Source organism: Lactuca sativa, chromosome 6 (assembly GCF_002870075.4).
Source record: "Lactuca sativa cultivar Salinas chromosome 6, Lsat_Salinas_v11, whole genome shotgun sequence".
Classification (NCBI taxonomy): Eukaryota; Viridiplantae; Streptophyta; class Magnoliopsida; order Asterales; family Asteraceae; genus Lactuca; species Lactuca sativa.
Genome location: NC_056628.2, coordinates 48,091,685 through 48,163,773, shown reverse-complemented (window position 1 = coordinate 48,163,773; position 72,089 = coordinate 48,091,685). Strand labels below are relative to the sequence as shown.

The 72,089-nt window shown below is 36.2% G+C and overlaps 3 protein-coding genes and 1 long non-coding RNA gene across 12 annotated transcripts; 2 read left to right on the top strand and 2 right to left on the bottom strand.

Annotated features, from left to right (window-relative positions):
• Positions 1-4,945: 4,945 nt before the first annotated feature.
• Positions 4,946-7,261, top strand: LOC111909346 (protein WVD2-like 4). Its single transcript, XM_023905158.3, has 8 exons — positions 4,946-5,079; positions 5,420-5,856; positions 5,947-5,993; positions 6,075-6,164; positions 6,248-6,335; positions 6,431-6,502; positions 6,585-6,692; positions 6,775-7,261. The coding sequence occupies exons 2-8, from the start codon at positions 5,422-5,424 to the stop codon at positions 7,111-7,113; spliced, it is 1,179 nt and encodes a 392-aa protein (XP_023760926.2). The 5' UTR covers positions 4,946-5,079; positions 5,420-5,421; the 3' UTR covers positions 7,114-7,261.
• An 11,900-nt stretch (positions 7,262-19,161) lies between these two features.
• LOC111909347 (fasciclin-like arabinogalactan protein 17) lies at positions 19,162-21,592 on the bottom strand. The gene is made up of 2 exons (XM_023905159.3): positions 20,027-21,592; positions 19,162-19,611 (listed from the first exon to the last, which is right to left on the bottom strand). The coding sequence occupies exons 1-2, from the start codon at positions 21,360-21,362 to the stop codon at positions 19,529-19,531; spliced, it is 1,419 nt and encodes a 472-aa protein (XP_023760927.1). The 5' UTR covers positions 21,363-21,592; the 3' UTR covers positions 19,162-19,528.
• Positions 21,593-33,880: 12,288 nt separating this feature from the next.
• On the bottom strand, positions 33,881-36,399 carry LOC111909348 (E3 ubiquitin-protein ligase RHF2A). Its single transcript, XM_023905160.3, has 9 exons — positions 36,161-36,399; positions 35,624-35,761; positions 35,462-35,508; positions 35,259-35,321; positions 35,076-35,190; positions 34,634-34,998; positions 34,420-34,527; positions 34,144-34,337; positions 33,881-34,054 (listed from the first exon to the last, which is right to left on the bottom strand). Exons 1-8 carry the CDS (start codon positions 36,164-36,166, stop codon positions 34,145-34,147), a joined length of 1,035 nt encoding a protein of 344 aa, XP_023760928.1. The 5' UTR covers positions 36,167-36,399; the 3' UTR covers positions 33,881-34,054; position 34,144.
• Positions 36,400-37,932: 1,533 nt separating this feature from the next.
• Positions 37,933-41,653, top strand: LOC111909349 (uncharacterized). 9 transcript variants are annotated; one of them, XR_008224738.1, is made up of 8 exons: positions 37,933-38,066; positions 38,169-38,423; positions 38,504-38,729; positions 39,029-39,093; positions 39,184-39,362; positions 39,548-39,646; positions 39,739-39,862; positions 39,932-40,327. It is a non-coding gene; the product is annotated as an uncharacterized LOC111909349 (long non-coding RNA). The 9 variants fall into 9 exon arrangements; XR_006184201.1 differs by having other exon boundaries at positions 38,504-39,093; positions 39,548-39,642; XR_002856172.2 differs by adding an exon at positions 41,356-41,653 and having other exon boundaries at positions 38,504-39,093; positions 39,184-39,862; positions 39,932-40,101.
• The last annotated feature ends 30,436 nt before the right edge of the window (positions 41,654-72,089 follow it).

Below are 72,089 nucleotides of genomic sequence, written 5' to 3'. Positions count from 1 at the left end.
TTAAACCGAGAGCGTGCATAAAAGGAACATCCAAATCTGACTTTGTATGGGGAAGTTATGATTTTTCTAAGTTTCAGCTTAACAGTATGCAACTCGAAATTCGATATTCAGATCTAGTGATTTTTAGCCGAAACAATCTAAACGAGAATCGAAGATCTCGTTAATAGTAGTGCAACGGTAAAAAGACAGATGAAAACGGACGTCAGATGAAGAAGTTATGAATTTATAACAGACTTTTCCTGTTCCGGCCTACTAAAAATATAATATTAAAAATGAAATAAAAATTAGCCGCCGGAGTCTAAATGAAAGTTGTAGAGCATAATTTTACCTACGCGTGGATATAAAGAACGTTGAAAACGGAGTTCGTATGCGAAATATATGAATTTCTAAAGTTCGGGGCACAAAATTCAACCTGTGTCAGAACTCACGATGTAAACATAGAGTTCACGACGTGAACTCAGTGATTGACACCATCAGAGCCTGACAAACTGATGTCGCGACTACGCACCTGATGACGACCAAGTTCACGACGTGAACAAGCCTGGTTCATGACGTGAATAGCGAAATTCAGCCCTATAAATAGAAATCGAAGGCAGCCGGTTTTGGTTGCTAATTTCTCAACCTCTCTCCTACTTTTCTCATCATTAAGCCTACTTTAGCCCCCCAAAGTCCCGATATCATCCCCGACACCCGAAGCCCCGAAGATCTCGAGAAAAAGAGTTTCCGAGCCAAAACTCTACCCGCGAGAAGCCCGATTTCATCGAAGAATATTACTCTAAGAGTCGTAGTGCTGTCCGATCATCGTCTTATCAAGTGAGTGTATAGTCACTTTCAGCATACACATGATATGAAGTATTTTATAAAATACGTGCTATGTATATATATATATATATATATATATATATATATATATATATATATATATATATAATGTTTGTTTATTTAAGATGGATATTGAATGAATATTTTATACATGTCTAGAATGATTAAAACTGTATATGAACTTTTATCTACAAATATGTTGAGTATAACATGGGTAGATAAAATAGTTGATACGTGTTGAAATAGAAATTGATGAGAAGTCCCATTGTTTAAGATGATCTAGTCATCTAGTAGAGTATAGACAACGACCACAGACTATTCTAGATAGTCCAATGGAACGTTAGCAGACTCGTAATATGTAGGTGTTTTCGAGAGTATGGATCAGACATACCTAATCCGGGAATATGGATTAGGTAAAGAGGTAAAATTTAGATCCAGGAGTACGGATTATGTATTTTTGAACTATGTGTTCATTAGGTGATTTTGAACTATGTGTTCATCAGATATTTTGAACTATGTGTTCATCCAATAGGTATCATGTGCAAACTTCTTCTTTTGACACTATTGTGCGTCGGGTCACGGGAGTGTACGGGAGTACTTTATTAGTATTTCCCTATACTTTTTATTTTGAAGAGCTTTGGAGTCTTCGTTTCTTTTATGAAGTGATCGGACGAGCTTCATGTGTGAGCGTTTCCTTTCATGAAGTAATTGAGGGAATTTTGTAGACTTCCTAATAAAGTGTGTCGGTAATAGACCACTACCAGGCATGTCTGATGTTGTATTGCCGGATAGGGTGAGTCTGGGGGTAAAATACCTCACAATGTCAGACCACTGCTAGGCACAATTATCTAGATAACTACCCCTGACTTAATTGTCTTGTGGCTCTTTTTACGAACGAAGGTTCGTGGTGAAACTTATTCCATTCCCCTTATTTGATGTTTTTATTGATCCTCGTTTGCTGCTTCGGAATTTCCGAAGTAGCTCCGTGAGTTTGTTGTTCATATCGATTCCTTAGGCTAGATCTCGTAAGATCATTGTATAGGGTCAGTATGTGGGGATCGACGGGATGGGATAGATTGTTTTAGAAATAGGTTATATATGTGTTAATAATAATAATAGTGGTTTTGAAGGATTAAGATATACATTATTATCACATTGTTTGAACTAGGTATTCAATAAGTATTTTCAAGCGGAGTGTTTACTAAGTATTTTGATTTAAGTGTTCACCAGTTGTAATTTAAGAACCCTGGCAGCTATAGACTTAGTGCCTTATATATGTACGTTGGTAGCTATGGATTTAGTACCATATAGATGAACATTGGTAGCTATGGACTTAGTACCTTAACAACTATGGATTTAGTGTTTGCTGTATAAACCTCAGGCAGCGATGGACTTCGTACCTATTCCTTAGGTAAATCCTTAGGAATGAAGGATAAATGATTCTTAGGGTAGATCCGTAAGATTAAAGAAGATAACGGGGATGGGTAATTATGTTGATTGTTTGATGATTAAATATAATAATTATATTATTGTGGGTTGAAAACCCTATGTGCTCACCAGGTTACCCAACCTGACCCACTCAGTTTATTTGTATTACATGTGTCGATACGAAGCTACTTTACACTGAGAGATTTAAAGGAGATGTAGATCACTAGTGTAAATAAATGTAAGGTCTGTTTATGCTTATGTTTCAGTATTGATGATGACATCCCAAATGTTTTAAATGAATAAAATATATTTCTTTGGAAATGCTTTGATAAAGTATTTAACATGTATTTTCTGGGAACAAATTCCGCAACATTTTTATTAAAAGGGTACTCTGATTTTTATAAAGCATAAACAAAATCGGTCTTTTCTGGCCGTGAAAATGGGGATGTCACACTTTGCATGGCTGATAAGGTCACAAACACATAAAACTCTCACTCTCTTAGCTCAAAATGCTCATATCTCATGCATGGCTTGATCCCAACGTCCAAGTCCTGATTTTTATAACACAACACCACAAAATACACTCAAAGGGGGTTGATCATAGTCTCTGGAGCTCAATAACTCATAAAGTCTCCAACTTGGGATAAAAACCCTAAAATACTTCACTATGATGCACAAATCAAAAGAGTGAGAAACTTGAAGCTTTATACCTCTATATGAAGCTCCCAACACATATATGCTCAGATCTAAGGGCCTGGACTTTCACTCCTTCTCCAAAGCTTCTCCTTCACTCCAAGAACATACAAAATCACCCAAAAGCTCTCAAATGCACTCACCAGCTCTATGAACGAAGGTTTAGGGTTTAAGAGGGTTTGATGACTGAGAATGATGGCCAGGAATGAGGCCATCATATCCTTTATATAGGGGCACATCCACAATTAGGGTTTTCACTATATTCCTAGTACGCCTAGCGTACTAGGTTGCTCCGCTTAAAAACCACGCACATGAATACGCTAAGCGTACACACACGTACCCCCAACATACTCAGCTGCCCCTTTTCTCAAATAAGGGACTTATCCTGCGAAAACTTCAACTTCCGTTGCTTCCTTGATATAACTCTGATTCCAATGAACCTCATATCCACAGAAAGGTGACGAGATGCCCTACGCTTCTAGCAACTCGTCGTAACCCTGAGACTTCTTCATGCCCGGGTTGCAGTCCATGAACCCTAACCACAGACGATCCGAAACAGGATGTTACACCAGATCTAGTCCAAAACATGGTCTAGAATGGTAAAGTTTATGACTTTACCCATTAGGGCCATCCAAAAGGTCCAAAAACTCAAACCCTGGGTTCCACAAGGCATGCGCTTAACCATTAAAAACTTCTTCCTTTAAGTTTGAAGTCCATCTTTTCCAGAAGTGTTCTAACACTAAAACCAACATAAAAGTCGGTGCTTTATAGACATGCATGTCCAATGCATGTCTTGAACCTATATTAGATCAAAATGAGTGTTTAAGACCTAAATCCCATGTAGGAATTCAAAATACAACCAAACTTCAAATCCAAGCCATAAACTATCCCAAATGTCCCACGGATGCATAAAGTTGCAAACTTTATGAGATCCCATCATTCTAATTAACTAGAACAAGAAGATTATGGGGCAAAGCTCAATCAAATGAAATTTTATAAATATTTTCATGATGTAAAACAATTCAAATTGCAAAATCGATTGTAACAAAAAAAAATTATTATATGTTAAATCGTCTAAATTTGGTGTTATGATATGTTAGAAGTTTTAAAAGGGTGTTTGGCTAAGATTATTTAAGAAGTTTATTACCTTATTAGATGTTCCAAAACGCTATAAGTTAATTTTTTTTTTTTGATAAAAAGAGTTTATTGTGATGGGAAACCGCTAATAATTAATTTTTTTCATAAATTACTATACTTATTTATCAGCTTATAAGTTAATAAACTATAAGCTAATAAGCAATAAGTTTTTTTTGCTAAACATCCCTAAAAATCAGATAATTAATTTTTAAGTATCTAATATATTGTGATTATATAAAAAAAAGTTATATATAAAATAACCAAAAATATTCTTATATGTTAAGTTGTCTAAATTTAAAAAAATTATTTTCTATCAATTATAATAGTATTTTTTATCCTTATGAATTTATCATATATATTATTCACAGTTTATTTGTACTCTTCAAATAAGTATATATTATATGTTTTTTTAAATCCTTAATTTATGACTAAAATGTGAGGTAATAATATAGTAGTTTCTTAAATAATCAATTGTGTTAAAGCTGTTATTATTAAATATGATTATTTGATTCCGACAATCAAATAATCAAAATATAAACATAAAAAAAACCTAGCTTTTTACTAAAAACATAATAATCAAATAATAACATAGAAATAAAATCAAACATTAAGGTGCACGATGGGACAACTGGATTCTACGGGGTTGTTGGGGGTACGAGGGTCGGAATAGGAAACAGAAACGTGCGACCAATAACATTGTTCCTTTGTGCCACGTTGGCACCATCACAATATTCACCTGTTTTTTTCTTCCGCCATTTTCCGGCCACGTTCTCCTCCGTCACGATCATCATGTATTCCCATTTTACCCCTGCGGTTCCTTATTATTCCAATTTTACCCCCACCAACTCTTCCATGATCGGGTCCATGTACTCCCTCTATATTCAACTGCAAATAACATTTGAATTTCAATTTTCAAGACAACTTCTCCTTTCATTCTTCTTCTTCTTCTTCAGTCTCCACAGATCATTCTCAGGGCTTCCGTTTAATCCAAAATCAAAGGTACATAATTACATATACCCTTCAAGTTCATCACGAATGTTATGTTTATACTTTATAGTTGTTTGATGATTCATTCATTCATTCTTTTGACAGTTTCAACTTCTGGGTCTTATGTACTTTGATTCTCAGTTTTGTTCTTGGTTGATTGTTTTAATGTTTATCCACTTGTCTATCTTCTCAGTTTCATGATATTCTTCGATTGTTATATACAGACGAAGGATTAGTAACTTTTTTGGATTAGGGTCTAAGTTGTTGATAATTTGATCGGGGTTTTGTTTACTTTTGATTCAATTATGTTGGAATTCATCGATTAGTACTGAAATTGAAGTTTTCCGAACAGGGATGGAGTCTGGAAATGGGGTTCCTGAAACTACTGTTCTTGACGTTAATGAAGTTGTTGAGAATGCGGATACGAAAGTGGTGGATCCTGATCCCGAAAACTTGAACAAAGTTGACGAAGATCTCGATTCATCAAAAGCAATCGCGGATGAATCTTCGACGAATGTTAATGACCCTAAAACGCAAACTTCGGTTACCAAAGAGGTTACTTCGAAGTACAACAGTAAAACGCCCAAAAATGGCACTGGTAAGAGCGCATTTGGTAGTAGTAAACCAAAGCCGAGTCTCACTCAAAGTTTATCACTTCCTGCGAAAACCACCATTGCTAAACAAGTTGTGGGATCTCCAAAGGATGAACCTTCATCGTCTTCATCAGTTTCTCCTCGATCATATCCTCGAAAACCATACCGCGGAATTAAATCAAGTGGGTTATCGCAGGTGAATTCCGTTTACCCTTTTCGTATCTTTGAAAGTATTCGTGTTCTTAGTATTGAATTATTGATGTCTGTTTGTTTCTTCGATTTCTAGACTAACAAATCAAAAGAAACTGAAGATTGTCCTCCTGAACAGCCTCTGTAAGTTGAATCAATAATCAAAACGTTCGTAGACTTGAATTCAGTTGACATTTTGATTTTTTCTCTTTTTCGCAATTACAGATCAGATGATCATCATCATGGATTGAAACCATTAATCAAAATTGGTCGGCGAGTTAAAGACGACGATGGTGCCAGTTCAACTGCTTCGCCGTATAATTCTTAACCTAACTTATCATTCCATAATTCATTGTTTCATTGTTTGATTTATGATGATTTTTTTTTTTTGTTGTTAGACACGCCGCCACTCCCGGTGGGCGTCGCCGGAACAGCACCTCCGGCTTCTCTTTCCGGTTAGACGAACGAGCAGAAAGAAGAAAAGATGTGCAAAATTCGTTTTCTTTCACACTTTTTTGTCATTATCAATGGATTCTAAGTCTGTAACAAAACTAAATTATATTTCGATCTTTGTTGTCTAGTTTTTTTCAAAGATCGAGGAGAAGGTTCAAGCAAAACAAGTAGAAAAAACCACAATGCAAGCGAAATCAAAGGTGTTGACTTTGTTCACATGTTCTTCAACTCAATTGTCAATCAAAAGTTAATCAGAAACTAAATTAGATTTTGTAAATTCAGGAAAACCAAGATAAGGAGTTAAAGAAACTAAGGAAGAGCTTGACGTTTAAAGCTAAACCAATGCCGGAATTTTACAAAGAACCCCCTCCAAAAATTGAACTCAAAAAGGTACCTTTTTAACCTTTTAATTCGTCTCTCTGAATTGGGTTTTCCGAGACTTTTAGGGTTAATTGAATGTTTATATTTACAGACACCAACTACGCGTCCGATTTCACCAAAATTGGGAAGAAGCAAGAGTTCTTTGTCTACAGCGAGCAAGTCGTCGGAACAAATGGCGACTTCCGGTAGATTAGGTCAAACGACGTCGTCGTCTAGGTTTAACCCTGGTTCTTCTTCCAAGAAGCCCAACACAAAATCGTTATCGAAAACTGAAGTGAAATCTGGTAAACTGAAAGGAAAGGAGTTGAAAGATGAACAGGAGGCGCAGGATAGCCAAGTGGCGGGTGTCAACCGCCGTGATGTTGAAAGTTGGATAGAAGACAGCGTGGCGCAGGATACTACGCCGGAGGACGACGTGGCTGGAGGCTAAAATGAGCGGTAAATTTGTGTTGTTGATAAGTTATAAGTGTATGTAATAGGGGGTTCTTGTTCTTTTGTTTCGAAGTTCTTGAGGATTATTTGCAGCGAATGATTTTGGTGTAATTTACTGTTATAAATGGATATGTTTGGTTATTTGATTTGATGTTTTAGCTGTTATTTGCAAAAGAAAGAAGAAAAGTAGCAATTTGATTTCTTAATTATGCAAACGTGTGTATTGTTTAGGATGAGATTGTTCTCTGCTTTATGAAGTGGATGAATGATTAAGTTGATCATCTATTGGAAAGTATTTGAATAAAGAATAGGTAAAATATTCCTAGAAAGAATTTTAATTTTCTAATTATTTAAATGTGTACCCTAAAGTAGTTGGTGGCATCTTAAACAAGCCAACTACTCATCACTGTACAAATTAATTTATGTGTTGGCGTTCCAAAAGCATTATTTCTAATAGTAAATATGATCATAGAGTCTCAAATAATAGCCTATGAGGTATTTAATTTCACACACTAAGGTTTAATGTTCAAATAATGTTACGTTTAAATTGTTGTTAGTATTTGGTGGGACATGTGATGGCTTGACACGTTGTGATTGAGTAGTTTTAATTAGGGGTGTCGAACGGGTAAAATTTTCCGGTTTCGGATAGAACGGGTATTTCCTTAAGAAAATAATACCAGACCTATATTGTAATTCGGGTTTTTGGGTTTCGGGCATTCGGGTTTGAGGTCGAGTCGGGTAATTATCGGATATACCCGAAAATTTCTTAAATGCAGAATTATTAACCTCTGATTGTGATTGCATACTTGAAAAGTCTTTTGATCGATCAAGCTTCAACCGTTCAAGGAGAGTGGGACTTTTCAGTGTGATCAGATGGAGAAGGAAGAAACCGAAGCGTGATCAGATAGAGGAGTCGATGAGGGTTAAGGGGAAACTGAGAAATTGAGAATTGCAATGTCGTACGATAGTGAGAAACAGAGAATTGTGATGACGGTTCAAGACGTATTCCCTTTGCAAGTTTGCGTCGACTGTCGAGCCGTCGTTCATAAGAAGGAAACGAAGGGTTTTGTTTTATTTGAAGTGTGCGTACGTGACTGCATTGTATATTTGGTATTATTTAAAAAACGAATTCGGGTATTCGGGTATACCGAAAATAAATATTCATACCTAAAACCGGACCTATATTATTATCGGGTTAACCTATTACCCGAATGTTCATACCCGTTACCCGTTCTACCCAACCCATTCTACCCGAATTCAGAACGGGTCGGGTGGGTAGAACGGGTTTCAGGTTTTTTCGACAGGCCTAGTTTTGATACAGCATTTGACGTGGAAACTATGAGACAAATTGAAAAATCAAAATTGCATAAGAACATCGTATTGAAGGTTGATCGTTGTAGCACCTGGTTCCTGGTATGTGAAATTTATCTAAGTGTTTTGCATTTTTAGCCTTGGACTCGGCGAGTTGTAGGCCCGACTCGCTGAGTAGAGACGGGATATGGAACACGTTTAAGTTGACGACTCGGCGAGTCCATATTCTGGACTCGGCGAGTCCCCGCTGTCTGATGAAACCCTAAATTTCAAGGGTTTGCACCCTATTTAAACCAACCTTATGCGCCCCAACCTCGCCCCCTTCACCCTCAGAGCTCCCTATATCATCCAACCCTTGTTCCTTGTGAGATTGAAGTGTTTTGGTGTGTTTCTTGAAGATTTTGAGAGAAAAGAAGAGTAGATCAAGAAGAAAAGAAGGAGGCCAGACATCTTGGTGTTATTCAAGTGATTCCCTTGAGGTATAACTCAGTTTCCTTCTGTTTCCATGCTTGTAGTCCCTTATAGCTCCATTAAAGTCCTCCTTGAGACATTTCCAAGCTTGGGTATCATTTAGGATCTGTAATAAGTTGATTAACTTTTAGATCTAGGCATAATTGAGCTCCAGGAGCTCGGATCTACTGCCTTTATGGAGCCATATTGCATGAAAGCCCTAGATCTACTCTTTTAGTGCATTTTGAGCCCTAAAACCTTCATTGGTGTTTATTTACACGTAAAATTGGAAACTTTACGTGTTAATCAAGCCCTAGAAACTCAGATCTATGTATGGCATGAGCTGGATTCAAGCAAAATCGAGTATATAGTATTTGCATGTGAAAGACTCGGCGAGTCGTTCATCGGACTAGGCGAGTCGAGTCGCGAGTCCCCGAGTTTTCCCCTTTTTGTGTTTGCGGAGTGGAATAGTGAGTCATGGGGTGTGACTCAGTGAGTCGGAAGCCAGACTCACCCATGAAGGAACTCGGCGAGTCAATGCCCTGACTCGGCGGGTTCAAGGCAATCTTCTTGCCTCAAGAACAGACTCGACGAGTTGTTCATACAACTCGGCGAGTCTTAGCATAGCATGTTCTTCGGATGAAGATGAACTCGACGAGTTGTTCATACAACTCGGCGAGTAGGATGAAGGACTATTGGACCTTGGGTTAGAAGGAAAACTCGTCGAGTCAATGCCTAACTCGACGAGTAGAGATGGGGTTATGGTCAGACAAAGGGATAGGGACTCGGCGAGTTGGCAGGCCAACTCGGCGAGTCGGGTCAACTGGAAGTTGATTTTGACTTTGACTCTTGGCTCGGTTAGGGGTAAATGGTCATTTTACCCTGAGGTCGATTAACAGTATTTGACCGAGTATTTTGTGGGGATTTTAGGCGGAGGACTTCTTGGGCAGCAGCAGCAGCAGAAGACAGTCAGTTCCCACGCAGATCAGCAGCTACTTTGAGGTGAGTTACCTTCCAGTAGCGGTGCGTCTACGGCCACAATGCCGGCCCACCAGTAGGAGTTGTATGTTAGATGATTGTCTTTGTGATATCATCTAGGTTTGCTACTACCTGATATGTTATATGCTGGCATGATATGTTTATGTGATAGTAGTAGAGTTCGGTTGTTAGGACCGAAGGGTAGGTCAGACACACCAGGCATGCCTAACAGTATGTGATGATATGTTTATATGTTGGCATGATATGTTATATGTGATAGTGGTAGTAGGAGGGGAATAGTCCCCAAGTTCGGTCGTTAGGACCGAAGGGTAGATCGGACACCCCGGATATGTCTGATAATATGTTATGTTATGATATATGTGATGGTAGCAGTAGGGGGTGAAATAGTCCCCGAGGATCGGTTGTTAGGATCGATGGGTAGTCAGCACCCCAGAATGGTTTGACATGGGTATTCAGCACCCCAGAACGGCTTGACACGGGTAGGTCAACACCCCAGAATGGTCATACCGGGTAGGTAGGGCACCCCAGAATTGCCTGGCAGTATGTATGATGTGTGATTGTATGGTATGTGGTAATATGGGGGAACTCACTAAGCTTCGTGCTTACAGTTTTCAGTTTTGGTTTCAGGTACCTCTTCTTCGGAGGGGAAGGAGCCGGCGCGGTAGCGGCACATCACACACACGCCTTGTATTCCGCACTATGAGATCTTCTTGGGGATATATACTCTGACATTGTTATGTTTTATAAAATGGTTTCTAGACACGCAACATCTTTTATGAAATGATATGATCAGTGGGTGTTTTATTTCTAATGTTTTGCAAAGTGTATGTTTTAAAAATGAAATTTTTGGCTCGTATTTTTGGGACGTTACAATCATTGATCGTGTATAGGTGATAAAGGAGATTGTCACTTTGCACTAAGTCCATTGTTATTTTTATTACCTCTATGTATCTAATAAAAGAATCCTTTTTATGCATACTTCTTCTATATTTATTTTTCAGTCAAAAGTGATTTTACCTTTATACCCTCCATGATTTTACTTAATATTTGGAAAATCATTAAATCATTAACGTGAATAACTCATTTCTGAAATTGAAGGATCCCTTCATGACATCTCTTCAACAAAATTTCCCTTATCCTCCGTCAATCCCATAAAATAACAAAATCTACAACAAATCGTTAAAGGTAATCACTATAAAACGGGAAGCGTATCTTCTCCGAATTTGAATCGATTTCCCCACCACCTTTCTCTCTCACATCTCTTGCTACTCTGAAAGAAAATGTTATGTATTTGGTAAATTGAGCTCTAACTCATACTAGGTTGGAGGAATGTGGTAGTGTCGATACAAGGCACCGGTAATATCGTCTGCCTCTAAAACAATATATATATATATATATATATATATATATATATATATATATATATATATATATATATATATATATATATATATATATATATATATATATATATTTTAGTGAATTAATCTATATGAGGTTGAACTTGGGTTTATGGTTTTTTTTGCTATTCGAAAACTTTCATTATGTGCATATATGGATTTTTACTTTGAATTTGAACCCTATACATCTTTTAAGGAGATATATGTTTTTTATTCGTTAGTTTCTTGAATTGTACATTGGTATTATGTATGTTCAATGTATTTCATATTTTGTAATTTTGGGGATTTAATCAAATTCTGCTATATTTCATGTTTTGTTTCTTGAGGACTATCTTGATGTTGATTTTGGGTTTCTATTGAACACTATTATAATATGTGTTATGAACCGATATTCACTTAATAGCTCAAGATTCAAATGCTCCTTCTTTGATTACTCGGCTTCATGTCTTTAAGTTATTGTAAATTGGAACTTGTGGATACATTGTTCTAAGAAAATGAGCAAGGAAAAGGAAGTTGCAACGATTTAATAATGGAAATTTTATTTATGGATTTTTTCTTCTTATTTCAAGGGGTTTGAGATGGATTTTGCGATATACTTGTGAAGGAGCATGGATTGGACCCATTAAAAAGGTTTCCTCTTTAAAATGTTCCCTTTTTACCTACCGACTTTGACTGTTTAGCCCAAAAAAAAAAAAAAAAAAAAAAAAAAAAAAAAAAAAAACATTTTCGTGGTTAATTTTGAATTTCATTTACTTTCATGTAGATCTAACAATGCTAAAAAGCTACTTGCTGAAGTTTTTTTAAATGGGTTGCAAGGTAATAAGAACATAAAAATTTAGGATAAAAATATTATTATTTGTTGCATTTTACAAGTGTACTATGTGTGTCTTAACTAAAAAAGATAAAAATTTTGCTTCTTTTTTACGTAATAGGGACAAAACTTGATATATTCAGTCACGATTTTGACTTAAGAGAGAAATATTTTTTGCTTTTAACTTATTTTTTATTGAACAGGTACCCGACCCAAGTTTTTTCAGAATAAAAAATAACAATGTTTTTTTTCACTTAACAGATACATATATGTTTTGTAAAACTGATTCTTTGATTTCTATATTTTGCTAATGAAAACAAATGAATCGGTTTCAGTTTTATAGCGAAACTGCCCCAACATCAATGGAACCGATTATATATATATATATATATATATATATATATATATATATATATATATATATATATATATATATATATATATATATATATATATATATATATATATATATAAATTAGAGTTAGAATAGCAAATATGTTATATGATTAATATCCACAATCATTTTTTACCAACCAAAACATATATTTTATTAATTCAATAAATTTTTTTAAATCTTTGACTTTTCATTACCACTTTTAGTTATAATCTACAAATTATATATATATATATATATATATATATATATATATATATATATATATATATATATATATATATATATATAATCTACAAATTAGAGTTATAGCAAATATGTTATATGATTAATATTCACAATCATTTTTTACCAAAAAAACATATATTTTATTAATTCAATAAATTTTTATAAATCTTTGACTTTTCATTACTATTTTTAGTTATAAATATTGTTTTTTTATTATCCGTAATTTTTACGGGTTGTAACCTAGAAAAGAAGTATCTTTTTGAAATACATGAGAGTTTTGTAGATGTTAATATCATTTCAGATATGATTGTGGAAGTTAGTTAACAGAATATAAGATATGAATTTCACGCAAAATGTGGATGTGAATGTAAATATAGACTATAGAGGAAAATATAGAAGTTGGTGAATATGTGCAGGTAAATTAAGATGGCTAGGTAAATGTGGAAGTTGTTCTTGAAACTCAAGAGATCAATCAAGAAGTTGAAAAAGAAATTTTAGTGAAATAAAAATAAACTAGAGAAAAATAAGGGTGGATTTCTACACATGAAGAATCCACCAACTATAAATAGTTAGTACGGAGATAATATGTATAACATAGATACATATTTTTCTTAACACTAAGTCCAAAATATATTTTGTATATTTAGGGTTATCGTGTTGCATTTATGTCACGTAAACCATTGCATTATTTACTCATAAATAGTTAAACACCACCTTAAGTATGGTACTAATGATATTGATGGTATGATTTTTATATATGGAATATCTTAGTTGTCCAAGTTTTAATGCTATTAATATTATGTAAAGGTTTGTCCAAGTTAGAATGGTGGTAAATGGTAATGGTAGCGAAGATGTTTGGCCTATAGTAATTAAGTATTCACGATATGTTAATGGTATAAAATTTTCAATACCAATTATAATTTGGTATGATATACTGTTTTTACAGAAAAAACATGCTACTGTAACATATTCATAGATAGTAATTATAAACCACTCCACTCACAAAACCAACATAGGCATTACTAAGGAAAAATAAAATATACTTTGTTAAATTTAGTTAAACAAAATCTTTTATAAATTAAAATTTTACTTTAACAAAATCTTGATATCCAAACTTATTGGCGGTCAAATAAATTAGTCAAACAAGTTAGTTTTTTTTTTTTTTTTGAAACGACAAATTTATTAAAAAAGGGAGAAAAACCTCAACTAGCAAGTAACTAGAAGATGGCCCAAAGCAACATACAAAAGAGTTAGACGATTACAAGCCAATAAAAGGGGACGCTAATGTGACATCCTCATTTTCACGGTCAGAAAAGATCGATTTTTGTTTATGCTTTATAAAAATCAGAGTACTTCTTTTCATAAAAATGTTGCGAAATTTGTTCCCAGAAAAATACGTTAAATACATTATCAAAACATTTTCGAAGAATCGTATTTTATTCATTTTAAAACGTTTGGGATGTCATTGCCAATACAGGAACATAAGCATAAACGGAACTTACATTTATTTACATTAGTGACCTACATCTCTTTAATCTCTCAGTGTAATGTTACTTCATATCGACACCTGTGATATAAATAAACCAAGTGGGTCAGGTTGGGAAACCTGGTGAGTACATAGGGTTTTCAACCCACAATAATATAATTATTATGTTTAATCATCAAACAGTTAACCCAATTACCTATCCCCATTATCTTCTTTATTCTTAAGGATCTACCCTAAGAATCAGCTATTTCTTGTTCATTCATTCCTAAGAAGTATCCTAAGGAATAGGTATGAATTCCATCGTTGTAAATGACACATCTGTCAGGCACAACTGCTAGTTCTGTCACTTAGGCGCAACTGCCAAAATTGTGACATTCTCTATGGGGCGCATCTGCTGGAATAGTCCTTTAGGCGCATCTGCCGGGGTTATGAGGTTCTCTATTAGGCGCTTCTGCCGGTAGAGTCCTTTAGGCGCATCTGCCAGGGTTTTATTGACAGTATCGTTTTCGAGAGTCCACTCGCAATACATATCAATGGGTTTTTAGAGTGCACCGGTGAACACATCGTTCACAACACCTACAGGTTGCGAGCTTGCTAGTGTTCCACTGGACTGTCTAGAATAGTCCGTGGTTATCATCCATACTCTGCTGAATGACAGGGTCATCATTTGGGAAAAAGGCTTCTCACATCGTCCACCTATCACCCTCACCTCACGGTCTATTTCACCTCTCAACTCATCATCCAACTCATATTTCATCTATTACATCTACCCATGTCTTACCCCAACATTTTCGTAGATATAAAATACATATACAGTTTAAATCATTTAAAACGTGTATATAATCGTTCATCCAGCATAGACAGCAAGTACTCAGGTAATATGCACACATAGCACGTAATTTATATAAAATACTTCATATCTATGTGTAAGATGAAAGTAACTATGCACTCACTTGATTAGGTGGTGACTCGGTACTTGAACAGCACTTCGTTATCTCAAAACAATTTTTTTCCTTGACCAAAACCTATTATTAATACCACTAGAGTTTAGTTTTAACGTTAATCGCGACTAATTAATAGTCTAACTATTATTACTATTATATAAGCGTTAAATAACACTCAATATAACTCATAATAATAGCCCAAATAATTATTTTAAGGTCCTAATAATGTTACTATAATTAAATAAAAGCTATATTAAATATAGTATAGGTGTAACTCACTTACAGCGGGTTTTTATTAAAAACCGGGCTTCGCTGGAGCAACGTTTCCGAGCCGAAAGCTTTTCTTCTCGGAGCCGTCGGGTGCTCCGGGGCTTTCTTCTCGTGATAGGGAGGTTCCCTAGACTTGGGAGGGGTTTAGGGAGGTTAGAGAGAGGTTAGAGAGAGAGAAAGAAAGGTTTGAAGGTCTGAGGAAATTATGAAGAGTTCATATCTTATTTATAGGAAGTGTATAGTAAAGTAGTCTCCAAGCTTCGTCCGTAACTTTTGCATACGAGCTTCGTTTTTGTCTGTCTTTTTACCGTTGAGTTCCTATTAATGAGATCTTCAACTTTCATTTAGACCTCGTTGGCTAATTCTCATTCTATCTCGGATTTACAAAACTGTATCGAATTCGCCGCGCTCGAAAAGTAGGGACTAAGCTTCATCCATAACTTTCGCATACGAACTCTATTATCGACGTTCTTTATATCCACGCGTTGGTATTTACGAGTACTACAACTTTCATTTAGATCCCGTCGGCTAATTCTCACTCTATCTCAGATTTACAAAACTGTATCGAATTCGCAACGCTCGAAGAGTAGGGACTAAGCTTTGTCCATATCTTTCGCATACGAGCTCCGTTTTCGACTGTCTTTTTATCGTTTAACTCCTATTAACGATATCTTCATTTATCGTTTAGATTATTTTGGCTAAAATCGACCGATCTAAAATTCAGATTTTGAGTTGTGCACTACTATGCTAAATCTTAGAAAAATCATAACTTCCTCATACGAAGTCAGATTTGGATGTTCTTTTTATGCACACTATCGGTTTAACATATACTACGACTTTCGTTTAGATCGCTAAGGCTAAATCTCGCTCTATCGTAAATTCACTATTTACGCCTCCCGGTATCGTGTCGGTTCCGTCGCGAAACTTCGACGGGTCATAACTTCTTTCTTATAACTCGGATTTCGACGCTCTTTATATGTACGGAAACCTTGTAACATATACTAAAACTTGGTTGAGATTATTTATTCTTAATAATCTTTTGTCGAATAGTCGTTTTTGACCCCTATTACAGATTGCCTTTTTGCTTCTATGTTTAAGCCAGTAAAAAACCATAGTCTTAATACATTCAGTCCCTTGCATCAATGAGATACCTTCCTTTTGAAATAGTCGTTTGTACCGGAACCACCATAGATTCCATAACATTCCATAACATAAGATAGCTAGTCGTTTCCTTTTCTTCGGACAACATCCCCATGCAGCTATAACTTGAAGAAGATCTCCAATATTCCTTATTAAACTTTGATCAAGTGTTACACCACACCAGCTCATGATATTGCTCCTAATTCTGGACGCAAACGGGCACTAATGAGAACATGGTCTACACTTTCCTATTGTCCGATACACGCACTACACAACAATGAATTGACCTTAATACCCCTCATCTCCAAAGCAACTGTTGCGGGTATTCTACCTTGTGCAACTCTCCAAATGAAACATAACACCTTGATTGGGACCACCTTATACCACTGTATTGTCATTATGCCCGTAGTAGTGATAGGGAATTTGTCAATAACCCTTCTAACTGAGCTAATAGTGTACGTACCGTCACCCGTTAACTTACATCTACAATGGTCATATCCCAGAGTTAAACGAATACCAGAGATGTCATTGGTTAGTGCTTGCACAGTTGGCTCTAATCTAAAATCAGGGGGTGAGACTTCCAATTCCAAGAGATGGTTGCTTCTGAAATTCTGTCAGCAACATAACACTTTTTTTTTGGTTTCCAGCTCAAATAGGTGAGGGTATTTGGCTTTTAAGTTCCCAAAACCTAACCATGAGTCGTACCAGAATAGAGTTTCCTTTCCGCCCTTTACCACCTGTTTGAACACATCGTGAACTCCCAATATGTACTTCAACAGTTCCTCTTTAATACATCCAATGTTAATCCATACCCCACTGCCATTTTGTCGAGATAAGTAATCGAAGGGCTTATTCGACAAGTTGTGAATCCCGTGGATTACCCAAGCCCAAAGAGAGCTCTTCTCGTTTTTTAACCGCCACCACCATTTCACGAGTAGCCCAAAGTTTAAGGACGGTATAGATCCCACACCCAATCCACCATCACTTTTATCTGCTAGGACTCTATCCCAAGCCACCCAATGTATTTTCTTCCTATCATCACATCTACCCCATATAAAAGTTCTTCTAATTTTCTCCATCTCGTCTAATGCACATTTCGGGGCCTTAAATAAGGATAAGTAGTAGGTGGGCAGATTACTAAGAACTGACTTTATTAACGTTAATCTACCACCAAACGAGAGGGTTTTGGCCTTCCAGAGAGAAAGTTTGGAATGAAATTTCTTAATTATGAGCTTCCAAATTCTTATAAGATTCATATTGGCTCCCACCGGAACCCCAAGGTAGTCGAAAGGGAGAACTCCAACTTCACATCCAACAAGCTTGCCCAATTCTCATTAATCATAAGGGGGCCATCAAGTATACACCGCCCTTCTACATATGCCGACTGAACATCATCAATTATCCTACCAATGACGATCTTCATAAGAGTGGAAAGTAACTCGCTTATGATCTTACTTAAACATCCAATTAGGCTTATTGGACGGATGTCGTTCAATGACAATGAGTCCTTGATTTTAGGAGCAAGCGTAATGAAAGAAGGGTTACACCCACGAGGTAATGATCCAAACTCTTCAAAATACCTAACAAAATTCACCACGTCGTATTTGATGATGTCCCAAATTTTTTTAAGAAACTTAAAGGTATAACCATTGGGACCTGGGGCTTTCTCGCTTCCACATTGCCAAATCGCAACTTTAACCTCCTCCACACTGAATTGAGATTAGATTTTGATGGCGTCCATCATTGAGATTGTATTGAACCACGGGTTGATGAGTTTAGGTCTAGATACATGGTCTTCAGTGAATTTTTTCTCGTAGAATTTAAATACTTCCTCTTTAATCTCGTTGACCTCAGTTGTCCAACGACTGTTACTCGTGACTCGTGAGACCATGCAGAAAATTCCTCCTATTTTTATTGTTGACGATATACTTAATATAGTATTGATAATTAAATTTGTATACCAACTATAATTTATATGATATAAGATTTATTGAAAAAAACATATTTAACATATTCACATTAGTAATTACACACCATTCGGCTCACAACACCGACACCTCAAAAAGCAAGTTTAAAAAAATAAAAATAAAAATATCAAACTTTCTTCTTGAATGAGAAGCTTCCTTGAATGCAATTTGCATCATCCATCACTTCCAATAAACCTTTTATATGATATCTCTACTCTATCATCCCTACCTGTCAATCCAATAAATATCGTCAATTAATTCAATACTTGATGATCATCGTAATAATGTAACACTTAAAAGGTATGAAATGAATATAAACAGTCTGTCACCTCTTCGTCTCCAGCTTGTAGTTGCTTCTATTTTCTTTCTTTTTATGAACTTTCTTGGAAAATATATTTAGCTTATAAGCTTGTATCTTAGGAATCTTGCCCATTTATTCCACAAACTTTGTATCACATTTTCTTATATGCATCAACAATGTACAACTTTAAGAGCAAGGTGTACGAATAAATATCATAGGTAGATTCATATTTCTCTTTTTATATTTCTCCATAAGACTAAGGATGCGGATTAAAGTCCAATTGATTTTCACGATTGCAATACATCACAACATGATTTTAGTGGAAAAAAAAAGTACACTCAAATATAAACAAACCTATGCTTGTGACTTCATTAAATCAAAACTTTAATCTATAGTAGTTGATACATCATAAACAAACCAACTACACATCACTTGTACAAAATGATTTATGTATTTGTGTTCCCAAAGAATCACTTCTACTAATAGTAGTAATTACACCATTCCATCCATACAAACAAACAATACCCCAAAAATCAAGATTAAAATTATAATTAAAAAAAAAAAAAAAAAGCCAAACTTTCTTTTTGTGTGAGAAACTTCCTTGAATGCAAAATGCAGCATCCATCTGCTATATTGTTTCCTTGAATCCAGCTCTGTGGTTGTTCAATTTTAACCCCTTTTTATGCATTTTCTTGGAAATTATATTTCAATTTTATAGATCAAGATTACAGCTTTTAAATTGGAAATCTTGTCCAAATGCTCCAGCAATCCTACATGACACTTCCAATAATTTCCCTGAATTTTAAAAAAAAAAAAAAATCAAATGAAATAAATTGTTAGCATCATTACAAAAAATTCCATCATTTCTATGGTCTACTAAAAAAGACAGGTATTCCACAAACTTTTTATATAGCATAACATGTGTTGTGATGCATTATAATGTACAACTTTTAATGCACAAGGTACAAAGGAAGAGTCTTGAAGTGCAAGTATCAGTACACATGGTACAACATGATGAACAGATCATACACAGGCTGTTTTCAATAAGAACAAATGAAGGTAATTTCCAAAATGTTAATCTGTTTGATAGTTTCTTTCAAGCTGTTATTATCGACTCTGATCATCAATTCTAACATGAATTTGGCAAAAAAAAGCATTAATTAATGGGGATTAGAATTTAGAAGGAATAAACAGTAAACAGTAAACACACCTCTTTTTTGCTCAGCCGCGATCTTCTTCGTCGGCGGCGCCGGAGCAACCTTGCTGGCCGGTTTTTCCACCGTCTGCTCGAACGGAAACAAAACCCCATCAATACCCTGCACAGATATTCTTCCGTCGGTGTAGATATCCGGGTCAAACAAGTAAGCTGTCTCCTCCCCTTGCCCGAATTTCACCGATCCATCACCCTCCTCCGCCACCACCTTATGCGGCAGCCGCAATGTATCATACTGAACCTTACCCAACCGCCGTACGGAGTTGTACATACTCTCCTCCGTTTGATACTCCGGGATCAAATGGTAGTAAATTATCTGCTCCGGTGCTCCGGGGTCGCTTAACTGGTCTGTTGTCAATTTAGCCATGGCTTCATCGTTGGGAGCTAAGACTGTTAAAACGTAACCTTCGGACACCAGCTTACCCATCTCCGTCGCTAATGACGTTAAATTGACCAATATGTCTGCTAATTCGTTGTAGCCGCCGTAATGGAGGAGTGTTTGGATGAAGTCTTTAACCTGGTTCTCGCCGTCGAAGTGGTGGCGGGGTCCGCCTGGACCTGGTGCTGGTGCCGGAGCTAGAGAAGGCCCCGGAGCCATCGCATCGTATACCGGTAGTGCTGGTGGAGCACCGGCGGGAGCTGGAGTGGCTGGTTTCTTCAACCGGTTGGTTCTCGGATCCACCACCGGAGCTCCTTCGGGTAAAACAGCTGAAATTGAACTCAAGCTTCTCCTCCGGTTAAACTCTTCTTGTACTAATCGGGGCACCAACAATCTCTCAATCCCGTGAATCACCCCATCTGGTCTGATTACATCATCGGGACGGATTACTTTAGCTAAACCGACCACTATTTTCTCACCGGAGTTTTCTCGGGTTAACGGCAGATGATTCTCAGCTTCCTCAACACACAGTGTTTCATACGCTACTGATGCTAAATCCTCTTCCGGCCACTCCTTCGACCCGACCCGAGACGGAATGATATGAAATAACAACAGATTCTGTAGAGATTTGAGATTCCCAGGTTCAAGTAAGAACCGTTTGAACTCAGGATCTAAATGTCTCTCCAAAGCTTCATTGCTCGGAGCAAAAATGGTGATGTTATGACGAGAAACTGCCTCCTCAAGGGTCTGTAGAAGAAGGGCTTTCTCAACGAGCTCGGATAGCTCAGTGTAGTGCGAATCCAGAAGCGCGACTAGAACCGAGTTTGAATTGATCTGGGTAGAGCTAGATTTGGTGTGTTGTTGAGGTATCTCAGTTGCATTGATGGATGCAGGTGGTATGAGATAAAATATGAAAAATAAGATCCCCAATGCACCATAGATCTGAAAATCCATGGTGCTAATCTGTGAAAATATCAAGATTGAAGACAATATTGAGACGGGGAAAATGTGGGTTTACTCTGTTTTCTGATTTCTCTCTCTAGTGAAAATATCAACAACTGTTAATGGAGTTGTTTCTCTCTCTAGGTTTTGGTTATGGCGGAGTGAAGAAGGCAGGTGGGGGAAGAGAGAGAATGAAACGGCAGGATGTGTTGTCGTTTCGTTTGGAAAAGGAGTGGAGGAGACAAAAGCCCGTGAACAAATAACATGTTATAGCGGTTGCGAAACAGCTACTGCCACCCACAATATTTTTTCTTAATTATTTGTGATTTTTATGTTATTTATAACTATTTTACATGTTTTTTACTCGGTTTTATAAAAGTTTAAATCTGATTTTGTTAAATTCACTTTTTTTTTTTTTTTAATATCACGTTAAGTTTTTGATTGATTTCTTTGATATATTGACTAAATCAGATTCAAAGCAACAAACTACTAAAGAACCCTTTGATTATAATTTATATATTTGTTCAAAAACAAATATTTTTACTAAATTATGTGTTAGACCCAAGGATGTAGGGTATATATAAAGTGTGAATACAATTCACATGTATGATGTATTGAAGTACTAAGAGACTTTGAGACGATTTAAAAAGTATATATTAAGATACAAATTGAAGTAATTTTTAAGCAAGTGTTATATAGTAATGAATAAAGCAATGTAGTTGGATTATAACATGCATATGGAGATATTCAAGGTAAAACCTTCTTCGACTGATAGATCTATTTGGCAAAAATAGTTTCCAATTGTAAATTAAAAGCTGCAAAATTTAGGTTTTAAAATAAAAGATATAAGTTCGAACTACCAACTAAAATCTTTTCTTTAATTCAAGTTTTTATTGAAGGCTTTAAAATCTTGTTGCCCGATATTATCCATAATATATTGGATGGCAAGAAAATTTAATTTGTTGTTAATAGTATAATAACTCGTTTAATGATTTGAAAGTTGATTTTATTGGTGTTTTATTACTATTTTATGATTATGATAGTGTTGTAGATTTGATTTTTTAATATTTTTTCCGTTTCAAAATTATTGTTCATAGATAAAAAAAAATACATATATTAAAAAGATATTAATTATCATTAACTTTATTAAATGAAATGACATTATTATTTTTTTGTAGCATTTTTTTTTATAATAGATGTATTTAATTTCATGGTAATTTAACTAATAATTAGTAATATTTTGATAAAAAAAATATTTATTTTTAAAAGCATATTATTATTTAAAAAAATTATTTTTTGGATCTTTTAGATGTATCGATGTATCGAAATATATTATTATTTTGGAACGAAAACATAAACAATTAAAAATTTTAATTTGGCACTTTGTGGTTTTGTGTGTTTCCTCAATTTGTTTAGGTTGTTGCAAGTTTTGATTTTGTAAGGCGAATGAATCTATATATGTCACCATCGGACGTATCATCCGTCCAATTCCTAGTCAAAAGTCAACTATGCATTTATCATCTATTGATTGTGACTTTTGAGTTATATTTAAAGATAATTGCGAGTCTTTTTTATTAAGTGGGTCCTAATTAATGCTAATTAACGTGGAATAGAACTGTATATAAGACTGGTAGGTCCACGTTATTAGGAAAACGACAAAAAAAAAAAAAAAAAACATGTTATAACGTGTTATGGTGGTAACGGGGAGTAACGCGTAGTCTCATAACATCTAATAACGGGGAAGGGGGGCGGTGTTCACGTGTTATAACATGCAATAACACCCAATAACGTCGTTGCTCATACCCACCTCTCTAAGAAAAATAAAATGGGGTATTATACGTGTCTTCACTCATAAATTATCAAATCACAGTTGTATACATATTATTTCACTCACAAGGTATATACACAAAACAATTTAGAAGGTACATATAGAATTTCCCAAAATAAACTGTTACCAAGATCAAATAAACACTTAATGCAATGGTGCTTGTTAAAACATTGTCGTTAACGTCTAAAGAAATAAAAATCACTGTTTGGTTGCCCTAATAAGTAGCATATGGAAGCATGGTCGAATCTAAATGATACAACCTAAAAGTCAATGCATATTTGTCTATGACACATACTACTCAGAAACATAAAATGTAAAGATTGGGGTTTTGTTTATTAATTAAACCTAAAACTTGTAGTGAAATAACTTTACGAAAATTCAATAATAAAAAAGTATTTCAGCTCTAGTGCGACTCTCATAATTATGCAATCAATTCAGATCTAGGATATGGAAGCATGATCTAGTTATTTAAGATGCGTTCTATCTAAGTTGGTATTGAAAACTACTAACAAACTTTAATAACTTCTCTTTTACCTAGTTAATTAACCAAAACAAGCTTTTCGGTTAATCCCAACTTTTTACTAACTTAATTAAACAAACTCTTAATGAAATCAAAAAAGCATCATCATGAACAATGTAAAATTCTCACTAATATTCAATACTTCTCACAAGCTCGGAAGCATAATAATATGTGATTTTCACTTTATATTAGAATTAAATCCCACCACGGAACCAATCTGATACTTGTTACGCATTACCAATTTATCAAAACAATTACGAATTTCAACAACTGATTAACTAGAATGATTTAATCCTAATCAGGTAATTAGTCTAAAAAGAATTAAAAATCAAACATTTATAAAGCACAAAACTAAAACCACTAGATAGACTCACAAATTAAAAACCAAATCCTAGATTAAAAACATAAAAGTTGATGTCTTTTGCATAACTGAAATCTAGGGTTTTTAGCTAGACATGATTAAAAACTATCTAAAGCTAATAAAAAGAAAGACTAAACAATTAAAATTTATTAAAGTAATTGAGATAATTGATCCACAGTCTTCAAATCTTCAGAAATCGATAGAAAAGTGCAGAAATCGCAAACACAATCGTATGGAAAGGGTTTCTGAGTGTCTCTTCTGAAATTGGAATAAAAATAGGGGATTATATGCAAGACAACAACATCAAATGAATATTCTTGGAAAACACATAATGGGAGAGTCGTGCTTTCAGTGAAAGTTGTCACTTTTGTGTTTAATGAAGTATGTTGCTATTTTGGGCATTTTTTCGAAGCACGGGCCGTGCTTTGGTGTTCAAGGTGTGTTTGGTACTCACAATCTTCGAAATTCAAAAAAAATGGAATTTGATGGGGACACACAGCCCATGCTTGGGCTTCGTAGATCTCAGAGTTCAAAAATGCTTTAGAAATTCTTTAGAGGTGGAGCACGACCCATGCTTAGTCAGGCATAACCCATGCTTGGTCTTTTCAGCATTTCAGCCCTAGATACGCTCCATATATATATATATATATATATATATATATATATATATATATATATATATATATATATATATATGCTCTGGTTATGCTCTAGTTATATCCAAAGACTTTTAAACTACCGCTCCACTTTAAATTACCTGAAATAGACACCAAAACGTGAGGAGTATGAGAATTCTAATGGCATACATGAGTTGTCCGTTATCTAACAAATGCAGACAAAAATGCAAAAATTATGAAAAAAAACACAAATAAAAACTAATATAAAAATGCATAAAGTGGCATCTAAAAATGCCAAATAACGTTAAAACAAAGTGGGCTCGGTAAGAGCTCGACACATCCAACTTGTACTCGGCAAACACCGTGACATGAACTCGGCATGTCGAGCTTGGAAGGGCAACTCGACAGTGGGACACCAAGCTCTCTTCTTCTTCTTCTTCTTCTTCTTCTTCTTCTTCTTTTTCTTCTTCTTCTTCTTCTTCTTCTTCTCTCTCTCTCTCTCTCTCTCTCTCTCTCTCTCTCTCTTCTTCCTTATTTCTTCTCCCCCACTCAGCAGAACAGGCCCTCTATTCTTCTTCCTCACTTCTTTCCCTCTTTTTTCCTTGCTATGTTTGAGGTGGAACTCGGCAAGAGCAACACGACTCTCCCAGCCTAAGAAAACAACTCATCATATAGTTTGAATATGTATGATTGCTCATGTTGGTAGGTCCAAAATCATGAACAACTAATGACCTATCGAAGCATCACACCTAATTTTCAAAAGTTTTAAGAAATAAAAGAAAAGAAAGTAAAAGAAAATATGAAGAGAAAAAGGGAGTGAAACGAAAAGATATTGTATTTTGACGATCCAAAAGAAAGAAAATGAAGGTTGTGTTTTAATGGTGGAAATAATGGATTTTTCCAACCCTATCAACCATTTTGTGAGCAATATGTTACATCAACATTTCTTTCTCTTCTCATTTCTATATTTCTCAACCCTCAACACAAAGAGTCCATATTTTCCAACCCACACAAATTTCTTTTAAAAAAAGTATTAAAGCATTTAATAACTTAAAATTAAATTACAACAATATAACTAAAAATAACATTTTATTAAAAAAAGCACACTACTAAAAATGAAAATTTAAAACCTAAATACGATGATTAAAAAAATAGGTATCCATAAAAGCTATGTATGCATGTTCAATATCATCAACAATATCCGATCGAAGTTGGTGGTGGATTTTTGAGTTATGTAATTCCATAATCATACATGGATTACTTCTTCTTCGGTGGGAAGATTAGTATCATGACGAGATATAGAGTATCACCTTCATTTCTTCAGTATTATATGAGTTTTGTCAACGAATTTCACAGTCAAATTGTTATTCCTACAAGGTCCTATGCTTCTTTTCTGAAACTTATTCCAAAGGTTTCAAGTCTGATGGTGGTTATAAAGTTTAGGCTTACTATCTTGATTTGGGTCTAATATAAGATCATTGTTAAGTTGTTGGCCAGTAGACTTGCTACAGTTAGAGGTGTCAAAAAAATCCGAACCGGATTAACCCGAACCAACCTGAACCCGAATAAGGTAATTAGGGTAGGGTTTAAAAGGGCCAGAACTCTTAACCGGGTTATTCGAGTTAACCCGAAACCCGAAAATTGTTTTGAAAAAATCAACCCCAAACAATTTTCGGGTCAACCCGAATAACCCGATTAAGAATTTATTACCAAAACTTTTTTTACTGCGTTGAATGACATGAATTCAAGATCCCATGGGATTTTACAATTAATACATATTTCTTATTTAAACAAACCATAGAGTACAATTACTATGTATAGAGATGTATAAAATGATATAACTTTCCTCTCCTCTTAATGCAGTACGGTTGTATTGTAACAGTTTTACCAATTTTATTCACTGTTTACATTACTAATATGGTAAAAGAAACTCCAAAAATACATATCATATACCAACTTTACATTTTAAGTCCCTATACATGTGGATTATGTATTAAAATGGCACAACATAAATTCATCTTACATTTCAACCTCAACCCGACTAACCCGATTAACCTGACCCTACTAACCCGAAACCCGATTAACCCGAACCCGACTAACTCGTACCTTACTAGGGTCGGGTTTTCGGTGAATATTTTTTCTAGAAAAACCCGACTAACCCGACCCGTTCAACCCGAAACCCGATTAACAACCTTAGCTACAGTAATGGACAATGTCATTAGTCAGGAGCAGTAAGCTTTTGTAAAGGGGTGTCTGATTCTTTCTGGGCCTTGTATTGTGAATGAGCGATTGGTTTAGCATAAAAAAAAAGATGTTACTGTTGTATATAGACTTTGAAAGTCTTATGACCCGTTGAATTGGGATTATGTGAAGTAGATTATATATTTGTTTTTCCTCGTCTAGGGCTTATGTTTTACTAGATCGGAGCCTTACTCAAGAATTTCAATTAAAGAAGGGTTTACATCGTAGTGACTCTCTTTCACATTTCCTATTCATTATAGTCATGGAAGCTCTTTATGTTGCAATATATATATATATATATATATATATATATATATATATATATATATATATATATATATATATATATATATATATTCATTTTTCATGTTGATGATGTTATTTTTAGGGTTTCATTATGTCAGTCCTACTCGTCAAGTAGACTTCACAACCCGCGTCCAATGCCATTCATACTCGACGACTTTGGGGCCTCCAACTCGTAGAATTTTTATACATAAGTGTATAAAATTTTGAACTAAATACATACCAGGAACTGGACGTTACATGTGATGTGACATCCCCATTTTCACGGCTAGAAAAGACCGTTTTGTTTATGCTTTGTTTTAAAATCAGAGTAACCATTTAAAGAAAATAGTTGCAGAATTTGTTCCCAAAATAAAATGTGATAAGAATTTATCAAAGCATTTCTTTAAAGTAATGTATTTTCATTAAATAACAAAATCTCGGGATGTCATGTTCCGATACAGACCAAAAGCATAAACAATATAAAATAGACCTTACAACAGTTATTTATAACTACTGATCTATAATCCAAAATCTCTCGTCAAGTCCACCAACTTATACTCTTGTGTCATTACCTGTAATGCAATGAAAACTGAGTGGGTCAGGCTTGGGAGCCTGGTGAGCATATAGGATTTTCAACCCACAATAATATAATTATTATATTTAATCATCAAACAATCAACCTAATTACTCATCCCCATTATCTTCTTTATTTCTTAAGGTTTTACCCTAAGAATCAACTATCCTTTATTCATTCGTTCCTAAGGATTGACCTAAGGAATTGGCACGAAGTCCATTGCTGCCAAAGTTTATCTATCAGGTACTAAATCCATAGCTATCAGGCACTAACTCCATAGTCACCAAGGTTCACTTAACAGACGCTAACTCCATAGTCACCAAGGTTCATCTACACTGTACTAAATCCATAGCTACCATCGTTTTATTATGAGGTACCAAATCTATAGCTGTCAGGGTTTTTAGAGTACACCAGTGAACATCAAGTCCACAACACCTACAAGTTGTGAGCTTGCTAGTGTTCCACTGGACTGTCTAGAATAGTCTGTGGTTGTCATCCCTACTTTGCTGAATGACCGGGGGGGGGGGCATCGTTTGGGTAAAGGTTTCACTCATTTTTCACCTGTCACCCTCACTTCATGATCTATATCATATTTTGTCTCATCCTCAAACTAATCTTTCCTCACACACCAACTATTTCATCTAACCATGTTCTACCCAACATATTTGTAGATATAAATTACATATATAGTTTAAATCATTTAAAAATCAGTATAAAACATTCATTCAACAACCATCTCAAGTAAACAAACAACGTATAAACACACAACATGTATTTCATAGCAAATACTTCATATCTATGCGGTAGAAGAAAGTAAATACACACTCACTTGTTTAGACGATGCTCGGAAAGCACTATGGCTCTAAGAGTAGTATTCTTCGGTGAAACCGGGATCACTTCACACACCGGACTTCTCGCGGGCAGAGCTTCGGCTCGGAAACTCTTTTTTTCTCGGGATCTTCAGGCTTGGGACTTGCTTCGGGTCTCGGGATGATACCGGGGCTTCGAGGGTACTTCTTTGCACGTAAATTGAGGTAATATGAGTGGGAGAAGGGTGAATTAGCAACCTTGGCCGACTGCCCCTTCAAATCTATTTATAGGGCAAAATTTTCATTTTCCACATCGTGGGATTGATCGTCACTGCATGCTTCATCGCAAGTTGGGTTTGGCAGACTCTAGGAGGCGTCAAAAAACATGCCATGTTTTGAGCACTATTTCGACGTCGTGGTCACTGACACAGCTTTGGGGTTCACGCCCCGAACTTCATAAATTCATAACTTTCGCATACGAACTCCGTTTTCGACGTTCTTTATATCCACGCGTAGGTGATATTATGTTCTACAACTCTCGTTTAGACTCCGTTGGCTAATTTTGAATCTATTTTTAATATATTATTAATATATTATTTTTAGTAGGCCGGGACAAGAAAACTCTGTTACAAACTCATAACTTCTTCATCTGACGTCCGTTTTCGTCTGTCTTTTTACCGTTGAACTACTATCGACGAGATCTTCGATTCTCGATTAGATTGTTTCGGCTAGAAATTCGTCGATCTCATATTCGAACTTCGGGTTGCATACTGCTAAGCTAAAACTTAGAAAAATCATAACTTCCTCATACGAAGTCAGATTTGGATGTTCTTTTTATGCACGCTCTCGGTTTAACGTATTCTACGACTTCCATTTAGATCGCTAAGGCCAAATATTGCTCTTACATAAATTCACTATTTTACGTCGCATTGTGTCATGTCGGTTCTGTCGCGAAACTTCGACAGGTCATAACTTCTTCGTTATAACTCGGATTTCGGCATTCTTTATATGTATGGAATCCTTGTAACATATACTACAACTTATTTAAGATTAATCCTTCTAAATAATCTTCTATGAAAAATTCATTTTTGACGCTCATTGTCTCTAAATTGACTAGCCCTGATCTACGGGCGTTACATGTGACTTGACATATTCACTTAATATTTAACTCACATCACTAAGAGTTCCACAAAGCACAAAGCAAGCAACATTCATGTAGTAACACTCCAAGCCACAGAACAAAAAAGGACATCCCCAAGCTCACTTACTACTAACTATGCTAGGAACTTCCAATCTCACTTCCGCTTGCCTTATGCATGCAAATTATCCACAATAAAGGATCAAATAGACTGTCAAATAAAAGACTCTACCCTAAGACCACAACCAAACACGGAACAGGAAATAAGGTCAAATTAATCATTCTAGGGCTATATGATCCTAATTGTATACAATTTTTAAAGCATACACTTAGCCATAAATTCTACCAATACAAATTCCAAATCTAGAATAGCATCTAATTCTCCTAGGCTACAAGGCATCACATATTAGACCAATCTATCATGCAATTCCTGAAAGTATCCTTAGCCTCATCCTAACATTAAAGCATTCATATCATTTATCATATCAACATGTATGGGTATATGGGAATCACTTACTTGAGCTCGGCTGATTGCATGCATCACACCCCCTTTTTCTTTATAAAAATCTTTTCAAAAACTTATTTTCTTTAAAAAAATCTTTTTAGAAACTTATTTTCATTCAAAAGGTTACCAATTCCTCAGTTTGAGTTCAAACATATCTGAGAGTGTGCCTGAATCCCTCAAACCAAGGTTCTGATACCAACTTGTAACGTCCTAAAAATCCAAACTAAAATTTTCATTTTTAAAACAAATAATCATATGACGAGTTGTTCCAAAACCGATCAAAGTGAATATATTATTTAAACAGCAGAGTAATATCATTAATTGCCAATGGGGAAAACTCTAGGGGATGTTGTGTTGTCACGTCGGGCCCTTCCCTTTTGAACTGAAAGTACCCAACACCATAAATATGAAATCGTAAGCACAAATCTTAGTGAGTTCCCCAAAATACCGCATACCACATATATATACAAATATAGCAGCACGTGGCTGTGTCGGGTCCATATCAACCCGGAGTCCATAATGACTCTATATATCAACTTGTAGCTGTGCCGGGTCCGTATCAACCCCGAGTCTGAAATGACTCCGAGCCCATATAAATCAATACATAAATCATACGAGCATATAAGCATGAGTCACAAAGACAACAAGCACATACAAGCATATCAACAAGTGTCACAAAGACAACCATCATCCTACAAACGTAATCCAGTGGGCCGACATTGGTGCTTTCGACCCCCGAGTATAGTGAAGAGACTCACCTCACAGTCTGAAAGAATAGTTGCACCGATCACTGCTCTAAAGGCTATCTCTATCGGTCACCTATACAATTAACAAGAACCCAAATCTCAAACTATAAATCATATTACCCAAAATGCCCTTAGGTCAAACTTGGTCAACCCCGGTCAAAGTCATGGTCAACAGTCAAGGTCCAAAAGTTAATATTTCTTCCCAACAGAGTATGCCCTACGTATTCTGATGTTGACCAAAAGCAGAGCGCTGACCGCGTACGCGCAACGTACCACCAGGTACGCCCAACGTATGCAGCCCAGTCCCAAAAACTCCACTAAGAGCTTATTCCATTAACCCCTTACCTCCAAAACTTAAATCCAAGCCTGAAATGATGACCTAAGTCATAAAATTTCCAACTTTATGACTTTGCATGGCTATAAAGTGCTTAATGTCCATAACTCTAAGTTCTTAACCCAATAAGACATCACAACTCTTGTAGGAATGGATAGAAGGGCCAATATCACATTTTAATGATTCATAATAGCTCCATAATTGATAAGGTTTCCAACTTTGTCTATTAGAATGGTCCCAAAAAACAATATCTAGTCTTTAAGTCTCAAAGGGACCCAAAAGTGCATCTTTTTCAACTTAATCCATTAAGTCCAAGTCTCCGACCTTCAAATCTGAATCAAAATGATGTTTTAAATGGATAAAGTTTCCAATTGTATCCATAACAAGTTCATAAATATCATGATCTAAAATTTATGTACCTAAAGTGACTAAAAGCTCATAACACCCAAAACTTGCTAGATCTAACAATTTTATCATCAAGATTCAAACTTTATACCTCTAGAAGAAAGATCAAGACAAACAAAATCTGGATCTACAAGCTCCAATACAACCAACATTTCTTCAATGAGTTTCCTTCTTCTCCAAGGTGCACTAAGAACACTCCAGAGCACTTAAAAACACCGTCTTTTTTATTACAAGGCTCAATCTAGGGTCAGGGTTTTAAGAGAGGGTGTTGGAGAGGTGGAGGCTGAGAATGGAATGAGTTTGAGGGAGTTAAGAAGCTTAAATAGGGCTCAAACCATGAAAATAGGGTTTGGGCACTGGTCACGTACGCCGAATGTACTCAATTTACGCCTAGCGTACTAAGGATGCCCTAGTACGCCCATCATACACGTTGAGTACGCTCAACGTACGCTGCTCAACCCAAAACCACCCTAACTTCAAACGGTCATAACTTCTTCGTTTCAACTTTGATTTCGACAATCTTTATATCCATGTAAAGGTGTTGAGAAGCTCTACAACCTTTTCAACTCTCCTTTGCCTTAAAACTTACCGAACGTAAATCCAAAATTCATAAAAGGCCCGAACTATCACTTTACGGTTATACCCTCGGGCTCCAAATCACTACTTAAACTCTCGGATCACCTAATCTACATTACCCACATTCAAAGAGGGTCTAAATATCTCTTTCCCCCAAGGCCCGAAGCCTTATGATAACTGATCTTCGAGTCAGAGCCCTGAATTACGAAATGATTCAAAACAGGGTGTTACATTAAGCTTTTGAGTTAATTAAATTGTGTGTGAAGATTGATGGGGTATTCACACACACACACACCCACACACACACACACACACACACACACACACATATATATATATATATATATATATATATATATATATATATATATATATATCAAGGTTGTAAAAAACGCTCGACGTTAGCTAGTCGGTGGACCGGGGTCAAGAGATTAATCGGCTAGGCGGAGATTTATCGGGGGATTAATCGGGGACCATTAATAGCTAATTTGTTGAATTTTAAAAAATTAAATATGAGTAATATCATATCAATGTTCGTGAATACCACTAATATGATAACAAAATAGGTTAATATGATTAATACAACACTAATCATGCCTCAAATAGTTTCCATTGAAATAAAACTTCTTCAAAATATTAAAATCTCATCGTTTTATAATGTTTCACTCATTATGTATGCAGAGATTAATCGCTAGGCGTCCTCTAATCGGTCGAGTAGCGCCTAGGGATTAATCGAAGATTAATCGGGACCTAGACGGGATTTTTACAACAATGATATATATATATATATATATATATATATATATATATATATATATATATATATATATATATATATATATATATATATATATATATATATATATATATTGATAGGTAAGAGTTAGTTGTATATATGAAGCGTTGTGGTGTTAGAAAATAGTTGGTTGTATTCATAAAGAATAGTTCCAAGGAAAAGTTATTTGTATTCACAAAGAGCATTTGTACCATTTTACCCCTGTGAAGTTGTAGTTAGTAGGTGATGGTTGGAAGACCCGTAACTACAATTAAAAAAGAACTCTCTAATTTCAAAAGAATGTTCAAAGTACCAAACGATATTGTTGTATCTGTTTTACCTCAAAACTTAAGTTTGGGAAATTTTTGACTTGGTTCAAATGTCTTTTGGGTTGCAAAAAATTGTGGGGCATATATACAATGCACAAGAATTTTCTCATTGCACGTCACACCAATCTCTCATGTCCGTTATCGTCAACAACAATTAAACAAGTTGACACTTGAGAATATTACGCATTTGTACTTGTTTATATTTATTGTTTTCCTTTATCCCGAATTGTCTCTGTTTTATCGCAACATATGTATGAATAAAAGTAAAAATACTCCTAAACCTTAAGCCACAGCTAAATGTTTTACCTTTATTTCCAGATTCGAGACGAGGCATAACATGGATACATGGATAAGGTAAAGTCTCCAATTGATAATATAGGTTTTATAATATCAGAAATTATAAAACCAATCTTGTATGAGCACACACAAAGATCACAAAAGTTTTGTCAGGCTGTACTGTTATAACAGTACAGCCTGACAAAACTAATGGTTAAATATAGTTTCATAAGAAAAGTTGAATACATCAAAGCATCTCAAACATGTCAAATCAGTAAATCTTTGATAATCTAAAGATTAAAGTACCAACAAATTTACAAGCAGATAGTAAAGTTCTAGAGGTGTGATTTAGCTCTTTATCATGGATATATGTGTTCTTGACAACCTGCAACATAAGAGAGATGAACATAAGAATTTCGGTTTGACCATGTGACAAAAAGTCAAAGACACAATAAAACATAACTCATAACTCACACTAGTTGATTCTTTCAACACCATTATGGTCTTCTCTGTTATTGTCATGGACTTCAAGGCGTTCAATTATGTTTGCAATTCCTTCATTGACTTCTCTTCTTACTTCTGATCCCATATTTGACATTGATGGTGGACTCTTGTTGAAAAGTCTCTCCTTCCACCCTCTTGTACTTTTTGATAGTGATTCTTTATATCTTTTTTCATAAATTAAACTTATTTCAGAGATAGAATTTGGGTTAATAATATATATAAGTCATAATTTATAACGATTTGTACCTTGTTGAAATGGCATTGAATTTAGATTTCCATGTCTCTGAAGCTGTTTGCAACTCTGAAGGCCCTGCTGTATCTTGATTAGGTGGAGAAGATAGATTGCTTGAGTTTCTATAAATAGACAACATTAAAATAAGAAGAAGATACCAAAAATAGCAATCTAAGATCTTATAGCATTGATTAGATTACTTTATTGTAAAATAAAATCGATAAATACCTATGAATAACCGATGTTTCTTGTTGACTTTGACTAATTGAATCATTACCCATTCCAGAAGTTCCACCTCCACGACCCGTAAACAGGCCCGATCCACTAACAGGCCCAATAACAGCGGGCCCACCAAGTTCTTCAGACTCTTCAACCGGGCCACCAGAGCCCGCCATGGTGGCAGGTGGGCCCGTATTGGGACTAGTGGAAAAAACCAAGAACTGGGGTCGACCCTGACCCTGACCCGGACCCGTTGACCGGTTTCTTGACCCATCCCTCCGGCCCACATGGCGGGCCCGGCCCATGGCGGCTGCAGCCGCCAAATGTTGAATGATTCGATCCTCAAGTTCACTATCATTCACACCAACTGGCAGCTGAAGAAATGGAAATAAAAGTGTCAAAAAAAAGTTTTGATTTTTATTGCAAAAAACAATCAAGAAAGATGACATACATGTTGTAGTTCAAAGTCGCCGAGTGTTGGGTGATGAAATATTGTGGAGTTTGAATTTCTTGTGGGGTTGAATCTGATTCGCCTTTCTTGTTCTATTGCCTCCAATAATTCTTGACTACACATATTGCATAAAAAATAAGAACACAAAATATGGAATCTTGATTTGAAAGAAGATTAGGTCACCTTAATGGATCCTTTAGGCTAATGGCTTGCCAACACATTGGACAATTAGAGCTTCTTTGACACCTATTAAAGAGAATGTATCACAAGGTTTATTTAGCTCATGAGTTATGAGCATACATTATAATTCTTGAAATCCCATATAAAATTCAAGAAAATATAGCGAAGTGAAAATAATTCAAGAAAGAGAAGTCGTAGTCTCATACCATTCAAGAATGCATTGAAGGTGGAATTCATGCTTGCAACTTGTCACCTACGATATAGGAAACATATAAATTACCATGAATTGTGTATTTGTAACTTATAAATTATAATTAAAGAAAGAAAACACGATGATATATAAATAGAAAGAATATATATATTATTACTGTTCCCGGATCACTATCACAAAAAGCTTCGAGGCAAATGCTACAAGAATCTTCACAGGCTTCTTGTATTCCTCCTTCTACGAAAGCTGCAGGAGAAGTTAGATGAGTCGCGTTTTCGCCTTCTTCCATTTCTGGGACCTAATTAACCACAAAAAAACCATTAATTTAACATTAAAAGACATGCATCGAATATCCATAGTTTCCCCAAAGTAATTTTTAATTGTATACGAGTTTATCACATCTTTAAAACCCTTTAAGTTTCACCAACTTCAATTCTAGGCTAATTAATCGCCAGTTGACAATTATAATCGATAATAACAATCATAAACAATTCATATGATAAAGATAGAACATACCCATATGAAAAAACAATCAAAACAAGAAAACCCTTGAAGAGAAAGAGCTAAGTTTAAAGATTTTATCAATACCAAATCATGACATGGTGGATAAACGAAAGTAAATTAAGAGATTAATTTATAAACCACGGATAGCACATGGATCCAACCGATTTTTGTGTGGGATTAATTGTAAATTTACCTCCATGGGAATAGAAAAAAATTCCAAATATTGTGATCAAGAACCCTAAGAACTTCCTTGGAATTAAAGATCAAAATTTAGACTTTTCGCTTCTGGGAGAAGGAAGACTATCAGAGAGTTCTGAAGAGGAAGAAAAATCAAAGCTTTGATGATAATGAGAGAAAGGGACACCGAGGGAAGATAGCGTTTAGGCAGAGTTGGAGGAGTGGAGAGATGAAAATGAAAGTACAACTTTACCTTTTGATTTTTCCAATACCATTCATCCACCTGCTTTTACACTGTCTTGTCCAAAAAAATAAATAAATAATAAATATCGGGAAATTGAGGAATCCAGCAATTTTTTTTTACTATATTATTAGTTTATATTATTAGTATGTTATACGGGTTAGATAAAATAAAATAAAATATATATATATATATATATATATATATATATATATATATATATATATATATAAATAAATGTTTAAACAAAAATTTATTTAAATTTTAAATTTTAGATTTGAAATTTAAAATTTGTATTTAAAAAGAAACATATTAAATACAATATATAAATACTAATATTAAAATTTATTTACAATTTTTAATTGAGAAAATGACAAAAATAGTCATTTATACTAATGAGATTACAAAAATAGCCAAAAAAAAATCAAAATTACAAAATTAACCCATAATTTCGCAGATGGAGATGCCCCATCTGCAAAATCAGCATCTCATCTGCGAATGTACTAGCACCTAAAGCACAGCTGTGCTTTAGGTGCTTGTACATTCGCAGGTGATTTTAAATTTATTTTTTTTTAATTTTTTTTCTGTATATATAGGGGTAATTTCGCAGATGGAATAGGTTCATCTGCGATTTACTCTCATTCTATCTGCGAAATTGTGGTTTTTTTTTGTATTTTTTTTTTAGTTTGACTATGAAATGAATTGGTTTGACTACGAAATCATGTTGCTATATAAAAAGTTTTGTAGAAAAATATCATTTTGATTATTTGTTTAGGATCTTTCTCTACAATTTGCTCAAAAAATGATTGAATATTTGGTTTGTCTTGTAACCGGTGGGAGATGACAAGTTAATGGAACCTGATTTATATAACAACCAAAATGATATTTTTCTACACAACTTTTTATATAGCAACATGATTTTGTAGTCAAACCAATTCATTTCATAGTCAAACTAAAAAAATACAAAAAAAAAACCACAATTTCGCAGATAGAATGAGAGTAAATCGCAGATGGACCTATTCTATCTGCGAAATTACCCTTATATATACAGAAAAAAAAATAAAAAAAAAAATTAAAAGCACATGCGAATGTACAAGCACCTAAAGCACAACTGTGCTTTAGGTGCTTGTACATTCGCAGATGAGATGCTCATTTCGCAGATGGGGCATCTCCATCTGCGTAATCGTAGGCTAATTTTGTAATTTCGATTTTTTTTTGGCTATTTTTGTAATGCAATTAGTGTAAATGGCTATTTTTGTCATTTTCTCTTTTTAATTAAGGCAATTATTAGTTGATGTGTAAATTTGATTTGTTAATTAAAAAAAGATAAAAAAGAGAAAATAACAAATGGAAAAAAAATTATTCAAAAATACCAAAAATTGACATGTGTACAAATTAATGTAAGAGTTACAAGTGGCAAAAAAAATCTTCATTTATTAGAGAAGATTAAACATATCGCATGTTTCTTGAAAATTAAGAGGTACAATACCTATTAATTGATGTACAATAATATTAAGTTCATAATCACATTGGTTATACGTATACACGGTATTACCTTCTTTTTTACCCTAATATTCTCTACACACAACACTAGACACAACAACCGCCATTAGAAAGAAACCGAACCCTCTTCTTTGCGTCTCCTTCCTAATCGCCTCAGAATCTATTAGGAAGGAGAAACGTAAGTTTTTTATATTTAGTCGATTAAACTTTTTCCTTTTTTTTTTGTTGATGATCGAGATCTAAATTATGGATTTGGTTTTGACATTTACCAATTTGACAGACTCACGGAGTGTTGAACGCTGTAAGTTGGGGAGTAATGATGCCAATGGGAGCCATGGCTGCGAGATATCTAAAAGTCTTCAAGTCGGCTAACCCAGCCTGGTTCTACATCCATGTCACCTGCTAGGCTTCCGCCTACGTCGTCGGAGTAGCCGGATGGGCCATTAGACTGAAACTCAGCAGCGACTCCGTCGGAATCGAATACAACACTCACCGCAACATCAGAATCGCACTTTTTTCCCTAGGAACCATTTAGGTATGCAAAAATCGATCACATTTTTCATAATTTCTTGTCAATCTTGTGTAGAATTGAAACTGATGTTAACAATTTTTCAGGCATTTGCTCTGTTTTTTAGGCCAAAACCAGAGAACAAATACAGATTTTACTGGAACATCTACCACCACGCCACCGGATACGCCATCATTGGTTGTCGCTACAACCTATTAGTGGGTCACCCTCCACCATTTCGTTCAATTCTTAGCAAACAACAACGATCGGATTGGATCAACAAAAGTTGGCTTCTCCTCAAATTACAACATCAAACAATATCCTCTCCAATTTGTATCTTTCTATTCTCTATTCTTATGCCATAACTTATGTCCTACAACCCTAATTTTTTCTAAATCGTTAGTCAGACGAGGGTTATTATTCTTCCAAATGTTAATTTTGTGTAAATCGCCCTTTTGGGTGTTGATGAGTTGTTGCTTAAGTTTATTGATAAGTTTTGCAGGTTGGTACTTTTTAATCACCAGTTGTTATCAATACTCAATCTATTAAGTGCTGAGTTGATGAGTAAAGTAAGTAAAGTTTAGTGTTTGATATCTTATTTTCATCATACTTGGTTATTTATTTCCTTGCAGATGGATGGCTTTGTGTTGCCACCTACCGAGTCAGCTGAAATCTTGAAAGATAATGAACTTTTCTGGTAGTTAAAATTTTAGTTTTATATTAACCATCCTCCAGTAAATACGTAATCATATGTTTAACAACTATGCATTACTTTTTGTTATTTTAGTATAAAAAGGAAAGACGAGGCAACACCTGATGCAGAAAATTTGCTTGATGAAGTGCAAGCTGATGAAGAACAATTTCAAGATGAAGAACCAGTTTCTAAGAAAAGAAAACCCTCCATTAAACTTCAAAACTCGAAGTAAACCTTATATCGTGTGTACCTTTTGTCACATTTGTGAGCAGGTTTATATTTTATTTTCACTCTTCAACTGCTAATCCATCAACATTATATTTTCTTATTAGGAATATTATCATTCTCCCGATTGTATTCATGTTAGATTTTCATTTTGTAGTCAAGATTGTAGTTGGTGGCTTAGTACAAAAGATTTCTAGTAATACCCTTCCTAAAGATTTGATCTGTGTGCCAGCTAAGCTTGAGAAAAGGACACGTTCGTGGTAATCGTAGCATAGACACCATTATGCTTGATCTTGCCAAGTTAATTGGAAAAGGAAAGATACCCATGTAGGTCAGATTACTAAAATTCTAAAATAGGGTAAAACAAGAGCGGTATTTTTGACTTTTTGTCAAAATATATAGTTTTTATAAAACATTTTACAGGTGCTTAAAGATGTTGGCCAGTTGATTAATCTTACACTTACCCATGCTAAAAATCATCAACCTTTATCCGGATCCACAACATTTAACCGAATTGAGCTTCCAACAAATAAAGATCCATTAAATGGTATCCATTTTATTTTATTCATTATCTTGTTTTATAATTTATCTTACTAAATTATAAATACTTTTTTAGCATTGTACGTTGGTTCACATGGGCTTTACACTTCAGAACTGATTCAATTAAGGCGTAAATTTGGTCGGTGGAAAGAAGAAGGCCGCATGAAAGAGCTTTCAAATCTTTAGTTTTATGAATATGTAGAAGCAGTTAAGCTAACAGGGGATGCTTAGGTGCCAGCTGGACAGGTAAACATGTAAACCTTTTCATCCTTATGTGCCAGCTTTCAAATCTATAGTTTTATGAATTTGTAATGCACATGGAAATGATGTCGGAATATGTTGGTGCAATGTAAGATGAACATGTTAGTGGGCTTCAACTAATGTAAGATTCCAAATGGGTGGCAGTAAAACCCAACCCCGATGTCCTTTTTGTTAACATTGGTGACCTTTTTCAGATATATTTCTTTTACCATTTGCATGTTGTAAACCCTTGTTTTTGGCCCTTGAATATTGCAATAATAAGAATTCCATCCGAATAATATATATAGAGTAATCTAGGAATAGTGAATCAAATTGCCTGGAGAAAGATGAACATGTTGGTTCTCTTAAAGAAAGATTTTGAATTTTTCAAATTTTCCAACCTAAGGTTTACCCCAAAATCATAGAAATGCCTTCACTTTCATCTCAATTGCATGATGTGTGCATCTGTACTGTCAACATGTTATTTTGATTAAATTTGTTACCATTTTTTATTATTATTGTAATATTTCTTCATTGATAATATAGCCAAGTCCAATTTAGGATATATTCACGAACATGAAGCAGGTTGATAAACAAGTACATGCCTAAATGCTAATTTCTGTTGGATATTGTAAGAGAAATGGTTATGTTAATTTTGTTTGCATGTTAATAGCATTGCACTTTGAATTTTGTTTTTTATTTTTACAGATTTAGTGAAAAAATGATTTTTTTTTGCCATTTAAAAAAAATTGTCTTATTGACCTACTTTTTTTTCAAAAGACAAAAAAGTTGCCTTCTTGACCTACTTTTCTTTGCTAAAAATGGAATTTGTGTGTGTGTTTGCATGTTATTTTCTTAGTTTAACACCAGGTTAGGACTTTTATTCAATCTAGGGGCAAATTTAGCATTTCATATTCTTATTCTTTTTTGTTATATATTCAGGGGTAAAAATTAGGTGTGTTTTGTAAATTTTTACAAATTAGTTGATAGATCTTCATGTTTATTTTAATAAAATGGGACATCAATGGGATTTTTCTTGACATGATTGTGATTGTACTGTTATCATTTTTCTTGACAGAAATAGGAGATTTAGTATGAAATGTTTTGAAATAAGTCATTTACTACAAGAAATTCAAAGGTTTTTTTGAGTGGGTTGTGAAATGCTTTATGAAACAAAGGTTTTGAATTGCGTCATATATTGAATTTATTTGATGTTTATACATGTAAAGGGTATTATCGTCAATTTGTGATTGATTTCAGTCACCGATCAATTCAAGCATACATACGCAAAAGGTTAAAATTGAAGGATGACGACAAAATCTATAGTTTTTGGACTACTACGGGGCGATCTATGCAGTTTTTACTCTTCTTCATCCTTTCATGTATATTCACTTAGGGCGCCTAACCATGTTAGTATGTTTAATGAAATAATGAAAAAAAATTAGAGAAGGGTAAAATAGTCATTTTAGTTGTGTGAATCTATCTTTGTGACCATGTTTGTGTTGTCTTTTGTTGGACTTTTTGCCTTATAAATGGTTGCTTCTATTTCTTGGATCTATCCATTTTGAGTTAAATGTAAGGAATAATAATTCCATAGAAGTGTTACTGGTATGTGTGTGACTAAACAAAATATCTTAAATTGTAACCCAAGACCTTTCCAAATTCAATATATTTCATCATAACCTATATCAAAGAACCATAATTCATTTTTTTGAAGTAAATTGTGTCTTTAGATTTACCTTTTATGTGCTTATGCGAAGATAGTGATGAAGGCTAATGCAAAGACACTCACGACCTTATGTGTTTTAAAGTTTGATCTCTGGTGTTCACTATATCGAAGAGAAGTAATTGAAGATAGTTTATCTAGTAAAATAATTTGTTTAGATTGTGTAAGTTAGATATGATGAGTATGGTCGTCTGTCCACCATACTTAAGCATGGTCTGGTCTGTTCGATGTACCTTTTGAGTATATAAATAGAGAGTTTAAGAGTTGTTCAGAATGTTTCTTGTACCCCAAAAACATTATCAGTAATACAAGTTGCCTTTTTTATTCAAACTTATGTTGCTCATCATTTATTAACTTCAAGTCTTACAAGAAAGCTTGGTTAGGATTCAACTAAGTTATTTATTACTTCTCTTATGTTTATTTTGTAATTGTTGTTCTTATAATTTCTATATAATAATCTTACATACCTCATCTTAATTATTGTTGAACTATCCAAGATCCATTAGAGATACCTACTATTACGTATCATTCATAATCATTAATCAAGTTCTTCTCTCAATAATTGATATCAGAGCCAAAGTGGTTGCTTTTTAATTTTTCTAAAAACATTGTTCTTACTTTTAGAAATATCTCTGATTGAAAAGGCCTTCTATACCACTTAGCTCGCCTTTTAAAAGTTTTAGGGAACTATGGCTCAATATTACTCTTTAAATATATCTAACGGTGTTGGAGGTTCTAATCGAGCTCCAATATTTTTTGCAAGTGAATATCATCACTGGTCTCAAAAGGATTGGGGTAATTGAAAATACATGGCAAAGATATTTGGAGATTTGTTATGGAAGAACCTCATATCCATGTCCTCGCTTTCTATCACCGATGAAACTCAAATCAGACTTTGTGGAGGCCCCACCATGTCTCGACCCACTGTCAGTGATATCTCAAAAATGGAAAATGATGAAATTGGTTTTCATAGGGTGTATTGTGGTGTTCCACCTGACATCTATGATCTCATAATCATCCGCTAATCTGAAAAATACATATAGGCAACTCTCAAAAACATGTTCAAAGGAACAAAATAAGCACAAGAAAAAAGTTAAGAACTGCGCTAAATAATTTCAACTACTTTAAACCTCTTCCTAGAGAAAGTCTTGACGAATCCTTCAAAAGATTCAACCTTATCATCACCATACTTTCAAATGCGTGTATTCATAGTAATCATGAAACTAATCTTTAGTTTCTAAATGGTCTAGGAAGACAATGCACAATAGACGATGGCAAAGATGATCAGTCAAGGTAATGACAAAATCAAAACTCCATTTCTCTATATAAACTGTATATTGAACTTCAAGCTGAAGAATACACCATGCTAAAGGATTCCATAGATCTTGGAGGACTAATGGCATTGGTTTCTAACTCACCACATGTCACACCCCCAAAACCGATGAACGGCAGAAATGTTCTGGGGTGGAGGACGTCATGTACAGTATCAGAACAATGCAAAGTAGTAAACAAGCAACAACATCATCCATTGCATTAATAGTATAATTGCATACAAGTGTGTTCTGTCAAGTTATATAGACACCAAAAATTATATACATCAAAATAAAAGAGGAATCTTGAACGAGCTCCTTCTTCTCAAAACCTGGCACCTGTACCTGTCTACTGGCGACTTGAGAATACAAGTTATTTTGAAAGCGAGTATCAGCTTTTAAGCTGGTGAGATCATAAGTATATTAGTTTATGTGTTTGTATGAAAGCATTTGTATGATGTTTTGTAAGATGTACTGTGTATGTTTGTAAAAGTGTTGTATTTGATTGAACTCTCCTAAAAAACCCTATGTTTTCTACTAAAAGTAGCCTTCTACCAAGGCATCTAGTATTTGTTTGTGTCTCTTGTAAAAGTGTGTATTTTCCCAAATCCGACTACTATTAACCAAAAATATAGTTTTTACATTATTACTTATTGTGTGGATACCACAAAGTAAAAAGTAAAGGGGAAATGTTATAGTACTGTAATGTAGAAATTAGTAACTACTACTATACTAACTACCTTATACGTAATGTAAATTTTAAGGTAACATGTGATCGGCCTGTATCTTGCTACCGACTTAGCTGAAAAACGACAATGTAAGATGCCGTAAAAATGACGTTTGGCACCCGTAGACTTGCAAGTCCCACTGTAGCGAGCAACAAGGTGTAGGATAGTCAATCCAGTATAGATCTATACGCAAACTCAATACGCTCCCCAATGAAGGAGATTCTGATACAAAAATAGTCATGGCAGGTAGTGTCATGCCCTGCTTAATGGCTCACATAAATGTAGTTAATGTATATGCAATGTGATTTGTGTGTTAGGTGTATTGTGTGTTCTTTCTCTGTCTAGCCTGTATGTTTGTTTCTCATCATAGTGTCTATAGTTTGTTTCTTATCACTCTGTTTCACGTTTGATTCTCATCATATTATGTATTGACTCATGTATGAACTGACTCGTTGTATGTTTCATTGTTCTAGTAATAGTATCTTCCTAAACTACCCTTATGGTAGCTTACTAGTAAAGTATGAACATGTTTGTATACCCTTGCTACCCAAGGGGATGGAATTCAATGAAAGAAATAACCTTTTTATATCTATATACATATACATAATATATAACTAGGATTCAAACGACCTTCGGACAACTAACCTTGATACCCTAAGACCACATCAAACAAGAACAGGAAGCAGGGTAGACTAGCAGTCCTAAGTCTTTTCAATCCTACTTATATAACTATATTTATACAGATACACAGAATATAAGTTTAAAAGAGTTTAAGTAAAAGTATTTGACAATTAAAGGAGTTTGTAAGACAGTTTGAGGTAAAACAGTTTGATAAATAGCTTGGAAAGTAAGAAAACCATTTGCTTGGTAGTCATTAATCACATGTGATTGATATAATAACTATAATTGTTCAACTTGTATTCCCCCCATAAAAGCATTTAAAAATATTTCAAAGGTTAATTTAGGGGTATGAACTCACCTGTAGTGAGTGGTTCTGATGAAAATGTTGGATCAGTTGCTAAGTACCAAGTGGTGACTTGAGTACACACGCGAATCCTATTTAGCATATATTGGCACATATATGAATATAATTAGTGTTATGAACAACTAATTAATGAATTAGGACCACCTTAGGGACTAGTAAACACTTATATTGAAGTGTTACAACCATATATGATTGTATGAAGGGTTATAAGGCTATACAAGAGAGTGTATGGCCAAAATACACACTATATGTGTGTGTGCGGCCAGGTGTGCTGCCAGCACGTGTGTGCAGCCATGTGTGCGGCCAGAAGTGTGTGCTGCCAGAAAACATGGTGTTCTTGGTGAAAGATGTTACCTTTCCGGATGATACTTGAGAGGATTTTCGGGTCCTTGCTTTGTAGAAGTGTAAGAAATGATTAAAATGACTAAGGATAGTATATATAAGGGAGTGAGTGCGGCTGGAGGTGTGTGTGGTTGGCTTGTGTGCGGCTGGCTGGCCGCACACACCTGATTTGGTGTGTTTGGCCCGTTTTTCCAATGCTACACCCAATCTAACCCATCCTCCGACACGTATCTCACTTATACTAAGCTTTAAGCACTCTTTTAGACCCAAAACTTCATTATAAAATAGCAAATCGAAGCTAACTTTAACAACAATGAAGAATGAAAGCTAGAAATTTCGGGTTGTCACACCACATCTTGCAAGTAGACCATCGCAATATCCTCAAAACAACCAACATTCTTATTAGTCTTTATATGACAGTTCATAGTAGTCATATGAATAAGATGAGAACATATAAGAAGAGGAAGCCTTTCAAATTGCTCTTTCCCTTATAAGTCAATAGTTTAACAAATTAACACCACCAAGTTACAGGAATGATGACAACCCTTTAGAGACTTTTGTCATTACTGAAGAAAAGAAAGATTGTGTTCTAATCTGCCACAATGTCCCAAAGAGAATCATTTCGCAAGAGAATACAAAGAAAATGTGGTAAAATATAAGGCAGTTTACCTCATAATGGATCAGGAAGTAGATGATAAGGAAAAGGTAAAAACATTTGTCATTCATGTGTGAAGAGATCATAAAGTATGGTCTTCGGGAAATGGAGATGAGGAAACAGATGATATGTGCATATTTAGTTCATATTAAGTATAGATTTTTATTCATTTATTAGCTAAATTATTGCATATCATGGACAAAAAGGTACTTAAAAGTGTTTGAATTATATTTTCAGTCCAAAAGTGAAGCTCGGAAGCAAAAGGAAGCAGAAGAAGCGGTTGAGAGCTCGGGAATTGAACAAAGAAGAAAAACACTAAAAACAACACCTACTCGGTGAGTCCAAGCGAATATTCTAGAAGATAAAGACTCGAAGACCCAGAGACTTATCGCATACGGGGACTGAGAGATGGACTCGACGAGTCGTCACCTGACTCGACGAGTCTTTTCGCATATATAAAGATAACTTCTCAGATCGATAGGGGAGAATTTTGGAACCATTCTGGAGAGGTTAGCTGTGATTGAAGAGCCAGAAAAACCCTAGAGAACGAAGATACAAGCTAGCATTCAATTCCGAAGAAGATTTGAGGCAAATTTCATCATTCTACTCAATCTTTTGTTTTTCACTATGGTTAGACAATTACAATTTGTTTGGTTGCTGTTATTTACTTCAATCATGAGCTAAAACTCTTAAACTTCTGTTTGGGGATACAAAATTGATACTATGGTTTGATTATTTGTAGGATTAATTTAATATTGGTGATTTTTGTTATTTTAGCTTGCTAAAGAACCTTGTGTGTGAATGATAATTAATTTTCTGTTAATTGGAAGGTAATTAAATAGCATGAACATCTTTTGATTATCAACCTCATATGTTTATGTGACCACTTTGTCATATGTCTAGGATTAATGAACATGAAACTAGAATTAACAAGAAAATTAAGTAAATTCATGTGTGAGCTTGTATGATGACCATCAACAAGAAGTTAACTAAAGGACCAAATTAGTTAATTATTGCAAGTCTAAATTAACCCGAATAATTAATCTAGTGAATTTAATTAAGTTAGACAACTGATCACTATTTGAGTTAGTTATTTCACTAAGGGTTAGTGTAGTGAACGCGAAGCTAATCATTAGAATCGGTAGCCAATAAAAGAATTAATGCATTGCACTGTTACCATGAAATCAACCATAGGATCAATTGAGTTGAACTAAACAGAAGTTCCTTCTCATTATTGAATCTAGTTAGTTCTTTGCTTTCCTAGTTTTTAGATAGTTAGTATGTTTCTAGTCTTGTAAAACTAGAGAAAAGCCCTACTTATTAATTAATTTAGATAAAATTAGTTTTTAGTTTTAATTTACCGTTCCTTGTGTTCGATACCCTACATATTTAGCTTTACCACAACTGATAGGTCCACTGCCTTTATGTGTTTATTTTTATTAAAAAGTAGGTTTAAAACTAGTTGAGTTTTACACACATCAACAAACAACAAACAAAAGCATGGAAATTTGCATCTAGTTGTGAGGAAGGAAGAAAAGACCATAAATGGATCACTAAAGTTGAAAAAGAATTACTGCTTCATGGCTATAGATGGATACACAAGCATTATTAAGCATGTAAAATTTATGATCTCGTGTGATCATTATAATTTGAATGATGGTGAGCCTCACTTAAAATAATCACTCAAATGTGTGCTAACGTCCTTTCAGATTATAACAAAGCCTTACATGAAAATAACATAAAGAACCAGGAGCTGTACCACTTGAGAGTTGACTAGAAGGCAAGAAGCTGAAGGTCATTGCGTTAGAAAATGATTTGTTATTAGAAAAAGATGGTAGGCTTCTTAATGAAACTATTAGAAGTTGCTTTAGTCAACGTGATTTAGCCTGAACAGAAAATGTATGCTTAAATATTTTAATTGATTGTTCTTTGAAAGCGAAGAAATAAAAAATCTTATTAATTACGGGTCCATTAATAACATATATAACTGGGGTTGGTCTAGTAGCTTCACCGCAAGAGAAAAATCTCCATCGAGTTTTGATGCTGACTATCCACATGTCCCTCCAAACAAACCTTTCGTCCTTCCCAGGGCTGGTCCATTGGTTTTTACTACCCAGGGCGAGATAAAAAATTTATGCCCTTATATATGTACCGTACAATATATATATATATATATATATATATATATATATATATATATATATATATATAAGAATTATAAAATAAAAAATGCAGTAAATTTTATAATCGAGCAAATAATACAAACAAAAACCTACAAATTTGTGGGTGCTTCATCCAATAAATTTTTTATGCAATACTTATAACTCGATTCCATCAATATCATATTTTCACCATTTGATAAATTGGACCCAAGTTTTAAACAATATTTTTTTTTAATTCAGCAACTAAAAAAACTAATTTGAAACAATCAAACAAAAAACCAAATATACATTCAAAATATTACATTTGTTCTAATCTAGTTTTCAATTGAACAAGAGCTATATCCACAAGAATAATATTGCTCCTGCTTCACATCACACAAGTTTAGAAAGGATGTTTAGACAACAAATATTGAACACAAACAAATTTCAAAAGTAAACTCATCAAAATCTTAAAATCTGATTTATGAATAAGCCTATACAAATCTGATTGTTGAGACAGTAGAAAAATAAAAAACAAATATGATTTCAGAGCTTAAACTTGGAAAAAACATTAGAGAAATTACCCAAATCTAAGTTTAGAAACAATGGAGAAATTAGATACAAGTATGATTTCGGAGCCCAAACTCTTTTTTCCTGTAATCAAATAGAGAAGAAATCAGATAAAGAAGAAATAAATCAGATTTCTGAAACAAACCTAAATAAACACATATATCGAATGAGCTTACCTAAAACCAATTCTGAAATAACCAAACCCAAATCTGATTTATGAAACAGTGAAGAAATCCGATACAAATATGAAAAATCCAACAAGAGATTGAGCCACCATTCACTCTTTTTCCTTGTAATCAAATTGAAGGCTTTCACTGGAACACCCAACAAGGAAAAAAACTGAATTCTAAAACAATAAACATAAATCACTTCTGAAATTAAAATGAGAATAATGAAAACTCGCCCAAAATCAAAATGATGCCCAAATCACTGAATCAGAATCGCTGTATCAAAAATCAGAAGGCTGGAACAATGATTTTGTGTGAACCACCGAACCATATTAGAGTAAGAAATCATAGAAAAATAAATTGACTGAAAATGAAAAAGAAATAAGAGAAATTGGGCGCTTTAGAGAAATCAATGAAAAGGAAATCAGAGAAAGAAATTGGGAGTTATGTATTACCGAACATCGACTAATAAATAATGGTTCTTCAATCGATAGCAACAAGTTTCAAAGCATCCGGCGTTTCGATTTTCTATGAGCTGATGAACGAATCGATGGTTGTATGGCGCCCAAGTGTTTCCGTTGCCCTCTTCATGTCAGAAATCAAATCACAAAGGTATGGGCTAATTTTTTTAGGCCACTAAATATATATAATATAAACAGTGTTGGACATATTTTATGCCCCTAGAAATTTGCTGCCTTGGGCCTAAGCCCAAGCCGCCCAGGTATTGGGCGGCCCTGGTCCTTCCCTTCAATGATAAGACATATCCTGAATACATTTAATGTAATTTTTTAGGAATAGGAAGACTTCATGACTTGAGCAATAACTGTGTGATTAAAGAGATTGTCCCGTAAATCTCAGGATTCTTTGAAAATCATCAATCAATACCAGTCAATTGTAGTCTCACATCCTCTGTCTACAATTGAATCAAAGATAAATGTATATCCACATCAACATGTTTGATTCATTACCATTTTTCTACGACTTATGTCAAAGATAAATGTATAGTCACATCAACCACTTTCAATTAAACTCTTCTTGGAGGAGTGAAAATGAATAAATTTGAAATTGGAAAATGTTCTAGATGTCAAGAACTATACAATTTTGATGATTCCTCACCCAAACCAATTTATCACAAAAGCAAACTTTTCAAAAGAAAAAGACAAAAGCTAGATACTTTTAACAATTTGTCACCAAAGGATGAAGCAAAAAAGGCCTTAACCGAAGAAATCAAGTCTTGCACTGAGAATAGGAACAATGAATCAAGTCCAAAGCCTATTACAAATAAAAAGTCAAAAAGTTTTAGAAATAAAAAAACCTTAATAAAACCTTCGTAGACCATTAATCCAAACAAAACACATATAGTCCTAAAGCAGCAGAGAATGACAACATCACAGTTGTCATTTCTCAAGCAGATGGTACTAACAAAGATATCGAGTCATTAAAAGATGATAAGATTATGAAGTCTACTGAGCATGACTCTCATACTAAGACCAAGGTTCCAAAACAAACCATACCTCATAATGCATGTGGATCAATAGACATAACTTAACCTTTAGTTGTTATCCTAATACCAAGAAAATTGTCTCCAAATCTAAGATCAATCTTAAGGAAAAACCATAACTCTTAGAAAGAGAGAAGTCAAAAGATAAGATAGCCAAAAATCCCAAGTTTAGGAAAATAGTCAATGACACCTTCATTTCCACAGTCAAAATGTGACATCCCATTTTCACGTCCAGAAAAGACCGATTCTGTTTATGCTTTTTAAAAATAAGAGTACTTCTTTTAATAAAAATGTTGCGGAATTTGTTCCCAGAAAAACATGATAAATACGTTATCAAAGCATTTTCGAAGAAATATACTTTTATTCATTTAAAACATTTGGGATGTCATCGTCAATACAGAAACATAAGCATAAACAGAACTTACATTCATTTACACTAGTGATCTACATCTCTTTTAAATCTCTCACTGCAAAGTAGCTTCGTATCGACACATGTGATACAATAAGCTGGAGTGGGTCAGGTTGGGAAACCTGGTGAGTACATAGGGTTTTCAACCCACAATAATATAATTATTATCTTTAAACATCAAACAATCAACCCGATTACCCATCCCCGTTATCTTCTTTAATATTCCTTAAAGAATTATCTTAAGGGTCATCACCTATATCATATTTACCTCTCATCTTTTTACCTCACATTTCCTTATATGCTCGTTCCTAAGGCACGAATACGTAGTTACAACGTCGTCTGAACTCGTAATTCATAGTAAGGGTTAGAGTATCATGTAACGCCTGTGTTTCTGGGCCTGTCATTAATGTTGATATAATAGTCTAGGTTAACCTTTGTAACCCGTTTTGAAATAATAGAAGTGTATTATTTGAGTATTATGTGTTTTGTGCTTAATTGCTTAGTTATGTGGTTTGATTAATTAAGAATAAAAATAAGCGTCAAAATTTAAGTGTAAAATAAACTTGATATCTTTGGTTAATGTTGTAGTAGTGGAAACGAGGTTTCCGAATATATATAGAACACCCAAATCTGACTTCGTATGAGGAAGTTATGATTTATTGAAGTTTCGGCTTAGCGGTATGCAGCCTGAAATACTCGATTTGAGATCGAGCGGTTTTTAGCCGAAGCAATCTAAACTAGGATCGAAGGTCTCGTTGTTGGTATCGAAGCTATGAAAAGTTAGGCGAGAACGGACGTCAAACGAAGAAGTTATGAGTTTATAACAAAGTTTTTCTGTCCCGGCCTATTAAAAATAAATAATAAAAATAAAGTCAAAATTAGCCGACGAAGTCTAAACGAAAGTTTTAAAGCGTAGTCTCACCTACGCTTGGATATAAAGAACGTCGAAAACGGAGTTCGTATGAAGAAGATATGAATTTTAGAAGTTTATTAAATAATTAATAATTAAATTTAATTATTAAATCCGACATTATCCGAAGAGGAGTCATCGGACTCATCACAAGTACGCCCAGCGTACTAGCGTACGCCCCGCGTACAACGAAGCATGACACGCCTCGCACTCGAGTTCTTCGGATACGTAAGCAATGACGATTCTGAGGCAGTACGCCCCGCGTACTCCGAGGCTCCAGCCTCCTATAAATAGGATGCGAGGGCAGCCGACTCCTTTGCTATTTTCTCTCTTCTCTCTCCCGTTTTGCATCGATTTGCGTGCCAGAAATACCCCGAAGCCCCGGTAATATTCTCGAGCCCCGAAGCAAGTCCCGAGATCCCGAAGATCCCGAGAAGTGCGGTTCCCGAGCCGAAGCTCTGCCCGCGAGAAGTTTGATTTTTGTGAAGATCTTCCAGATCTGCTGAGGATTAGTACTTCTGCAAGCCGTAGTGCTGTCCGATCATCTTCTGATCAAGTGAGTGTATACTACCTTTCATAAACACGATAATAATACAAGTATGGTTTGAGTGTATTAAGTATATTGTGGTTTATACGTGTGAGTGTGTAGTTATTTTCTTCTAACGCATAATTATGAAGTATTTTATACGAAATACGTGTTATGTGGATAATTTTTTTGTTATGTGCGTGACTGTATATTCATTCTCTTCTATCTCATAGATCTGATTTACTTTCTATGAAATACGTGTTGTGTGAGTGTGCCTCATCTGTTATGTGGAATATATATTGAATGAAAATGCTATACAGGTTTTAAACTATGTATAAAAATATATATTTTTATCTACTAATATGTTGGGTAGAACATGGGTAGATAGTTGGTGTGAAATAAACAGATGAGAGGCCTCGATGTTGTTGTTGTTGTTGTTGATCTAGTTATTCAGCGGAGTATGGATAACGACTACGGACTCTTTCTAGACAGTCCAGTGGAACGCTAGCAGGTTCATAACCTGTAGGTGTTGTGAACGATGTGTTCACCGGTGTACTCTATCCCCCTCATGGTTGCCTTTAGGATATCTATTGTTGAGGAAACCCCTTAGCAGTGATGTCCGTCCCGATGAAAATCCTAGATTAGGTCCCTTGAGATAGATGTTGTTTTAGGGACGTAAAGTGAGGATAACGGGAATGGGTAATAGGGATAGTGATTGGTTGGTGAAATTAAATATAATTAATTTATTATGGGTTGAAAACCCTATATGCTCACCAGGCTCCCAAGCCTGACCCACTCAGTTTTAATTGTATTACAGGTAGTGGCGCGAGGGCATAAGATGGTTGAATCGTCAAGTTGTTTTGTTTACAAGCCTGTATATGTATATATTTGTTGAATGACTTGTAATGTTATCGTTTATGCTTTATGGTCTGTATCGGAACATGACATCCCGAGTTTTGATTATATAATGAAAATGCATCTCTTGATGAAATGCTTTGATAAATATTATTTTATCATGTTTGTTTTGGGAACAAATTCTGCAACACTTTTAAATCAAAAGGATTTACTCTGAAATTATTTTTAAAAAGCATAAATGAAATCGGTCTTTTCTGGCCGTGATTTTGGGGATGTCACAGTTGGTATCAGAGCCTTAGTTTAAGCGAATTAGGAATTTGTAGGATTTCTAGACTTCAACTTAGAATGCTAAGTGGAATTTTGAGATGTGTGTATGTTGGATTTTAGACACAAACACTAGTTTATTTTAGGAAAGTTGCCTAAATGCTTTTATGTGCTAAATGTTATATGTTGCCATATATGATATTAATTGTTCGGATCTACGGTCTGTTGCCTGTCGGATCTGGAAACCTTATGTGTGTAGGATTCTAAGCGTATGCCTACGTTATTAGAACTAGCATGTAAACATTTCGGAGTAATAAGGATGATTTGAATATCTATCGTGAATGAGGATCTAATTTCACCTTATTCGGTGTGTAGATCAAAAATGGTGAGAACAAGGAGTGGCGTTGGAAACGCGAATGAAAACAGGAATCAACCGCCAATGATTGAGCAAATACCTGTTGTAGCAGCAGCACCAGAACCAATAACAATGGCTGGGGTGCAAGCCATGATTCGGGCTATGTTAGCCGAACAAAGGGATGAGATGCGACAGATGTTGCATGATAATAGGGACGAACCTATCATACCTATTGAGGAACCTAAATTGATTCCCGAGCAATCGGAGGAAGGGAACAATAGTCGCATTATGAGTCCAGTTGGGACTCAAGGAGAACGAAGGAACGATCCGGAAAGGAGAAACAACAAGGATGGGCGAATGTACAAGAACTTCTTGGGCGCCAAGCCGCCAAGTCTTTCTAGAAGCCCAAAGCCTGTTGAGATAATGGATTAGATCTCCGAAATGGAGATGGTATTTGAAAGTTGCGACTGTAGCAAAAAACAGAAGACCGTCTTTGCAGTTAGACAACTGAAGACTGGAGTATTGAGTTGGTGGAAGTTGTTGGCAGATACTATGCCACGAGGAGAAGCCCTAAAAATGTCATGGGAGGAGTTCTTGGAACAACTAAGGGTGCAGTATTGTTCAGAGATAGATCTGAACATTGAGTTCCAAAACTTAAAGAAGGGGAAAATGAGCATAGATGACTATGCTACTGCATTCACTGAAAAAATGAAGTTATTTCCGTACCTAGTGCCAACGGAACTCTCCAAGATTGAGAGGTTTGCTAATGGACTGCCTGCCGACTTTGGTCCGACAATCAAGATGACAACTACTCTAAAAACAGTTGTTCGTGCAGCTAAGAATGTGGAGGCCCAGCAGAAGGAAAAAGGGTATGGAAAGGATAGATGTTGGTGAAAAGAGGAAGTTCGATGGAACTTCAGGGTCCAACAAGATAAACAAGTTCTCGAAGTCTGGTTCGAGGGGAGGTGGAGGCGAAGCGAAATGGTGCGACAAATGTAAGAAGAAGCATCATGGAAAATGTGAGGTAGTGGCCACGTGCTACTAGTGTGGAAAGCCAGGTCACTATGCCAATGAATGTACCCTCTCTAAGAAGGTTTGCTATGGTTGTGGTGAGGAGGGACACATGTCAAGGGACTGCCCGAAGAAGAAGGAGGCAGCTAGACCCAACATTCCGCCAAAGCCGAAGGAGAGAGCATTCCAAATGACACTGGAAGATGGTAAAGATGAAGCTGATGTCGCTTCAGGTACCTTTCTCGTTAACAATTTGCCTGCCCAAATTTTATTTGATTCTGGAGCCAAATACTCCTTTATATCGCATGAATTTGGTAGAAAGCTAGCTTTGCCTGTTGTTAGACTAGATAATGCCTTATTAGCCGAAGTTGCTAGTGGCAAGTTTGTACCTGTTAGCCATCGTATGAAAAACATCTTAATTGGGAATAAGTTCCACGAGGAATTATTTCCTATCGAGCTTAATGGTTTCGACACCGGGGGCTGTTGATTCCCATTTCTGTTCGCGTTCCCGACTCCGCTTCGGGTTCTAGCCATTCAATCTATAAACGTTTTGTGTATAATGACGAGAATTAAGATATTAAAGATTTTATTTACGATTGACGTGTAAATCTTCCTATTATTCCGAAAAGTTACATCCCAATTCTAATACCGTATCTAAACGTTTAGAAATCTGAACACATAAAATTTCCAGATCCGGTCGGCAACAAACCATAGATCCGTTCAGACATTTAGCATCATAAATCATTTAACACATAAAAGCATGTTAGGCATTTTCACTAAATAAGCTAGTGCTTGTGTCTATGCAGGTGTATTACCTAAGACACACTCCTCACAATCATTGCTTAGCATTCTAAGTTTAAGTCTAGAAATAAATCCATATTCCTAGTTCGCTTAAACTAATGCTCTGATACAAACTATGACATCCCATTTTCACGGCCAGAAAAGACCGATTTTGTTTATGCTTTTTAAAAATAAGAGTACTTCTTTTAATAAAAATATTGCGGAATTTGTTCCCAGAAAAAATGATCAATACGTTATCAAAGCATTTTCGAAGAAATGTACTTTTATTCATTTAAAACATTTGGGATGTCATCGTCAATACAGAAACATGAGCATAAACACAACTTACATTCATTTACACTAGTGATCTACATCTATTTTAAATCTCTTAGTGCAAAGTAGCTTCGTATGGACACTTGTGATACAAATAAGCTGGAGTGGGTCAGGTTGGGAAACCTGGTGAGTACATAGGGTTTTCAACCCACAATAATATAATTATTATATTTAAACATCAAACAATCAACCCGATTATCCATCCCCGTTATCTTCTTTAATATTCCTTAAAGAATTATCTTAAGGGTCATCACCTATATCATATTTACCTCTCATCTTTTTACCTCACATTTCCTTATATGCTCGTTCCTAAGGCACGGATACGTAGTTACAACGTCGCCTGAACTCGTAATTCATAGTAAGGGTTAGAGTATCATCACATGAATATAGAGTCACAACATCACCTAGACTCGTAATTCATCACCTACAGGTTATAAATCTGCTGGTGTTTCCACGGGTTGTCTAGAATAGTCAGTGGTCGCCATCTATACTCTAGTAGATGACTACATCTCCAAATTGCTGGACAAGGTTATAGTATCTTTCATCCTACATCATCGATTCATCATCACCTATCCATCACCTAATTATCATCAACTTCCTGTCATCACCTATCTCTCATCATTTTATTTTATCATACATCAACTATTTCATCTACCTATGTTTTATCCCAACATATTTGTAGATATAAAATAAATATATATTTAAATCATTTAAAACATGTATAAAATCATTCATCCATCATAGACAACAAGTATTCAGATAATATGCACACATAACACGTAATTTATATAAAATACTTCATATCTATGTTTAAGATGAAATGGAACATGCACTCACTTGAAAAGGTGGTGAATCTGAACTCAGACAGCGCTTCGCTTCTTAAAAATAATTTCCTTCGACGAAACCTAGTATTATTACCACTAGAGTTTAGTCTATTATTTGCCGAGACTAATTAATAGTCTAGCTATTATTACTATTATATAAGCGTTAAACGATACTTATATAACCCATAATAATAGCCCAAGTACTTATTATAAGTTCCTAATAACGTTACTATAATTAAATAAACGATATATTAAAAATAGCATAGGCATAGCTCACTTACAACAGGCTTTATAGAAAACCAGGATTTGCTTGGAGCAGCGTTCCTGTGCCGAAAAGCTCTTCTTCTCGGAGCCGTCGAGCACTTCGGGGCTTCCGCCTCGTGCTAGGGAGGTTCCCTAAGCTTTTTGGGGGGTTTTGGGGCTAGAGAGAGGTTCTAGAGAGAGAGAGAGAGAGAGTAAAGAGAAGAAAGAATGGGAAATGTGTGAAGAAAATGAGGGTGGGAGAGGTTCTATTTATAGGGTGAAAAATGGCTGAACTTGGTGCCACATGTCACCATCTAGTGGCAAGACTTGGGGAGAAAGCAATGGCCAAGATTGTGCCACATCACCCATTTTCGCACAACACACTTCCGACTTCTAAAATCCATAACTTTCACATACGACCTCCGTTTTTTGAGGTTCTTTATATCCACACGTAGGTAAATATAAGATCTACAACTTTCATTTTGACTCCGTCAGCTAATACTTGACCGATCTTAAATTTAACAGTACGAGGAGATTATACTGTTAAATGTCCGCGTAAAATTCATAACTTCAACATACGGAATCTGTTTTCGTCTATCTTTTTACCGTTGAGTTCCTACTAATGAGATATTCAATTCTCATTTAGGTCGCGTAGGCCAAAAACCGCTCGATCTAAAATTCGAGTTTCGGGCTGTGCAATGGTAAGTCAAATCTTAGAAAATTCATAACTTCCTCATATGAAGTCAGATTTGGGCGTTCTTTCTTTGTATGTTCTCGGTTTAATGTATACTACAACTTTTTTTTAGATTTATAAGGCTAAAAATTCCTCCATCGTAAATTCACTATTTACGTCTCCCGGTGCCGTGCCGGTTTTGCCGTAAAACTTCGACATGCCATAACTTCTTCGTTATAACTCGGATTTCAACGTTCTTTATATGTACGGAACCCTTGAGACATATTCTACAACTTGGTTAAGATTATTTATTCTAAATAATCTTTTTTATTATCTATAAATTGACTAGCCCGGATCTACGGGCGTTACAATTATCTCCCCCTTAGGATGATAACGTCCCGAAATCATCAACGAAACAGGGCTCACATGATGACTCCATACGTTGTCTCTTCATCCTAAGTAGTAACCGTAACTTTGATGTTTCTTCGAACGAGTATCTAACTCTTAGACTTCCTGACTGCAGGTGGTGCCCGATCTTGGACCCACTTGAGATAAGATTCTTCCTTCGATTATCATAATAGACCGATGGGTCATGTTCTAACGACCTTTCATCGTATGATGCATTGCTTGGACTCAGGTCTTTTAGAGTCAAATTCCGAAACATACTATACCTTCCTTCATGTTCTAATCACATCTTAAAAGGTAGCATTTCTAGATACAAGCAACTATCGTGATACCTCTACCAATCTCTTTGATTATCTTTTATTTCAATCTTCCGACTTAAGTCCGATGCTACATCAAACTTGGTTCTTTGAACCACGTAACATACTTATCGTAGTCGGACTCAATTCGATATGACCACTAGGGTCGGAATAACAATCATCCTCTTACTCATTACCGAAACGATGCTAACGACATATTTGAATAAAAAGGTATCAATGACTAGCTTATTGGTAACCTTATGACTTCCCCTGATCCAAGCATGTGGAATGCCCTTGGTTTCGGTGGTGCATTTGGTCTTGCAGCTTCGTTTTTCTTTGGACAGTTCTTTGAAATATGCCCATCATCCCCACATTCATAGCACATCTTGTTGTCGAATGTACAATCTCTGGAATAGTGACCGGTACTACCACACATATAGCACGTCACTTCTCCATCGCATCTTCCAAAGTGCTTCTTCTTGCACTTCTCACACCACTTGGCTCCATTCCTTCGGTCATCCAGGTTAGACTTTGAGAACTTTCCCTTATTATCAGGTCTTGAGGATCCTTCCAGCTTCCTCTTCTCGCCAACTTCAATTTTCTCCAGACCCTTTTCTCTTATTTGGGTCTCAACATTCTTGGCTGCCCAGATGGCGACTTTCAAAGTGGTTGCTTGTTGGACCAGTGTAGCAAAGTCCGCTGGTAATCCATTGACAAACCTGTTGACCTTGGAAAGTTCAGTTGGAACTAGATAAGGAACAAGCTTCATATTCTCCGTACAACTTGCAGCGTACTCGGTGATGCTTATTTATCCTTTCTTTAGGTTCTGAAACTCGTTGTTGATCTCTAGTAGATTCTTCTCAGAGCAGTACTGCATTTTCAGTTGCACTAGGAAATCTTCCCAAGACATCTTACTTGCTTCTCCCTTGGGCATCGTATCTTCCACCAGCTCAAGACTCCGCTCTTCAGTTGCCTGATCGAAAAGACGTTTTCTGCTTGTTTCTACAGTCGCAACTCTCAAACACCATCTCCGTCTCGTAGATCCAATCCATAATATCAATCGGCTTCGGGCTTTCGGAAAGACTTGGTGGTTTTGCACTCAAGAAGTTCTTATACCTTCGCCCATCCTTGTCATTTCCCCTCTCCGGGCCATCCCTTCGTTCACTTTAAGTCCCTATTTGACTCACTTGGCGACTATAGTTCCCTTCCTCCGACTGCTCGGGAATCGGCTCGGTTTGCTCGATGGGCATGGTAGGTTCGTCCCTATTTTCATGCAACATCTATCTTATTTCCTCCCTTTGTACAGCTAACATAGCCCGAATCATGGCTTGTACTCCAGCCATGGTGACTGGCTCAGGTGCAGCTCCCATTACAACAGGTATTCGCTCAATCACCGGGGGCTGTTGATTCCTATTTCTGTGCGCATTCCCGACTCCGCTTCGGGTTCTAGCCATTCGATCTATTATTTGCCGAGACTAATTAATAGTCTAGCTATTATTACTATTATATAAGCGTTAAACGATACTTATATAACCCATAATAATAGCCCAAGTACTTATTATAAGTTCCTAATAACGTTACTATAATTAAATAAACGATATATTAAAAATAGCATAGGCATAGCTCACTTACAGCGAGTTTTATAGAAAACCAGGCTTTGCTTGAAGCAGTGTTCCTGAGCCGAAAAGCTCTTCTTCTCGAAGCCGTTGAGCACTCCGGGGCTTCCGCCTCGTGCTAGGAAGGTTCCCTACGCTTTTCGGGGGGTTTCGGGGTTGAGAGAGGTTCTAGAGAGAGAGAGAAAGAGTAAAGAGAAAAACGAATGGGAAAGGTGTGAAGAAAATGAGGGTGAGAGAGGTTCTATTTATAGGGTGAAAAATAGCTGAACTTGGTGCCACATGTCACCATCTAGTGGCAAGACTTGGGGAGAAAGCAATGACGAAGATTGTGCCACATCACCCATTTTCGCATAACACACTTCTGACTTCTAAAATCCGTAACTTTCACATATGACCTCCGTTTTTTGAGGTTCTTTATATCCACACGTAGGTAAATATAAGATCTAAAACTTTCATTTTGACTCCGTCGGCTAATTTCGACCGATCTTAAATTTAACAGTACGAGGAGATTATATTATTAAATGTCCACGTAAAATTCATAACTTCTACATACGGACTCTGTTTTCGTCTATCTTTTTACCGTTGAGTTCCTATTAATGAGATCTTCAATTCTCATTTAGGTCGTGTAGGCCAAAAATCGCTCGATCTAAAATTCGAGTTTCGGGCTATGCAATGCTAAACAAAATCTTAGAAAATTCATAACTTCCTTATACGAAGTCAAATTTGGGCGTTTTTTCTTTGTATGTTCTCGGTTTAACGTATACTACAACTTTTGTTTAGATTTATAAGGCTAAAAAGTCCTCCATCATAACTTCACTATTTACGTCTCCCGGTGCCTTGCCGGTTTTGCCATAAAACTTCGACAGGCCATAACTTCTTCGTTATAACTCCGATTTCGGCGTTCTTTATATGTACGGAACCCTTGAGACATATTCTACAACTTGGTTAAGATTATTTATTCTAAATAATCTTTTTTATTATCTATAAATTGACTAGCTGGGATCTACGGGCGTTACACAAAAGTACATGCATCTCATCTACAACCAAGAATGTTCATTTTTCTTAAAAATTTGTTAGAAAATATTTTTATGTTGTTGCGGGCCAAAACAAGTTTGGGTGCCCAAATTAATTAAATGGTTATGCAGACAATGTGCGAGGAAGATCACGAAATTGAATTATTAATTGGTAACACATGTTCCTTGCACATGACTGGAAGGTTGGAATACCTTCGTGATTGCAGGGTAGTCACAGATGATGGACATGTAATGTTTGGTAACGACTCAAATAGGATAATTCGAGGTTGCAGTGTATTAACAAATGGAAATTTCTCCATACAAAGAGTTGCTTATATAAAAGGACTGAAGCAAAATCTCATAAGTGTCGGGCAACTCTGCAAATTTGGTCATTGAGTGGAATTTGATGACGAATATAGTTATATCATGATGAAATATAAAGCCAAATTTCCCATTAATTCCAAGAAAGAATGGACAATGTTTTCTTTAGACATCTTCGTACAAGTGATTGGTCTATATTTATTTTCACCTATACACAATATATATATATATATATATATATATATATATATATATATATATATGTGTGTGTGTGTGTGTGTGTGTGTGTGTTTGTGTTATATAGGGCTAAAATCAACATAGAACCAAATAATAACCATAAAATATTAGAACCGCATGAAAATGACTAATTTCATGACTGAACATATATATGTTTAGTTGTGAACATACAAAATGTTTAGAAATAAACATATTTATTATTATTTTTATGTTGTTCAATGAATTTGTGGTTTAATGAATCCTTCTAATAACATCAAAGTTAAATGAACCTTAAATACTGACACATTTCATGATATGATAAAATTATAGAAAGCTAAAATTTTAAAATATTCTATCAAAATGTCTCTCATTATTACATTTAATGCAAAAATAAACCCAATGATAAATGTTGGCGCAGTTGAAGTTTTAATTGACAATATATCTTATGATTTGGATTTCCTCAAAATGGTCTTAATTTTTCCGCATGTACTTTTTTGGAAACGAAAATACTTTTATTAACCACTGCACATAAAGAAACTATGCGGGGCAAAATAAAACTAAATTACATAATATTGAAGGGAAGACAACACCAATCAATCCACCTACAATTCCCAAAACGCCCTCTAAACTTGACCCAATTAAAAACTAAAGAAATCACCTCATCTACCAATTTGTCTGGATAAGTACATTTTTGTTGAACAATTTATCATTTTCTCGCATTCCAAATACACCAAAGGGACCCATAGAAGATGGAAACAAGAATCTTCCGTTTTTTTGGGCAATTCCCCTAATTAGCCGCAAACTCAATCACCTCACTTATGGAAGTAAAATCACGAGCATAAATACTGCACCACCTCATAACCATCTCCAACACATCTCGAGAAAAAGAGCAGCCATCGAAAATGTGGTTTGCCTCGTCAACACCCACACAACACAATGGAAAAGAGGGGTCACCAATTGAAACACCCCTACGCTAGAGGGATTTTGCAGTGGGGATTCTACCAATACAAGACCTCCAAATGAAGCATTTAACCTTCAGAGGAACAAAATACACCCAGATCATGCCATTATTCAACGACACAGTAAAAAATGAGTCGATAAGCGACCACGTCACGAACGAAAAACTTCCCATCATTGGATAACCCCGATTTCCAAGAGTCTTCCTTATCGCTGAGTGAAAAATGGGATACCACCATCTTCAAAAAATCAACATCATCAATTTCGTCTCTAGACCTTGGACGCCTCTTCCAAGCCCACACTTCCTGACCGGAACAGATCCGGTCACAAATGAAACAAGCCTGTCTCTTATCCTTATCAAAGGCAAGGGGGAACCTGCTGGCTAAAGACCCATCACCTGTCCAGTTGTCGAGCCTAAACAACATGGACCTACCTAAACCAATAACTATTTTGAAAATATGAGAGAGAGAGAGGAATGTCGATTCCTTCAGTGACAGGAATTACACCAGTGATATTTTGCCAAACTCCATGAATAATCTTCTTAGAGAGAGCGGTCTCATGTTTCTTATGGAGATTGTGCATCCCGCATATAACCTTTCCCCAGAGAGCCTGGGTCTCAGTTTTAAAACACGATATCCATTTAATAATCAAATCCCAATTGAGAGAAGCCAAGGAACCAATTCCCACCCCTCCTTTTTCTTTTGGTGCTAAAATATTCTTCCAAGCCACCCAATGAATTTTGTTCCTTTCATCACTACCGCCCCACAAAAATCTTCTAAGAATTTTCTTCAAAAGATCAATAATTGAAGTTGGCACTTTAAAAATAGAAAAGTAATAAAGCGGAAAGCCACCCATGATAGATTTAACAAGGGTGACCCGCCCCCCAAACGAAAGGGTTTTGGCTTTCCAAGACGAGAGCCTACTTTGAACCCTATCAATTACCGGTTTCCAATTCCTTTTGAGCTCCATATTAGCACCCACCATCACCCCGAGATACTTGAAGGGGAACGTAGCCGCATGGCATCCAAGTACACGAGTATAATTGGATATCTCCCTTTCCGAAACCTCGACCCCATACACTTTAGATTTATGAAAATTAAACTTTAATCTAGAAGTCGCATGAAAGCAGCAAAGAATGCACGACAAATTAGCAAAGTTGGAACTCTCCCATGTCCCAACAAATAAGGCATCATCAGCATAGAAGAGATGGGAAATCGAAGGACCCTCATTATGAATATTGATGCCATGAAATAAGGATTTTTGACAAGCGGATTTCATGGCGACGTTGAGCCCCTCCATGGCAATAATAATGAGAAAAATGAGAGAGCGATCTCCTTGACGCACACCTTTGGATAAAGGAATTTCTTTAGTGGCCGAACCATTAATTAAAACCGAGATTCTAGCAGACGAGAGGCACCCCTTTGATCCAAAATCTCCATTTCTCACCAAATCCCATTTACATCATAACAGAGTCTAAATAATTCCAATTTATGGAATCAAACGCCTTGTCAAAGTCCACTTTAAGCATGAAATTTTTTGTATTAGACACCTTTGTCCATGCACAAACTTCATTAATAATCAAGGGACCATCTAAGATATTCCTCCCTTTAATGAAAGTAGTCTGAACATCACCAATAACTGACGCAATCACCTTTTCTTTTTTATTCTAAGAGTAGAGTTTTCGCCATGATCTTATACACACATCTGATGAGACTTATCAACCTATAATCTTTTAAAGAAAGCAGCAGCAACGCCAGTGGTGGCACCAGCTCCAACGACTCTGCGGATTACTGATGGCCGGTAGGGAAAGTCAGAGGCTCCAGTGGTGAGGAGCCAAGCCTTCCAGTTGACTACCGATGAGGTACGTGTCGCACCCGATGTGGTGACGGGTATGATTTCTTCTCTCTAGCCCTTATTAGATGTTGCTTATGATATTGATGTGCCATGTTATATGTTTTGTTTAGGATCGTTCCATGTGAACGGCATCCCAGTTCAGTTGTGTTCGATTCGGGTGCTACTCGATCATTTGTCTCCCTTGCACTTAGCAAGAGGTTCCCAGAGTCTTCAGGCATGTTGGACTGCCCTCTAGAGGTCGAGATTGCGAACGACCGATCAGTGCGAGCATCAGAGGTTTTTGGAGATTGTGTTATGAAGCTGTATGAGGAGCGCTATCTGGTAGACTTGGTTCCCATTCGATTGCGTGGGAACAAGGTTATCATAGGCATGGATTGGTTGAGCCCCATGGGGCAGTGACCGTCTACATGCAGTAGTTGGTCTGGGTCAAGACCCCAGGTGGGGGAGAGTTGGTAATTCAGGGCGAGAGGCCACATCCTCGACCAGCTTTATATTCAGCAGTGAGGAATAGGTGCTATCTCTAGCAGGGATGTGCAGGTTATGTCGCCTATGTCATGGATACCCGGGAGGTGGGTAAGGCGACGGTGAGTGATGTACCAATGGTGTGAGAGTACGCAAATGTATTCCCGGAGGAGTTTCCTGGGATACCTCTGGAGAGACAGGTAGAGTTTATGATCAACCTGGTCCCCGGTTCGGCTCCGATAGCCAAGGCACCATATCGGTTGGCTCCTCCTGAGATGCAGGAGTTGTCTACAAAGCTACAGAAGCTGTTAGATAAGGGTTTCATTAGATCGAGCAGTTCACCCTGGGGAGCCCCGATCCTGTTTGTGAAGAAGAAGGATGGGTCGCACCGGATGTGAATTGATTGCCGGGAGCTGAATAAGGTAATAGTGAAGAACCGTTACCCACTGCCGCGGATTGATGATCTCTTCGACCAGCTACAAGGGGCATCTTGGTTTTCCAAGATAGATATGCGGTCAGGCTACCATCAGGTGAGGGTCAGAGATAAGGACGTACAAAAGACTGCTTTCCGGACTCACTATGGCCACTACGAGTTCGTGGTGATGCCCTTCGGGCTCAACAATGTGTTGGGTTTTGAGCAATCTAACACTTCCTAAGTGTGCATGCAACCCTAATAAACCTTGGATCTATGTTTGTCTAAATACATGCAAAATAATAATTTTCCAAGGTTCATAACCTATCTAACATGGCATGGGGAACATTTCAACATAAAAGAGTTAGAAGAGATTACATACCTTTTTGATGAGTTTGATTCTTAAGGAGTTTGAGGGCCAAGCACCAATAGTGTGAATGCCTCAAATGGAATCACAAATCACCACAAACACTTGGAAAACTTGAGAGAGTGTATACACACACTAATTTTCGGCCACACACAAGCACACACACTAGTTCACTAGTTGCCATTTCATGCACCATAAGCATGATTATATAGTGTACATGGTTAGGGTGAAACCCTAATAACCCATGACCTTTCCTTTTCCAAGGATCCATGGGTTAAAAGCTCCATGGATCATCCATGGACTTCCATCCAAGCCTAGCGCATTAACGAATGAGTGTTAGCCCACACCATATAAAATCAATAGCCCATAATCTAATTAGTCTTCCTTTTAATCTCTAAATTAATTCATAATTAATTTAAGACTAAGACTAATTAAATAACATAACCTCATATTAATATATTATAACTTATAATATATTAATAAACATATGTGTATAACTCTCATAAAATTATCCATAAATTGTTCGGGTGAAATGCAACCCAAATGGACCATGCCGGGTCGGGTCAAGTATATACCAAATAAGTTATGGACTTAGACACCTTATCCAACAGACTCCCACTTGGATAAGTCTAATAACTCTATTTGCCTATATAACTTCAGGAACCAACCATTCATGAGTATTGGTATAAAGGTGTTTAGACATGGCAATGGTTGCTGCAACATTCATGAGTACTCATAAGTTATGAGTATTGGTATAAACCCACGCTCACTTGTATCACTTCATGGAATTTATCTCGAGTGATCGTGAGACGATAATATCATATAAGTCTTCAAACCTAGAGATATGAGTTGTTGCCTATGAGTTGGTTGTGCATTGATTGCACGTAAACGCATCAGTAACTTGATGTTATAAAACGTGCCTTTGTATACAATTTAACAAGTAGTAGAACAAGCATATGAGTCGAAGTTTATCTGTTCCTTCTAGAAATAGAAGCGATATCTGGGCCCCTCGATGATTTTGTGTTGACCCATGTACTGGGCCCGGTCAGAACTAAAATGATGTGTTCAGTAAAGTTCTTTGTCAAACAAATCGGAAATCGAGAAACAACTGCCAGACAATAAGCAAGACATAGTTCCATGTGTTTTTCCGGCTGATATAATGAGAACAGAGGATTATATGATCTCTTGTCTTAAAATGGCTTTTCATAGTTCAATAGAGTTTTCGAGAGCTACGATTGCTGGTTGGTTCCTGAAGTTATATAGGCAAATAGAGTTATTAGACTTATCCAAGTGGGAGTCTGTTGGATAAGGTGTCTAAGTCCATAACTTATTTGGTATATACTTGACCCGACCCGGCATGGTCCATTTGGGTTGCATTTCACCCGAACAATTTATGGATAATTTTATGAGAGTTATACACATATGTTTATTAATATATTATAAGTTATAATATATTAATATGAGGTTATGTTATTTAATTAGTCTTAGTCTTAAATTAATTATGAATTAATTTAGAGATTAAAAGGAAGACTAATTAGATTATGGGCTATTGATTTTATATGGTGTGGGCTAACACTCATTCGTTAATGCGCTAGGCTTGGATGGAAGTCCATGGATGATCCATGGAGCTTTTAACCCATGGATCCTTGGAAAAGGAAAGGTCATGGGTTATTAGGGTTTCACCCTAACCATGTACACTATATAAGTATGCTTATGGTGCATGAAATGGCAACTAGTGAACTAGTGTGTGTGCTTGTGTGTGGCCGAAAATTAGTGTGTGTATACACTCTCTCAAGTTTTCCAAGTGTTTGTGGTGATTTGTGATTCCATTTGAGGCATTCACACTACTGGTGCTTGGCCCTCAAACTCCTTAAGAATCAAACTCATCAAAAAGGTATGTAATCTCTTCTAACTCTTTTATGTTGAAATGTTCCCCATGCCATGTTAGATAGGTTATGAACCTTGGAAAATTATTATTTTGCATGTATTTAGACAAACATAGATCCAAGGTTTATTAGGGTTGCATGCACACTTAGGAAGTGTTAGATTGCTCAAAACCCAACAAACTTAGCCATATTCACAGTACCTTCCACGTCTTCCAGCTACGAAACTGTCTGGTCGATGATTCAACAGTGGTGCCTCTAGAGGATATTCAGGTGGATGACAACCTGAACTATATCGAGCGGCCAGTAGCTATCCTCGACAGGAAGTCGAAGGATCTAAGGAACATGAGGGTCGAGCTGGTGAAGGTGCAATGGTAACACCACAAGGGCTAGGAATGGACTTGGGATCCGGAAGATGAGACGAAGGAGCACTACCCCGAGCTTTTTCCAGACGCAGTGGCAGACTTCGAGATGAAGTCTAAAATAAGTGGGGGAGATTTGTAGCGCCCGGTTCCTGGTATGTAATTTAGGTATAATTTTTATGAATTTACTCTGGGATTCGGTGAGTTGGAGGCCCAACTCGTCGAGTAGAGGTCAAATTGGGCGTGGGTGGAAGAACCTACTCACCGAGTCAGATGCCCTAACTCGACGAGTAGGACAGTCTGGATGAAACCCTAATTTAAGGGTTTGTACCCTATTTAAATGCCTTAACACCCCCATTGTGGCCTCCCTCATCGCCTCCCTTTGTCCAGAAATCTCTACTTCGAGACCCTAACCTTTTTTGCGTGTTCTTGAGCCATTTTTTGTGTATTTTTGGTGGTTGTGAAGCTTGAGAAGGAAGAAGGAAGCTTGGGAGTTCAAGAGGAAGCAGGTAGATCCAGAAGTTGTGTTCCATTTCTGGCTCATTTGAGGTAAAAAGCTTCAATCTTGACTTCCCATTTGTTTGATCCTATTTAGGGCTTGAATCTTGTCATTTTTGGGGCATTTCTAAGGCACCTTCGGGTTTAGTGTGTTATGTGGAGTTCTAACTTTAGATCTGGAACCATTGAGGGTTCCCATGGCATAAAGGTGTCAACTTTATGGCCATTGGAGCCCCATGCATCATTTAAACCCTATTTTAGAGCCTTTTGAGCCAAAAACCCCATGCATGAACATGAAGATGGTAACTTTACGTGTAAAATGGACCTTAGGAAGTCAAATCTGTGACTTGGATGCATTAAGACCATCTGAAATCGACTGAATAGTTTTGGACATAGAGGGAATTGGCGAGTCTCTTAAGTGATTCGGCGAGTCAGGTCGCATTCATCCCAAAACCCTTCTGATATCGAGTAGTGTGTTAAGTGGAAGCAATACTCAGCCAGTTGGGTTCGCAATGAACGTGAAGATCAACGTACTCAACGGGTTCAAGGATGAATTCAGCGAGTACAATGCGATATCCCAACCGTATGAAGATGAACTCGATGAGTTCGAAGATGAACTCGACGAGTCAGTTGTAGTAGGTCCCGACTTTATTTGAAGGGGGACTCGACGAGCTCTTGATAGACTCGGCGAGTAGGGTCGAGGTTTTCGTGTTATAAAGATTATGGGACTCGGTGAGTTGTGGTGCCAACTCGGCGAGTTGAGTCAACTGGATGTTAAAATTGACCTAGGGTTGACTTTGACCAAGGTGTTGACGTTGAATTTGACCTTGACCTGAGTTGACAAGGAAATGGTATTTAAGGAATATTTTTATGTATAGGGTCCGAGAAGGGTTGATTTCAGCAGCGAGGACAGTTCAAACACGCTACGCCATTGAGGTGAGTTACCTTCCAGTAGGGGTGGGTTTACGACCACAATGCCGGCCCACCAGTAGGAGTTGTTGATAGATGATTGTCTTTGTGATAATTGTCTAGGTTTGCTACTACATGATATGTTTATGTGCTAGCATGATATGTTATATGTAGCAGTAGGGAATAGTCCCCAAGCTTGGTTCTTAGGACCGGAGGGTAGGTCAACACCCCAGAACTGCTTGACATGGGTAGGTCGGGCACCCTAGAATTTCCCGACGGTATGTATGTTGTATGGTATATGGTATGATGGGGGAACTCACTAAGCTTTGTGCTTACGGTTTAAAATTTTGGTTTCAGGTACCTCTTCGTCGAAGAGGAAGGAGCCGACACGGTAGCAACGCATCACGCACACACATGATTCCGCATTTTGAGATCTATGGGATTGTACTCTGATTTTATTATTATTCGATGATACGATTTTTGAGACATGGTATTATGGTTTTATGGATTGACATGATATTAATGATGTTTTTAGTAAACCGTTTTATGAATAACGTAATTAAAATGATTTTTTTGATTTTGAAAATCGGGATGTTACAAGTTGGTATCAGAGCCTTGGTTTGAGGGATTCGGACACACCTTCGGGGGTGTTTGGACTCAAATCAAGGGCTTGAAAGATTTTTTTTTTTAAGAAAATAAGTTTTTCTAAAAGTTAAAGTAAAGAGTTTTGAGAAAGAACAAGGTGTTTGATGTGTGCGACCGGCCGAGCTCAAGCAAGTTTTCCCAAAGATACCCATACATTATATGTTATGATATGATATGATATGATTATGAGAACATCATGCTATATTAGGGCTAAGGATCTAGGAAGATGCATGATATGTCGTTATATGTGCTTGTTGAGCTGCATGCTAGTACTGATTAGTCAGTGATATGATAGCTTGAATATGATATTCTTGGTTTGGGTTACTCAATGCCTGAATGTTGCTCGCTTTGTGCTAATAGGAGTTTTAGCTATCTTTTGCTAACTAGTAAAATAATACATTACATTACATATTGAGAGGACTAAATAATTTCAGAAGGTTAGGTCTAGCCCTATTTCGCAACTCTTGTTTGAGTTCAACCGTTGTAGGGTAGGACTTCTCATTCGAAGAATTATCTAGTCTTAGTGATATTAATGGTATTCACGAGCTAGCTAGGTGAAGGTGGCAGGAACTCCTTACGCAGCTGATGGTGGAGAGTGGGTTGGAAAGTTACCCTAGGGTAATCCTAGGACGAGATTAGCAAGGAATGCAACAGTAGTAGAAGAGACTTGGTGAAGTCGAAGCAATCATTGAGGAAAGTACGGATAGATGTGGAAGGTAGTATGGGCCCGTACTACTGAAAGTAGAGGATCTGTACTCGAGTCAAGGAGGGCTAAGGTGGAACCAGGAAACTTGGAGTCTGTGTAATACCTCTCGAGACTATGTATGACCCTGGCATTTGTGTATTTTGTTTCAGAATGGTGGTTGTAACAACCAAAAATACGACCTAAAAATTTATTTTTGAAAATCGTAATAAACCATAAATCTTCCAAAATCATAAGGGAAAAAACATGTATCATGTGTAACAAAACATCATCCCAAAATACTATAACAAAACATGTGATAAAAACATCAGAGTCTCAACAATCCCAGGCTGAAAGCTGTGGTGTGTGTGCCATGCGATCATCCTGAGCCCTTCCCTTTGCTAGAAGAAGTACCAGAAACCGTAATTGAAATTGTAAGCACGAAGCTTAGTGAGATCCCCCAAACTACCACATACCATACAATAACGCATATAACACATACTGGGCCTTGCCCACTGCATCGAGCCTCAGTCGACATCGGACCGAAATCCGGAATAAAATCAACATACAATAAACATATAACATAATCACATATACTGCATCGGGATCGCCCGACATCGGACTGGAGTCCAGAACATATAACACATAACATAAACATGCACGAATCACGAAGACATCAAGCATACATAACTACTTTTGGGGCCGCCCCGACATCGGACCATAGTCCGGAACTACTATAATCTAAACAGGCCGACATTGTGACCGTAGACTCGTTCCTACTGGAAGGAAACTCACCTCGTGCGACTGACTGCTGAAACTCTGGGTGAGGAATCTATGTCTGCTGTTCCGGCGACTCTTCGACTATAAATTTCATAAGGATACTTAGTCAAAAACTGATAACTATTCTTAGGGTGACCACTTTACCCCTGGTCAAAGTCAACCTCCAGTTGACTTGACTCTCCGAGTTGGTCCACCAACTCGTCGAGTCCTTATCCTTTCAAAATGATACAACCCTCGACTCTACTCGTCGAGTCTAGCAAGAACTCGACGAGTTCTCCTTCAACCATAACATCGGGACTATCTTCAACTGACTCGCTGAGTTCATCCTTGAACTCGTCGAGTTCATCTTCATCATATGAATATGTCCAGTCTGTGACTCGCTGAGTTATATGAACAACTCGTTGAGTCTGATGGTTTCTAGGTCCATAATCATGTCCATCTTGTTGAGTCCCCTTCTAGACTCAACCAGATTCCTCAGAAACAGAAAAGGTTGGGGAACCAATATTCGACTCGTCGAGTCCCATGAACGACTCGCTGAGTCCCCTAAAGTCCATGTCCATAAACTCGATTTCCGTTGAGCTCATCTCATCCAAAGGGTAGATCTGACCTCTTATGTAACGTCGTAATTTTTTCAAGACAATTTTTTCTTAAAATCATAATATTCTCAATACACATTTCATTAAGATCTCATTTATTTAATTTACAATTTGCAACTCCTTAATTGTTTGGTTAAGATCCAGGATCCTCAAAACACAAACTCTTTCACTGGTGTGTACAATCAAGTTGACGCCTTCCCGCGATCCTGAGAAAAACCTGAAACACATAACACATAACACGATAAGCAAGAAGCTTAGTGAGTTCCCCAAAATACCACATACAACATATTCGCCACTCGAGGCTCTAACTCTGTAACACCCTCCGGTGTATGTGTCTCAGTGGGATCTTCCAGTCCCATGGCTCGTTGGACCCTCCGGTCCGGTCTGGTTGAGACCCTCCAGTCCCATGACT

Excerpts from the sequence above, each read along its gene's own strand:
- LOC111909346 (XM_023905158.3), top strand. The coding sequence starts at position 5,422 with ATGGAGTCTGGAAATGGGGTTCCTGAAACTACTGTTCTTGACGTTAAT. Across the intron at positions 6,165-6,247 it reads GCCAGTTCAACTGCTTCGCC|ACACGCCGCCACTCCCGGTG; the intron begins GTATAATTCTTA and ends TTTTGTTGTTAG. Across the intron at positions 6,693-6,774 it reads CAAAAATTGAACTCAAAAAG|ACACCAACTACGCGTCCGAT; the intron begins GTACCTTTTTAA and ends TTATATTTACAG.
- LOC111909347 (XM_023905159.3), bottom strand. The coding sequence starts at position 21,362 with ATGGATTTTCAGATCTATGGTGCATTGGGGATCTTATTTTTCATATTT. Across the intron at positions 19,612-20,026 it reads CGCGGCTGAGCAAAAAAGAG|GGAAATTATTGGAAGTGTCA; the intron begins GTGTGTTTACTG and ends TTTAAAATTCAG.
- LOC111909348 (XM_023905160.3), bottom strand. Across the intron at positions 35,509-35,623 it reads GTGATAGTGATCCGGGAACA|GTGACAAGTTGCAAGCATGA; the intron begins GTAATAATATAT and ends CCTATATCGTAG. Across the intron at positions 34,528-34,633 it reads GAAACATCGGTTATTCATAG|AAACTCAAGCAATCTATCTT; the intron begins GTATTTATCGAT and ends GTCTATTTATAG.